Source organism: Micromesistius poutassou (assembly GCF_964030765.1).
Source record: "Micromesistius poutassou genome assembly, chromosome: 3".
Lineage (NCBI taxonomy): Eukaryota > Metazoa > Chordata > Actinopteri > Gadiformes > Gadidae > Micromesistius > Micromesistius poutassou.
The window spans coordinates 14825895-14897983 of record NC_140273.1 but is presented as its reverse complement, the minus strand read 5'-3'; the positions used below and the strand labels follow the sequence as shown (position 1 = coordinate 14897983).

At 42.4% G+C, this 72089-nt stretch overlaps 2 protein-coding genes across 2 annotated transcripts in view; both read right to left on the bottom strand.

Annotated features, from left to right (window-relative positions):
• Window positions 1-25787: 25787 nt before the first annotated feature.
• mtnr1aa (melatonin receptor 1A a) lies at window positions 25788-48811 on the bottom strand (the record flags this gene model as incomplete). Its single annotated transcript, XM_084466159.1, has 2 exons — window positions 25788-26659; window positions 48631-48811. The coding sequence occupies 2 exons, from the start codon at window positions 48809-48811 to the stop codon at window positions 25788-25790; spliced, it is 1053 nt and encodes a 350-aa protein (XP_084322285.1).
• Window positions 48812-69300: 20489 nt separating this feature from the next.
• Window positions 69301-72089, bottom strand: part of fat1a (FAT atypical cadherin 1a) — a 70081-nt gene continuing 67292 nt past the window's right edge. Inside the window, exon 29 of the mRNA XM_084465964.1 lies at window positions 69301-71146. Coding sequence (XP_084322090.1) covers window positions 70407-71146 — 740 coding nt within the window. The 3' untranslated portion in view covers window positions 69301-70406. The remainder of the gene's footprint in view (window positions 71147-72089) is intronic.

Sequence of the window (72089 nt, the reverse complement as noted above, 5' to 3'; positions counted from 1 at the left end):
GAGAATATCAATGTTTTTCTCCAGCTCATTAATGTTGTCAGTCAAGTAAAAGAAAACAATTTGAAATTCTTGCATTTTTGTGAAAGGCCAAGGCTTTCCCGCTAATTATGTTTTTGTCTTGAAATAAATCCCCATCAAAAAATCCCAAAGAGACAAATCAGCACTTACTTTGGTTGGTGTAAACTTAATTTACCAAACAATTTACCCCAAAACATTTGAACATCTTCCTTTTTCCAACATTGCTCTAAATCGCGCAACAATTACCACATAATCAATCTGTTATTGAATTATGAATAAATTACCTTTGCACTGAACTGTATTATAACAGTCAACAATTTTCTTGCAATCAAGGAATTTGATATTGTGTACTGTAAAATTATCATGATAATACTTATGCTGTGTGCAGTCAATGATATGTGCTGTACATTGAGAACGATATACATTTTGCATCAGCTTGTTTTGCTGTAGCTCTGAAAGTGCACATTTCAAACCTACTGCTGTGGGGCTTTTCAATGTCTCACTCCATTATTCATAGGTTTCAGTTAAGTTTCTATTTTTAAAAACGTGTTCCAAAAATAGGTAAAACTTTAATGAGTGAAATAGTCTTAAGTGTTCTTCTTCTAAAGATAGCAAGCGCCTTTTCAAAAATAACACATGACATAAATAATGAAAGGATGTTATCCAAGGTGCCCCCTTAGACAAGACTATGTTCCATGTATCTTTTGTCTGTCTTCAATTTACTATTCTAGGCCAATTGAGTAAGTTAAAAAAAATAAAGAAACACATTGAAATGTGGTGGAAAATAGAGGGAGGATGAGAGACTCTTGAAGGAGTGGTTGAGCCCCTGAGAGGCTTGTTGTATTTGTTTACATCGGGGAACAGCGGCTATAAGCAGAAAACACACTGCACCAGCCTCAGTCTCACCCAGTTACAAATGCAACAGACTATGTTTTATTTAAAGTTTTTCACACAGAAAAACAATAACAACTATTACAGTATAAATATGTGAGCTAGTTTTACAAACAATGTAATGTAACGACTAATGAAGTTACCACTTCATTGTGGACTCTGGAAAGGAGGAAACATGGACCGCTGCAGCAGAGAGAAAGCTTGTTAATGTGGTTTGTTTGGAATTGTATCCCTACAAGCTAATGGGGTTCATGCTACTGATAATGCTGAGCTGTCTTGTTATGTCTTTATCGCTGATGTTTAGTGATAGGTTGAGGATCGACAGCAATCAGCAAGCAAGGGTTTATTACAGAGTTAGCGACAAGCTAATACAAAAAAAGGGAATTCTAATAACATCAGTACATGAATACCAATATACTAAAGGTGCCATATTATACCACCAGGTGTGAGTGTGATTAGCTGCTACAAGCCGTTTTGAAAGTCTGCCTCTTCTGACATCACAAGTGGGCGTGTCCACCTAGATGTGTGCTGCACAGATCAGTCTACCAGCCTACCCAATAGACTGTAGCAAACATTTCTCATCTATCCGGCATACATCTAGGTGGACACGCCCACTTGTGATGTCAGAAGAGGCAGATTCAACACAGCTTGTAACAGCTAATCACACTCACAACTGGTGGTATTATATGTCACCTTTAATGTGGTGTGTTTGGCATTATATCCCTACGAGCTAATGGGGTTCATGCTACTGATAGTGCTGAGCTGTCATGTTATGTCTTCATCACTGATGTTTAGCGATAGGTTGAGGATCGACAGCAATCAGCAAGCAAGGGGTTTATTAGAGAGTTAGCGACAAGCTAATACCAAAATAAAAGCATTCTCAATCAGTGTATGAATACCAATACATTTGAAATATGTTTTGTTTATATTTATTTCCAATTCCCTATTGTGTGTATATATATATATATATATATATATATATATATATATATGGAAATGTCTTTAACATTAACATAACCAGCAAGTACAAAAATTACTAAATAAATAGTTAGCGAGGCCTCTGTGTGCGTGGGGGTGTCTCCCAGTGTCGTCCAGCGAGGCAGAGGTGGTCAGGGAGACAGGCAGTGGCTGGCCCGGCGGAGTACTTAGCCAGCACCCCATCGTCCTTTGCCTTTTATTGGATGAATTCTGCCTGAGGTGGGGTGAGGATAGCGACTTCTCGCCTGAGCACACCTGCCAAGCTGTCAGTACACCCAGCGGGCTAAATACTCGAGTTGCACTTGCCTTCAGCGGGATTTATGTTTCTTGGGTTGAGTTGTGTGTGTTGGTTTAGTTATTTTGTGTGTGTGAACAATACTTCTATTTTCTCTCTACCTCTATAACCCGTATATATAACCTTAAAAAACAGCAACCCAGTAATGCTCAACAATTATCTTATTAGATATGCTCCTGCTATTGTGTCACAATAATAATATGCTTATTCAGACTCTGATGACAACATGCATTTAGTGAAATCTTCCCCTTTTTTATTTCCTACAACACATCAGTTGTAGTTCAGCGCTGAACAATGAATATGTCAGTGTCTTGTCTCCACAGAAACGCAGAGCATAATATAATTACATACAGTTTTCACTTCATCTTTATTTCCTCTACATATGGGGTCGGTTTATCCTAATGACACAGTATAGTAAATAACAGTATAATTAACATGTCATCCTTATACACGAGTCATGTGATAATAAAAAAAATAAATGTGTAAGGCATGTCAAGTTAAAGAAACGAGTGAAGTCAACTATGATTCATGACTTGATGTTCAAGTGGCTGTTACTTAGCTTTTGCACATCGATGGATTGGATTTATAAATTGCCTCCGTGAGATGCGTTCTCAAGGTGTCTTTAACCTTGGCCATGTATTGATACCATGCACTACCAGATGAGCTATAGATTTAAGCGCAAGAGCTCTTCGAATTGTCGTTCATTTCCACATTGAAGTTTTAAAATATTACTTTACTAAATTAAACTAATTTAAAATAGTACATTGCTCCTTTTGGTGAGACTGAGCTGGCAAAAGCAGCTGTAGATAAAACAGCAATGCAGCAAAAACTCACACAGTGTCATGCAAATGATGTAGCGCTAAGGGTTAGCGGGTCATGTGTAGTCCATTGTGACAAATGGAATGACAAAAAAATGCTTATTTAAAGCTTTTTTTCTTATCCATAGTATACAATGTCATAGCATGAACATTTGCATATGTATTCTACACAAACATATTTGAATACATTTACATATATACTCTCTACATAATGACCAGTTGGAATAAAGGCAGAATTTCCAAAACAGGTGGCTGTCTGTGTTTGGCCGTGCATTTACATATCATCCTGAATCCTCCCAGTAAAAATATGTGTACAGTATATGTGCATATATGTCTGCAAATTACTTGATCTATAGTTGATCGTCCCCGCCGATGAGTTAAAATCGTATTAATCCTATCTGGAGGAGGATCGCAGAGTAAGGGGACAGGAGAACTTCCTAACGCAAACATGGCAGCTGTACACCACGTGCCACACAGCTGACTAAGCGGTCTCTGTGTGGAGACCAAAGTGCTTCAGGATGGGTGGGACGGGCATACAGCCAGGCCTATAGTGCTTCCTCTGAGCCCCTTGGTGACCTCTCACCAAAAAGAAACAGATGATTTAATGTTGTGAAAAAAGAAAAGTGCTGATGCATCACACAGGGTAGAGCTGTAACCAAAAGGGAAAGCTAATTTTAAGAGGCAAGTTGTTCCGCTGCCTTGGGGTATGAGGGGGATGGGGGGGGGGGGGGGGGGTTAGGGTTAGTACAGACCATTGAAATGAAGCGGGTGAGCATTGTAGCATTTGTTGTTTTTGTTTGATGAATGCACTCAACAAAATATATCAACAACAGCCTCCCGGCCCACCATCCTCCCGCTCTCTCCCTCTAGCACCCTATATCATCCCAGTGAACCTATATGTGCGGTATATGTGGCGCAAAAGAGGGGGATTATTTTTCTATTCTGTTCTCTTCTATTCATTTGTCATCTTTCTCTACACATCTCTCTCCCTTCTCTTGTCTTGGGCGTCCCCGATGCCCTTGGCTTATGTTTTTTCAGGCCTTTGATGGATACTGGCGCTGATGGATGAGCGACAGGGTGGTGGCGGATTTCAACACTCTAAAGATGACATCACACGTCGCTCAGTCCATTCCATTCCGCATCACATCCTGTCTCTCGTCAAGGCCGACTTGATGGCGGGGGGGGTTACGTGCACACATATATGTGAGATGTTTACCTTCATATCTCCTCCCTGGAAACATGTTGCCAGTGTTCGCTGAGTATACAGAAGTACAGCCGATGTCACTGAGCTCTGCACACATTTATGATTACATTTTGAAAGAAGCTAGCATCAAAGTGGCAGGTTTTTTTGATTTTGAAGAAAGTCAAAGTCAGCTTTATTGTCAATTCCAACAAATGTAAGACAAATAGAAGAATCAAAATTTAGTTTGTCGCTGACCCACAGTGCATTAAGTATAAAAGGATAAAATTAGGTAAAATTAAATAAAATAAGTAATATTTTCAATAAATCAATTCTAAATAGTGCAAAATAGTCTATATATAATATAAATATATATAAATAAAGTTTAAAAAAAATCTTGGGGGCAGATGGGAGGGGGTTTCAGAGTCCATAGTTTGTGGGGGCAGAGGGGAGGGAAGAGAGAGAGGGAAGAGAGTTGAGCTTTCCAGCCTTGTGGAAAAAACTGTTCCCCAGTCTGGTGGAGCCGGCACGGAGGCTGTGGTACCGTCTCCCAGACGGCAGGAGGCTGAAGAGGCTTGGCTGGGGTTACCCACGATGCTGGTTGCTTTGCGGGTGAGGCGGGTTCCATAGAGGTCCAGGAGGGAGGGGAGTGGGACACCAATGATCGGACCAGCAGCCTTCACTGTGTGGGTAGGGTCTTGCGGTTGATTGCAGTGCAGCTCCCACACCACACAGTGATGCAGCTGGACAGGATGATCTTGATGGTGCCTCTGTAGAAGGAGCACATGAAGGATGGGGGGGCTCTTGCTCTCTTCAGCTTGTGGAGGAAGTAGAGGCGCCCCTGGGACTTCTTGGCCAGTGATGTGGTGTTAGTTGTCCAGGAGAGATCTTCACTGATGTGAACCACCAGGAACTTTGTGCTGCACACTCTCTCCACAGCTACAATGCGGTTGCCACTGAAGGATGGAGCGCAGTCGTGGGTCAGCAGTGTGAAGAGCAGGGGGCTGAGCACACAGCCTTGGGGAGCCCCTGTGCACAGAACGGTGGTTCTGGATGTGTTGCTGCCGACCCGCACTGCCTGAGGCCACTGAATAAGTCCAGCAGCCAGTTGCACAGGGAAGTGCTGAGCCCCAGCTGGTCCAGTTTGCCGATCGGCTGCTGAGGGATAATGGTGTTGAATGCTGAAGTAAAGTCTGAACAGCAGACTGACGTATGAGTTTTTGGTGTCCAGGTGGATGAGGGCTGGGCGAAGAGCAGAAGCGATAACATCCTCGTGGATCTGTAACCTCGGTATGCAAAATGGTAGGGGTCCAAGGTGGCGCGGAGGGTGGATTTAATGTGAGCCATGACTAGCCTTTCAAAGCACTTGACTCAGAAGTGTTGAAAATGTCTATGAAGACTTTGAGTGCTTTGAGCTCCTCTGCACAGTCCATCAGCACACGACCAGGGATGTTGTCTGGAAGAAGCCACTACCATGGCTACCAGTACCTGCATAGCAATATCATCTCGTCTGGAAGCTAAGCAGGGCTGGTTCCTGGTTCCAAAGCTCCCATGGCACTCATAACAGGAGATGGGGTGCTCACCCCGGTGTCCTGGCCAAATTCCCAACCCCGGCTCTTGTAACATGCCCCCCCTAATCCGCCCCCGGTCTCTGATTGGATTGTTTCATCGTTCCGCACCTCTCCACTGTGCTAGTGTCAGTCAGTACGTTTACATGCACAGCTTAATCCGATTAAAGACATAGTTCGACTATGCTCTGCAATTGGACAACTGCAATTGTCTGAGTATACATGGCGGTGAGTAAATCGATTCATTAGCCGAAGCATGTCATTCCCCGGTACGATAGGTGGCGCTGTACCCATTTCAACTAGTGGTAATAGAGCCACCGGTTGACCTCTTTACGTCACCAGCAGCAACAAACTCAGGCGCCTGCATTCGAGAAAGATGTTTTCAGTAGACAGCTGTCAGTTCACTTTGGGTCCATATCATTTCTCCGACGCTCCATTGTTCCGACCTCTCGGTTGTATGCCGACGCAGATGCAGCCGGAGGAGCTGGCTCTGCCGGCAGAGGAGTCTGCATACGAGGTCGGAACAATGGAGTGTCTGAGAAATTATATGGTCCCGAAGTGAACTGACAGCTGTCTACTGAAAACATTGATTTCTCCTCCATGTTGTGTTTCAATCTGGACTTCAGAGAGTCAAAGCCAAAGTTCCTTTCCCCTAATTCCTTCTCACCATTGGCGAGATAAACCCCACTACGAGTCTTTACTTGTTGTGGAAGTACCAGAGAGTCGGAGAACCCGACACAGTCTGTAAGATTCATAATATCAGAGAATATTTTTTGGATATTTTTAGGATTTTAGCTCAACTAAGGTGTATACATGCATTTTAGTAATCCAATCATAGTTGGACTAACCAAATAATTTGACTTTCTTGAGTGTCATGTAAACGCAGTGAGTGTGTGGTGAGCTTTCTGGCGCATGTTTGCGGTCATGCATCACCCAAGTGGGAGGTAGTGGACACTGGTAATGGATGAGGTGTCATACCCACACACACTCACACACACACTCTAAAGCTTTTGGTACCTTGAAAAGCGCTTCAAAAATTCAATTTATTATCACTATTATTATAAGAAGGCCTGAGGACCGAAATATCCTCTACATGGAAGAGATTTTTTTTCTACCTTTAAAATTTGCTGAATGACACCGATATCCTTAATAGCACCATGACGAAGAGATATGTCAACCTATTATTTCAATACCACAGGACATTTGAGGATATATATCAATTCAAATGCAACCTTCAAATCCACACTCAAACCAAACATTTATTTCCACACTCAAACATGAGCATTAAACACAAGCAAACCTAGCAGCTGTACACTGCATCCCACACAGCGGGCTAAAAGCTCTCTGTGTGGAGACCAAAGTGCTTGAGGATGGGTGGGCGGGTGTACAGCCAGACCCAGACTGCTCCTCTGAGCCCCTCAGTGACCTCTCGCCAAAAAAAACCCAGATGATTTAATGTTGTGAAAAATGTGAAAAAAGGAAAGTGCTGATGCATCACACAGGCTACACCCGTAACCAAATGGAAAGCTAATTTTAAGAGGCAAGTTGGTCTGCTGCCTGGGGGTGTCTGGGTGGGGTGGGGTGGGGAGCAAGTGTGGAGAAGTACAGACGACTGAAATGAAGCGTGTGAAGATTGTAGCATTTTCTGTTTGCTGGATGCACTTATAGTTCTGCCTATTCTCTCTCTCTGCACCTCTCTGTTTGGTCTGGGGCAAACTGTATGAATGTGACACAGGGTGCAGTTAAATTTCTATAGATATCAATAACAGCTCTCTCTCTCTCTCTCTCTCTCTCTCTCTCTCTCTCTCTCTCTCTCTCTCTCAGCTGTTTTTTCATCAGCCAAGAGATGCATCGCACCAATTCTCGATTTATCAATGGTTCTCGTCCGGAGGGGAGTCAGCCTTGTTCATTTAACATAAACAAGGAGCAGGCGAGCATTTCCACACCACGAAGCACAATGTGGGACATGTTCCAAAAAAATCCATAAACAGCTAAACTATTTAATAAACCTAATAAAGACGTATTGTGGTAATCCAGGTCAATTTTACGTTTTGTTGACATTGCCAAAGCCTCACGTGTGTAGCCACAAAACAGTCACAGGAGGCGCTATAAATAGAAGCTACGCGCTGCACGGCTCGCACGCTACGAGCATGCACGTTTTCTTTTGTTTTTTATATCTCCTCTATAAATATGCATGGGATTAGGGATTCGAAGCCCGACTGTTTATCAAAGGAGTAACCGTTCTGAGGAAGGAGAATGTTTGGAAACCTTTGCATCCCCCTAAAACTTGTTGTAGCAAAAGACGATGCTACCCGCCATCTAGGTGACTGCCACACTCCACCTAGGTGACTTATGTTGGGCTCCTCGACACAAAGGACACAGGGGGGTGCTGTTAGAAATCCGGTTTATTGTAAAGGTTCAGTCATGATACATGGCCTGGTGTTATTGCCATCTGGGAGAACTCCCTGCGTTTGTGTGGAGACGGCCCGTGCATATTGATTGCTCAATATGAAACAGGTGTGCAGCCTCACCTAGCCCAGAGTCTAAGGCCCTGTCCACACTAACCCGGGTAAATATTAAAAAACGCACATTCGCAATGAAAACGATCTCTGTCCACACTATCATTTTCATATAGTTTACGGAATGTTTTGCATCCACGTTCCACACTGAAATGATTTTGATAAACAGTTGTTGTTGTGGTAACGCGACTCCCGCCACGCCTCTCTGTTTAGATTACAGGCATGTGATCAGCTGATAGTTGCAGTTGATCAGCTGGCTTATCATTTTAACTCACAAGCAAAAATATGGCTCAAACCAAGTTTGAGCCATATATATATATTTTTTAGAAACGCCACTCCAAGTATGGTTTGAACTGGCGTCTTTGCATTTTTTTTCCCATCGCTTAAGCACAGCAAGTACAGCGCTCGCCTTCGGCGTTGGAGTAACAAATATGTATGAGACAGTATGCCCAGTTGTAACTGAAGATACATAAGTACATTGCACAGAGAAATCATCATTTCCATTTCACCTGCCATTTTTGTTTAGATGAGCGTCTCTGTCTCGAGCGCAAGCGTGTGGCAGCGTCATGGCAACCAAACGTCATCATCTCTGAAAGCCTTCGTCTACCCTGACCACACTACAACGCAAACCCAGAGTTTTCACATTTATCCACCTCAGCGATCGTTTTTGAAAAGCATCGTTTTCAGTGTCGGAATTCGCTGTTCTAATGTGGACGAAAGGGCTAAACGGATAAATATTAATGCGTTTGTAGATTTACCCAGGTTAGTGTGGACAGGGCCTAAGACTGCGGCTGCTTAAACCTGCCATCATCCACACACACTCCAAAACTATTTGTGTTACAGTAATTGAGCCAACATGTTTTTTATTCATTGAAACATGTGTAACAGCTGATCTGTCATAAATTTGGATTAGAAAGTGTTTTTTTTTTTTTATTTCTCTTCGAAAATGTTAATATTGTTTTCCTTTCATTTCAGTTTGCAACCAAACTACACACACAGACACACACTCTCAGACCTTGGTTTTCAGATAGGAAGAGCAGGTTATTATTCTGTATTCTGCCAGTAATCGGTTTTCCCAGATGGGAAGGAATATAAATATTTAGACACATTTCAAATGATTGATTATCTAGTTTACTACTTGAACATATTTGCTTTACTTATTAGCTTCGGTATAAACAAAAGAAGAAAAGGAAGCTTTGGTCTCTTCCTACACATGCCAGGCTCATGTCCACGGTATGTGGAATGTACACGTCACATTCGTCAGCTCACTCATGCAGATAGCATACATAACAGCCCATCACAAAGCAGGTTCAACAATGCCCAGGAAGTTGCTATGACTGTGATGGAAAAATGGGAAGGAAGAACCAGCCAGCTAAATCCCCTTTGCCGGATTAGATCCAGTGGCCGCCTACGTATTCCTAAGGGGCAGCTGTTGCCTTGGTGACAGCTTGCCTTTCCAAAGCTCAGAAACAAAATACTGCATGTGAGAAAACCTATGTCCATCCAATCTGTTGCAAAATGCAAACAGCCTCGAAACTCACCCTTCGTAGATGTTTTTTAGTGCGGCAGTCAGGCGAACATTCAGACACGATGAGTCAATTTGACTTCCTTTTCACCTTTTACCTCATATAGCACTTTTTTCACAACATTTTTTAACCCAAGTTATTTCATTTTACAACAGGGTTTAGCTAAAGAATATCAATATGAAGACATCCATGGCTCATAAGGGGTACTATTAAGCTGGTCTTGTTGGAAAACATTTTTTGGCAGTAATATTTGTTTGTAAATGTATAATATATTTTCAATTAAGTAATCATGGTTCTCATACAAACTTATCTTGAGTTATGGTTTACAATTTGTGCAACTCAAACAAAGTAATGTGAAGTAATTAAACTGTCAGCGGACATTGAAATTGGTTTCTTGTTTTAAAGTAATAGTACTTGGAGATGTCTTTTTAGTATAAATTTGCCCATTTCTTTCATAAAGTCCCACATAGCTGCTTTATCACTGTGCATGTCACTGGACTCAAACTAACTTTCATTTTGGGTTCTCGTGAAAGTATTTTTCTACAGGCTGTAAACTTTGAGGGTGGCACATTTCATCAAAGTTTGAAGGTGGCCCCATACACAAAGGTTTCGTGAAGATTGTCATGAAATATAGTAAAGACAGATTTAGTAGGCTGTAACCCACCATAGCAACCGCTTTCTCCCTCACACTTCTAAGTTCTTAATCTTTTGATTGGGCACTGAAATTGTTATGGGTCACTGGTAACTATTGATTGAGTCATACTCCAGAAGGATAAATTAATGACAAGAAAAAGGCTAATATATGAGGTAATAATTCGTTTTTAATGAGGTAATAATGAGGTTCTAACTCATAATAATTACGAGGCAGAACATATATTATTAAATCATTTAGGTTAATATGTTTATAAAGTGACATGTAAATGTGAGAAATCACAGTTATTGGCAGAAGTGTGGGAGCTATTCGGATGATCCCCTGTTGCGCCCAGTGGTTTATCCTCCATAGTAGGACTCATCCAGTGACAACTTGACATGGCTGCCCGTGGCGGTAGCTAGGCTAGCATGGAGCTGCCAGACCACAGAAGAAATGAAGTGTGTGGGGGGGTATGCTCACTTTCTCTAGTTCACACCCTCACATCAGCTGGTGAGAAAGGGAGTGCAGGGGGTAAGGGAGGAATAGGGGTGAAGTGAATGTGTGACAGGGCAAGAGAGTGATGAGCTAACACTATTGTAGCAGACATATGGCGCAGACGGGACCTGCTTGTTTGCATGGTTTGATTATGCACAGATTTGATTCACAGTATCGGATGACCCACTTGTTTTATTAAAGCAAGTGAGGGGTCATGTTGATTATTCAAGAACACTCAGTTTCGAAATATACAGTTGGAGTTAAGTGTCATCCATCATGCATGAAGGTTATTCATGCCATTAAGATGGCACATCTAGAAAAGGACAAAGCCATGAATGAACTGGCAATGATACAGTAGGACCCATTCCACCAGTGAAGTGTAGGCTACCTCCTTATGTTTCCAATAACCTGCTTTTTTTTAGGGATTTATTCTGACGCCCTTCTCTCCCTCAAATTTTTATAAATATTAAAGCTTTAGGGGTCATTCAGTTATTGAAACGCCAATACCTCTTCCCAGACACACGTTAATGGGAGTATAAATTCCATATCGATTCCCACTGTATCATGGCGGTAATGTTTTAAACTGCTCGCCTTTCCTCGAGTTTGGGATATTTCCCTGAAACAAAGTTTATTTGATTTGATTGTGACAAAATAAAAAAAGAAATTGACCTCAAATAATATAAAATAGTAATGTCTATTTTTAGAGTAAAAAGGCCGTAGGTACTCCAGTGTGGCCTTTGACTTCCAGAGGGGAGTGACTTAAAGCTGGTGGGACCTGGACACATGTGCCCCCCTATGGCTTCCATGGGTTGCATGAGAGGTTAATGCATGCTGACATCCCATACATGTCCTCTCTTCCAGCTGGGTATATGCCTATGCAGAGCATGCATGCAAGCAAAGCACACCACAGGGCTGAGCTCAGACACAAACACACACACACACACACACGTGCAAAAGACACACACACACACACACACGTGCAAAAGACACACACATGCACATCAAATACACACACACACGCACATCTAATACACAGAACACACACACACACACACACACACACACAAAACACACACACACACACACACACATGTGTGCAAAAACACACATGCACATTCACATCAAATACACACACGCACATCTAATACACAGAACACAGGCACATCTAACACACACATGTGCAAAAGACACACACATGCACATTCACATCAAATACACACACACACACACGCACATCTAATACACAGAACACAGGCACATCTAACACACACACACACACACACAATACCTTCTGCTTCCTGGCACACCTGATTCTAGGAAACATTAAATGGTTGCTAAGAATGAAGCTCAACGGGTTTCACTGCAGAGACCAATTATGGTCTCTGCAGTCTATTGGCCTCTTATGAAATAGCTGATGAAAAGCTACTTAACCGTGATAATAACAGTGATAATAGTAATAGTTATTAACCCAAAATTAGTAGTTACTGTGAAACCCTGGTTGTAATAGTTATATAAATAATTATAATTTATATGAATGTACCATGAGGAAAACTGTACGCCTGTATCAAACAGCTGTTTGAATCGCTAATGGAGGACTAAAATAAAACCCATGTCACATGACCCGGATCACATGACCATTACGAGGGCTGTAGTGAAGCAGCAGAGCAGAGCTACGTTGGTTAAAAGTGGACCACCAGGCCCTCTTGGGAAGGGATAAGTAGTATTATGCAACAAACTGCGCAATGATCCCGTGTACGTTGGATTGTATCCAGTGTGAAGGGATGCTTGTAACTGTAACGCATGCTAGAAGTTACATCATCAAGTTACATGACATGTTAAGGCCACCAAGTTAGGACTTGGATGAGAGTAAAGGATTTACGCACAAGTACTATCCAGCTGTCGTTTGTTAGAAATAAGAAAAATGAGAAATGCATTCTTTCTTATTGGACACTCAAAAAAAGCTAAATCGTCTTCAAAATCTTTAAAATCCAATTGGGTGTTCTGACCGTGCCATGACCTCCTTGAATGGCAGTGGCAAACCAGAACCATCCATTGGAGAAACTGCGTTACGTTGGCTTTGACAATTTCCGTTTCACAAACAAAACCAAAACAGACCGCGCCGGTTGGCAGAAGCACGCTGCGTCCGAACAGCAGGAGCCCAAATAAAAGACGTTTATTTCAGATGTTTTTAGTTCAAGATGTCCCAGTCTGTTTATTTCCTCCTTTGTTAACACCCTCATTCTCTGTGTGATTCACAAATAACATTTGATAGAGTGGAGGCCACCAAGAATGGTGTGTGTGATGGGTGTGCTCAGCTGTTCCAAATCGTAACGAGAATCAGGGTGCTGTCTGACATTGCATAAAGGTCTAACACGACTCTTCTTTGTTGCACGGAGAATGACAGCCTGTGAAGCTTGTCCATACATTACTAGTAACACACACACACACACACACACACACACACACACACACACACACACACACAGTCCCCAGAATTATATGCAGCTATGTTTCTGCATTGATTGCTCAATGCAGCCTCACCCAGCCTCAGAGTCCATTCAGTCTGACTCGGGCCAGGGGAGGCTGCTTAAACCAGCCATCATCCACACACACACTCCACAATAGCCTACCCATATTAAATTGCCCCATAACAACAAAAGAGCATCAAAAGCACCATTAGCAGTTAAAACCCTCTAAGTTGATACAGACATATCTAGAAACGTTGATATTGAATGTATTTATGGTTCTGAAACGTTGAAATTCACAAATCCGTGGTTTGCAGAAATGTACCGTACAGAGAACTACGTTTCGTTCTGGCAACTGGGTTGTCAGATTGTACCCAGTCACAATGGGGTATTTGGACCCCAGTTCAATGGGAGCGATAGCCAGTAGAAAAGAGGCAGGAAGAGGGACATATGCCTTCTTCCGAACAGGTCAATACCCTCATATGTTACCTTCTGTGCAGTACGGTAACACACCCATTTTAGGTGTAGCGATGGCAATGTAGCTTCATTTGCTGGGCAGTCTAAACTTGGCTTGCATAGCTTTTATTTTTGTCACTGAGATGTAAGATGAGATGTAATGGAGTCACTGAGATGTAACAGGATTAATTAAGCATAACACAGGTGGTGTGGCGGAGGGCCCATTTGGTTTGTAGATTGTGTAAATACTACAAATAATAATCCCTATTAAACACATTACTTAACTCTATTCATGTAGCATCTTAAATGTACAGGACATGAAAAAGGAAAAATAAATGCAATTTCCCACCTTCAAGCTATTCAGACAAATGTACGGTCAAAATAAATACTGCAATAGGAGGACAGAGGTAGAAGGATCAGCAGGTCTGGAAAAATACCATAAATTATTCCAGACTCATTTAAATTTTTTTCAATGGTCACTTTAAGATGAAGCCTGGACTGGTGGAGGTCAAGGAGAGACCCTGCCTGAGGACCTATGGCTCCTTCGGTAGTGAAAGAAGCCCCCTCCAGTCTTCGGGAGCTGGCCTTCTAATGCTACTAAAGGTTAACAAGAAATCAGCAGGACAGAGAGCGTTTGCCTATAGTGCATCTATGGAACAGTCTGCCACCTGTAATCAGGGAAGCTGACTGCCGAGTTATTCAAAGCAAAGCAGAAAACCTACATCAACAGTCCTTTGTTTGGCACCTTGGGTGCCAAACGATGCTGATGTTGGGACTAATGCCAAACGCGTGGATGAAGTGTGTGTCTGTCTGATGATGTGAATGTTTCTGATTGTATTGACACGTGTTTGTTTGTGTATTCACTAAATTAGCAGTGTCTACATATTTTGTATGCACTGTGGCAACCCGCCTTGTTGAGTGATCTGCCTCCTCCCCAAACAGGACACAATTTAAAGGGGAAAAGCCAAAACGGCACGTTTATTCAAAATCATATAAAGTCTCTCACTGCAAAACACAAAAGAACGAAAAACCTTGGGAGGAATCGACAGTCCTTACCGGTCTCTCCGTACACTAGTCACACAGGTGCTCATCTCCTTAATTGGTTTGTCCTTAGTGGCGCCATCTGGGGGAAATGGGTGGTAGGCTTCCCCTACAACCAGTCTGTGGGCTTCCAGGGGCGCTGTCCCGGAGCCGGGTTGGCACAGCACTTTCCCCTTCTAATTCATTATTCTGTCTGTTTTAGCGGATTACAGTTTTAGGCACATCACAGTGACTCTACCTGAATGCCTGGGCTCTCCTTAGGGTTAACCGGTCAGCACCCAATCACTTTTCCCAATCAATTTTCTTGCCCTCTGGGGGGTTAGGGTCAGGGGGGTGTCATAAATATATGGCCTGTTAAGCCCCTTTGATCTTGACCTGGGATTAAGGGCTATACACATACAATGAATTGAATTGTGTGCAGCTTCCGAACTCACTCACATCCCTCTTACAACCTGGAGCCAGAACAGCCCTCCAGTCTTTCTAAAGGTAGTCAGCAGGTTTTTGTGGGGTGTGATGTAATGCAGTCTGTTGAAAACAGTAAGGAGCCAAGCTGCTGCATTCTGGGAGCAGTTTGCAGCCAGAAAGTGACCTTTGGCTAATGCCAGAAAGAAGAGACTAGCTGAAACATTCCACCTGTGATTGGAGTTTGAATCCTCAATCTTTCTATCAACTTATTATTTTATTGAACTTTTCCTGCAGTTTGATTTAGGTAATCAATACATTCGATAATTTGTGTACTACATTACAGGCTACCATATAATTAAACTATATAACAGAACCTGTGAGAACTAGCTTGAATAATATGAATATAATGTTCTTGTTATGTGTTTATTTTTTTATTACATAAATGGTGATATTACAGATTGGGGGCATGGTGACAATAGAGGTGATGTTCTCTACCCGTTGAACTGCTCCGAATCTTCACAATCAAAAAGTAGGCCGGCAATTTGGAGAAACCAGCCAGTAAGTAAGCAAGCTAGATTTTTAAAGTATCCAAAATCCAAAAAAATCACTTTTTCACACCTCCCTCAAAAGCCACTCCCCCAAAACACAGGACTAGCTTGATAGCTTTAGCAATAGGTCCGCCTAGCCTTGTGGAAGACTAATGTGCAATACCTGCATGCAGGTAGCCAGGTAGGTAGGTAGACAGAGGTATGCGATGGAATAATTGTATTCGGCCAAATAAAAGTAGCGTATAGAGTATTTGCGTGTAACGTATTTGCTTTATTGCCGGGGTAACTTTGAATCTTCAATGATTCGAATCTTCGATATAAAGACATTGTCAAAGTCATCTTTGATAGTCAAATCCTTCTCAAAGGAAAAGCCTGTAAGTTATATGCCTACAATGTTTATGTTTGTGGGTATTGTGTGAATACCATGAGTAATCTGAGTGACTGGAGCTTTCCGACCTATATTAGGCTAATAGTATTCTATATTTCCTGTGAAATTTAATGCAGACATGAACACATTTGTGAGGTTATGGGAATTATTAACGGTATTTAGTTGCCAGTAAACCAACTGCCAACTGACTGACGTAACACATGCAACACTTTTTGATCTCTGGGAAGTGAGCTGCAAAGATCTACGAAACTTAAATCTTCAAGATTGCTACTATAAATTCATGATCTTTGATAACATGTAAATGCAGATGGAAATAATAATTCTACCCACGTTTTAATTTGTAGAAAAATATCTTCTTAGTAATTCCCCCGGCAGATATTGGCATGCTTAGGTTTGACACTGTAACCTATGTAAAGCTATACATCTGTAAATCTGTGCATGGCAAATCTCATTGCCACTTACTTGGTAATATGTGGGGGGATATGCAAGTTCATTAATGCATGGAAAGGCCAGAAGCAGAAATAAGTGAGAAAGACTCACTTAATATATTCATTCAATAATAAGGGGCATCTAATATATATTCTCTTCTCCTATAGTTCCTAGATACTAATGGCTTGGTCTTGCTCCCACATTAGGAAGGGGTCCATTCGTAGCACCTATAGCCAAGAGGAAGCGCTGCTTTGAACTAAGAGAGATTGACAAGAGAAAGAGCATCTGACTGTGACTGCCCTTGAGCATGTCTTTCCCACTTGATATTTTTGTTCGTTTTCCCATTCATTTCATTATTCTAGGAGGAATTCCTCATTAGCACAATCATTAAAAATAGCAAAGCAGACAAAGAGGCTAGCGGTGGCCACATGTGCAGTGCTAATTCCTTATTTAGATGTCATCTTCCTCCCGTCAACGGGATATATTTGGCGAGAATCAATTCAAGTTTTGCACTAAAAGTAACCTATAGCTTGATAAGCCATTGAGCTATTGGCCCATAGCTCATTTTGAGACGTTAATGACTTAATAATCATTACTTAACTTCATTTTAATGAATGGCTGGAGAAAGGTTTTTTTTAATATAGTGCAATGCATTGTAACAAACAATGTATACAAAAATTATACTTCAGGTTGATTTGTTTACTGGGTTTATTTTATTTATGTTATGCTGTTTTGATTTAGGCTCAGATTCAGACTCAGACAAACACCATAGAATAAGTGGATAATAGACCAATTTTATAGCATAGGGTGATTAGGTGGCCATTGAAAAAGCACTCTCGATCAACATGCACAATACAGTGAATAACAACCCCCAAAAAATATGTGTTTCTAATGGGTTGTTCAATATATCAATATAGAGGGATGGAGCAGAAAAAGAGGAAAGCCAAAGCGTTGATTGATTTATTCATTATCGCAGTGCAATAATAATATAGGTTCTACCAACTGTAGATTACTAAAATGCAGATAAGATCAAATAAATGTTCAAAAATAGATTCCCTGGGAAGTAGACTACTAATATAACGATATAATGTAAAACTCAACCCATTGCAAGCTATATATTTGTAAATTAAGAAAAGGGAGATTACTTTAATTAGTTAATTATTAATCAGTTATAGGCTATACCAGTCTACACTAATGGTTATGTTTACAGTAGATGCGTCATTTGCATATACATGTATAACTTATTACCAGTAAGGTCCAGAAATGAATTCAGAAAGAGAAGGCTGTTTTCACATTCTGTTTTACATTCATAAACACAGACAGGAACTACATATGACCCAGTTAACCTCTCATGCAACTCTACAATTCTCTTCCACCGTTCTAAAATTACCCTATAAAGTTAAATTAAATATGACTACACTTCAATGTAAATAATGTAGTAAGGTAAAAGATACATGCATTCGGCCTGTCGTGTGTTTGTCGTGCATATATATTTCGGTACAAGCTCACTGACTTTCCACGATATACCTTACAAAACATATACTCTAAAATGTAAATATTCACTGACTTTCAGTCTGCCCCCATCGTATATAGTCTGTAAACATCCCTGAAAAGGCCAAAAGAGCATGAAAATTGCCATGAGCAGAGACAGCAGAGACAGCATCTTGTCTCTGTAGCATCTAGCTCATGCTTTGTTAGCAGGGGACACATTATGATGTGGCCAAAATGCTTTGTTTCTGAAATGTCTCAAGAAAAGTCAACGTTAAGGCCTAGCTTTCAAGTAAGGTTATGACCATAAGCTGTAAGAAATATAAAACACGAAGCAAAGAGCCCTCAGTCAATGCTGGACTGCAGCCAAGTCAAATTTCTTTAAATTTATTTTTCTTTTTTTTTTTCTATAACTAACTATATATATAAATTATTCAGTGGGTGTGTGTGTGCACACACACAAATTAATAATTTTATATTTAGAAATATATTATGTAATAAAATATATTTTGTAGGATAAAAGTAATTGCCTGGACATGCACAGCACACCATCTAATCTTGTTCTTCTATGCCCCTGGCACTGTTCTTGAAGTTACCGACAAAAAGGCCGTCCAGTTATCCCACTAGTCAGAGCAAACAAAATACATCAGTCTGCCCTTTGAGCAGCAGAAAAACCATCATGGGGGCAATAACAACACTTTCCATTATGGAGATGCGTGTCCAAAACCGGACCCCCGTTGGGGTGCATGTACTCCTGAGCTGGTGCACATTAGGGAGTCAGTTTGTCCTTCTAGTGAGGTATTTCAATTTTTTTTTATACTTTCATAATCCATCTCCCGAGTGGCAATGGAGACAGCTGGTTTAACCTGGGCACACTGATTACTCAATGTGCAACAAGTGTGCAGCCTCACCCAAGAGCCCAAGAGTCCAACCAGACTCTGGCCAGGTGAGGCTGCTTTAACCAGCCATCACCACACACACTCCCACAAACGTTTATCGAGAAAATCACTGGCCCTAAGAAGCAAAATAAAAATATGAATGATTGTCCATACTGTGTTGAATGTTTAAGGCTGGCTTTGCTTAGTTTCTAATGTCAAGGTTGTGGTTGCTAATTAGTGACAACAACTATTTACCACCCACCAAAGGTTTGAGACCTTTGTCAGCTTTCCCTCACGCGGTTCATGCTGATTAAAGGAGACATGTTATACCACCAGAGGGGTATTCCATCAACCAAGCTAAGCGTAAAGCCGGGCTTATTTTGCTTAGCCTGGCTTCTTTCAGCTAGAGTTGCGTTCCATTAACGTGACTTAAGGGAATCTCCGCTAAGTAACCATGGCAACTTATCCGACCAAACTAACCTGGTCGGTAGCAGGTTAACTGTCAGGCTAACTTGAGAGGTGTTTCAGAGAAATCCATCTGTCAGCAACAATTGTACCATCAGAAGGTTTCGCCAAGCCTAGTCCTCACGATTTTGTCATAAATGTACATATATGTACAAACAGCGTATATTTTCACTAAGGGTCTAAGATTAAATGATGCAAATTAAATAATTCAGTGAATTGCTATCTATTGTTACTGTGGCTATTTTCTCAACACATTTTTATGCAAATCTATGTATTATAGCGTGATCAGGAATCAGCCGTTGGGTGAATGGTCTAGCACTTGCCCTGTGGTGCGCGCAACCAGAGTTCGCGTCCAGAGTATTTCATAGTATTCTTGGCGTTGGCTTCATTTTGTAATTCCCTTTATGAATTTTATTAATTCCCTAATTAAGAATATTCAAAGAAATGGAAAATAAATGGCATGAAAAGTTATTTGATTTCTCTAGTAATCCTTCCTATAGGGGATTGAACCCCGGACGACCGGGTGCAAGTCCGACATGTTAACTCAAGACTATCTCCCTGACTACAAAATTATGGTCAATATTATTTAAAAAATTAAAATATGTTACGCTTAATACTACTTATTCATTCAACAGATCGGCGATTTTTTTGCCAGACGGCCTCCATGTTTTTATTAATGGTTACGGTGTTCCATTTTTGAGTTATTATATGCTTGTACTCCTCATAGACCTCCACAAGCAGCTTCTGTTTGCCGCTGGAAAAGATCCCGCTCGGTCCTTTTAGGACATTTGATCCATGATTCGACATTGATGGTTCTGGGCTGGTTACATATCTCGCGAACGCGCATAATCCAGGATAACGTTAGCCTGGCTTACTACTAACGAGGTGCGGCTGAACTGCATTGATGGAACAGCTTAAGCCTCAAAGTTGGCGCTAGTTCTAACTGGGCTTAATCAACTAAGCTCCGCTTTCGTTAGCGACTTTGATGGAATACCCCTCCGGTGAGAGTGTGGCTGTTACAAGCCGTTTTGAAAATCTGCCTCTTCTGACATCACAAGTGTGCGTGTCCACCTAGATGTATGACGGATAGATGAGCAACGTTTGCTACAGTCCACCAGGTAGGCTGGTAGACTGATCTATCCAGCACACATCTAGGTGGACACGCCCACTTGTGATGTCATAACGGCTTGTAAGGGCTAATCACACTCACACCTGGTGGTATAATATGTCACCTTTAACAGTCAGCAGAACATTTAGTCTCATGTCGTGATTTTTGATGCTGCTCTGGAAGCATGGAAGAACTAAATGTGTATATTTGGATTTTATTATACAATGGTGGTTGGCGCCTTCTTGTTGCATAGCCAGATAATGCTTATGATACAGTATATGTCGCTCTGATAACATATCAAATCCATGGATGCTTAACGATTACGGGTGTTAACATTTAACGTTTTGAAGGATCAATTAAAGACACCCTGGATGCAGTCATTCAGCTTAGCATGGCAACATAGGGGGAGATGTGGTGTGCAGGTTACCTGGTGAATCTGTTGAATCCCATCTGGGCGTGCATCCTGGGGTGCCTCAGCCCATGAGGACGTAGTATCGTTCTCCGTAGACAGGTGGAGCCTGATCTCGGAGGTGGAGGGGATGGAGGAGGGCGGCAAGGAGTTTCAGTGAAAACAACAGACAAGCATGAATGAGAGATGTTTATGTACACTGCGTGTTGGAGCGTAATTGTACGGTTCCTGGTTGAGAGGTGAAGTGGGAGGGGCCTGCGAGGGCTGTGTGGTCATTGAGAACCAACATAGAGCCAAAGAGAGAAATAGAAGGGGAATGCCCACAGGAGGCTCAGCCTCCCACATCCTTGTTTCATGTTTACATTTTTTTATATAGTCTCTTGTTTGACTCATAATTGACTCTTCAGAAAGAGTGACTCTGTGAATATCATTGTTATTATCTCATCCTAAAAGAATACAGAGATTAGCCTCTCTGTGTTTCTATGTGCCAACGGGTTTGCACTAAACACAACTTTGATGTGAAGCAGGGGAGCAGGGAGTCTGTCTTGATGACTCAACAAAAATGTATTAATAGAATACCACATCATGGCTTGAAGTAAAACCTACTCTTCGCCTTAGTTGGGGACCAAATCGTGCTCTGTGATCGAGATGGAGCGAGTGTTCCCATAAGCATGTTCAACCATGTGAAGGGAAAGCCAAGTGAGGCATGGAACAATTATATTTTCCATCTTGAATGACAGAGAGAATCTAGAGTCTATACTTTTAGAAGTGTTCTGTCAAACAGATCTAATTGGTAAACGATTACAGCACATGTTGTTTCTTGCTTTTTCACCCTTTTATTTTTGACATGTTCTTGTTTTATGTATACTATGTGAGGTCTTACGTACACATGTTATGTTCACATGTTAAACATGTTGAATTGAGGCCCCAAGTCGTTTTGTGAGAGGGCTCTTTGAGTTTAAGTGGAGACTTCATACCACTTATACATTTACATCCATTTGTCTTTCAGATAATTGTTCCAGGATGATCTAAGCTTGTGCCAAATGAGACAGAAACAATGGCTGATGCTTAGATTTAGGGAGCAGTGAGGGAGTGGAAGGGCTGTTATTCCATTCGGCTGACACAGCACATTTATGTTTTATTCAGCAGTAATAAATCGAATTGACGTGAAGACATAAGATAATAAAATGCTTACACTCCAGGTCCTCAGAAGCAACGGTAGACATTTGCACAAACTTCAATTACATATTCAGTGGAGCTAAAACAATAATACGAAACAGCACTCAACAAACGGTTCAATCTCAACAGAAATAATTGTATAACATTTGACCACTGCCTCTTGATCTCTCTCTTGACATCTTAATTTAGAAGACTGAGTAAAACGCTCGTGTCAGGTTGCATTAGCCCCGGTGGACACGGCCAAGGATAGAGCAGCGCTGCCCTCGCCTCTAGGGCCGTCTGCCAGAGGAACCAAGGGCTTCACGCTCTGGCACTCACTGTGCACTGAAGTCTTTGCAAACAATGCCCATGAAGTCATGTGTCATCTGTTTGCATTATTTAAATCTAAAAGGTTATCTCTATGACTTCTCATGGCTTTGGTTTTTAAATGTGGTTGTTCTTTGTTTATGGGTTTTATGAATATTGATTGAAGTTTGATTGATTAAAGTGCAGTGAAATCAGAAGGATGGAGGCCTATAGGAGGGGGGGATATCCCATGTGTTGCCGGGATGCTATGCTTGTCATGCCCTATGTCCATGAGCCACATGGGTCAGCTCCAGCGCTAGGCAGGGCGTTGGAGACTGTCTGGGCCCTTGGCTGATGATGCAGGAACCCAATGTGTTATTACATGGCTACTTATTAAAGAAATCAATCATTTGACACAGAATATAACAACAATTTTAAAAGCTTTAAAAATTATTTTATTGCTAAAACAGATCGTCCTTTCAGTTCTATGATTGGATAACTGTGTCCTTAGCTATGGTCTGTTAATCATAGAGAGAATTGAGACCGTAGAATTGAGTAATGGAATTGCAAGTTTAAAATATTTGTCAATAATAAAAAAAAAACTACCCCTCCTACACTTCCCCTCAGAACTTGTTGAAAGAAATGTTGCTCTGCTCTCAGAATTCAGATTCAGACCATCTTGACTCAGGACTGTGCACCTCAGTCTCATTAGGCTTCACACTTACAGCTATTCTAGTCTTGTTTATCCCCCCCCCCCCCCCCCCCACACACACACAATTAATTGTGTATTAGTTCTTTGTGTATTCAAGATCTTCCTCTTCTCATCTGGCCAGTGTCTGATCTTTGTGTGACTTCAGTTACCCAGTGCATAAGTTGTTCTCCCTCTCCTGCCTCATTATAAAGCAAGGTCTAAGTACAAACTCGGTCTTGGAAAATGCATTTTTGTGCTCCCCTTTGAAGTAACTATATCACAAACCACAAACAGGGGCGCGGGGGAAGGTACTGCACATCACTGCAAACGACCGAGCGATGTGTCGGGTCTCTTAACCTCATCGCAGGTGTTGCATTCCACTCGTTCACGTCCTTCTGATCCGTCACCCACGTGAAGGACCCCACTCTGCATTGCATTGTTTCCACTCTAAACACCTCATGGAACAGAAGGTAGGTATATGTGACCCCTTTTAAACCCTCACTATACATCCCGGAATCTCATCGCCACTTTCTTGAGACCGAGATTAAGGTCGGAAGGTGAGTTTGAAAGCCTCAGGTTTTTTTCCTATCTGTTCGAAAACCAGACCCCCCCAGAAGGACGTTATGTAAGCCTTGCACTCAAATGCACACGAATGCACCGGCTCGCTTTAGAGATTGTTGCTTATTATCCTGCCTTTGTCTTTGTACCAGTAACCCCATCACCCACGCATGTTGGGTAACATACACGGGAATGGGAGAGAGCGTATGCATACAATCAATGCCACCCTCGTGGTGCAGAGTGCTTGAGATTAACAAGGGCACTGTACCCATTTATTTTGCCTTCACATTGAAATCACAACGCATAGTTTTTTGTTCCCTCTTCCCGTTCTTACTCATCGCTTGACAGCTAAAACAGGAACACATGTGTGCACGCGCACAACCACAAAGACACACAAATGCAACAAAATAAGATACTTATCTCGTTTCTTGTCGTTTTTGGGGCAATTGTGGTGGATGAGAAGAGTGTTTCTGGTATTTTAGGGCAAAGTTGTTGCTGAACTAGAAGCACACTTAATGCAGTGTCAGTAAAACATGGTGTTGAATTGTTATGGTTGAAGAAAGTGGTTATGCAAAATGTAAAGAACTTCTAACTTCAAATGTCTAAAGTTAGAAGTTTTTAGTATGTTGTAAGACAGGGGTCTCCAGCAGGTATCAATAAGTAGCTCGCCAAGCAAATCCAAAATATAAAAAATTAAAATCAATCAAATAAAAATAATCTACCCTATGAATAAACAAAACCTCACTCATAGCGAGCTCTATCAATTTCCTACAACTCTATATCTATCTAACCCCTCCCCCACTCCACAACGACTATCAACCAATCACGTTTGAGTAGGCTAACCGGATCACAAGCCGGCGGCTAAAGCTAAAATTTCCGAGCCGAACATGAACACTATCGAACAAGTGCAGATTTTATTTGAACATGACTGAAGCAAGATACATCATACAAAATGAGAGAGGCAGGGCCATCGAAGAAAAACCGAAGGCGTATCATTTTCACCAAACTTCTTGTGAAGTGGGGTGAGGTGCCACTCCACGTTGCCTTTCTTCCCGACTGCAACGCTCATCCCGCAAATCAAGCACACACACTTGTCTTTTACAGGTGTGAATAAATATTCAGTCTCCCACTCTTGATGTGCTAATATACACTGCAAAAACAAAACAAAAATACAGGGAGTAGATGAGAGCAGTAACTCTCATCCTAAAAAAGGTTGGAGACCCCTGTTGTAAGATTTGTTTCAGTGTGTGTATATTTTCAGCATTTTCTATTGCATACAATGAATTCCTCATACCCAGGCATAACGTACGATACGACGAAAAGAGATAGTGAAACATCAATTAATTTGTTTCTTCTGACATTTATTTATTCCACCTAACATAAGGGACAGTTACTTTATTTAATCACAAAACAGCACCAAAGTGTTGGTTTCTTTTAAGTGTAACAGTGTCTCACCGTTATACAAATCCTTACAACCCAGTCCACATCACGACCACCACTGAGAGTGACATGTAGTCGTGCTTCTGTATAATCTATTCTTTTTTTATTGATTCATTACAAACCCCCACATCTGACAGTAACCACGAGCAAGGTTGTTTTGTAAAACAAACCTGATATGTAATATATTTATATATAGATATAGATCGATATGTATCTATATCTATATAGTATATAGATATATAGATAGATATACCTACAGAACAATTTATACAAAATAAATATAGATAACATGATATTTTGACATGTTTACATAATTCGAGTGAATATGAAAAACCTAAATGGCATCTTTGTATATTTATTTCACCGCAGGCAGTGCAAAAAAAAAAAGAAAAGATAAAAGTGTATGGTAAAAGACACAAAGTGCACCCCTTGTTCGGTGACTTCCACCGCTAGCGAGATCTCACTCTCACAAGTTGTTCCCTGTGGCGTGTGGCCACTGTTTAGAGTCAGCTTATTAAATGTTGAGGCGGCTCTCCCCAACACATCCACAGAGCCCACCCTCCACCTGGTTGTTGTTGGTGATGGGCGGCTCAGACCGAGTCCACCTTCACCTGGTTGTTGTTGGTGATGGGCGCTCAGACCGAGTCCACCTTCACCTGGTTGTTGTTGGTGATGAGCGGCGACGGCTTGCTCTTCAGCCTCTCGACCGCCGCGTCGTTGGAGCTGTCCGAGAAGAAGATGCGCGCCGTGCACACGGACACCACGATCCGCTTGTACTCGCGCCGGAAGTTCTGGTTGAGCACGCCGTACACGATGGCGTTAAGGCAGCTGTTGAAGTAGGCCATGAAGTAGCTGGCCACGAAGAGCCACTCGGGGATGAGGGGCACCACGCCGTCCGGGTTGATGGCCACGGCCAGGCCGATCAGGTTGAGCGGCGCCCAGCACACGGCGAACAGCACAAACACCACGAACATGGTGACAAAGTTGCGCACGTCGTGCGGCGTCAGCTTGGGCCTGTTGTCGGGCTTCACCCGCCGCCGCACCTGGATCACCAGGATCCAGATGCGCAGGTAGCAGTACGTCACGATCATGATGGGCAGGATGAAGTGGAAGAAGACCACGGCGATGGTGTACGCCGAGCTGGCCGACTGCTCGAAGGTGCAGGAGTAGATGCGCGGGTCGTACTGCAGCGAGCCCACAAACAGGTTGGGCACGATGGCCACCACGGTGAGCGCCCAGATCAGCAGCACGTAGCACACCGAGTTCTTGTCGCTGTACACCTTGTCGTACTTGAGGCTGTGGCAGATGTAGCAGTAGCGGTTGACGGCGATGCCGGTGATGTTGAAGATGGAGCCGATGACGCTGAGGCCCATGAGGAAGCCGCTGATCTGGCAGTGCATGTAGCCCAGGTTCCAGCCATTGTGGAAGATGGAGGAGAGCACCAGCGGGTAGGGGTAGATGGCCACCACCAGGTCCGCCACCGCCAGGCTCACCACAAAGATGTTGCCTGCACACACGCACAGACACAGATACACAGACACAGACACAGACACACAAACACACACACACACAGAACATAACAACACACACACACAAGAGAAAAAGGGAAGGTATGCATCATTAGGCAGAAACAATGGAAATGCCAATCGGGTCACTCAGAAAATCGACAAAACAAGTCACAAATTAGATCACTTAAGCATATTTGAGTTTTGCCTATTTCTAACAAGTCTGATTCAATAATTGGATAATACCAACACGGCCACCAGCTGATATTTAGCAGCTCGCTGTATTTAGTGCCGCTCGATTGCTCGGGCCACACAGTAAAAGTGCTCCTACTGAAGAGCCCATTGGGTGTCATGCGGGGTGCTTTCATTACGGAGGGTAATTACGGGGAGCAGAGCAGTGCAGATGAACCAGTCACACAGAAACATCACAGATGTCACACAAACAAGTGCCTCCATTGTGCTTGAGTAAAACAGTATAAAGACTGAGAGGATAAAGACCGGCCCCTGATTTAGGCTGAGAGAGACCCCCATTGTTCAAACTTTAAGTACCGCTGTCATATCAAATCAACAGCCTCCTCCAACGTCAGGGCACTCCGCGCGCACGCTCCCAAACGCTGCACGTATCGAGCCTGTTTCTATAACATGTCGACCGGTCTAACTGTCAGGGTCTTTGGAGGGCTCCTTAGCTCTGGCTGATGCCTCTTAAGCCCCCCCAACCCCATACCCTTCATCTCATGATGCAGCAAACATTCTTTCTCCCAGCAACCTCTGGATGCTATACATCAGACCTTGTCCTCTGGGCTGGTGCAGTCAGCCAGGTGCACTCTATAGGGTCCTCACTGCTCAGCCAACCGGCTCGTAAAAGGCTCATTGTGTGTGTGTGTGTGTGTGTATGTGTGTGTGTGTGTGTGTGTGTCCTTGTATGTGTGAATCTGTATATGCGTGTGTCAGTGTTTGAATATGTCCTTTTGACGTGTATTTGATGTGTGTCAGTGTAAGGGGGTGTGTGTGTGTGTGTGTCAGTGTTTTCATGTGTCCTTATCCGTGTATGTGATGGGTGTCACTGTGTGTCATTGTGTGTGCATATCAGTGTTTGCATGTGTCCTTATGTGTGTGTGTGTGTGTGTGTGTGTGTGTGTCCTTATCTGTGTGATGTGTGTCCTTCTGTGATCTGAGTCAGTGTGTGTGTGTGTGTGTGTGTGTGTGTGTGTGTGTGTGTGTGTGTGTGTGTGTGTGTTGTGTGCACATGTGCGTGTGATTGAGTGTGCATCTTTGGGGGATCCTTAAAGATTACAGTCCCTCGGCGTTGGCTTTCTATAGCACGGCTGTTACAAGATTTTAAACTCAAGTCTCTCCGTGGTAAGAGCTCTGACCTTGGTAAGGTCAGCCGGCGAGGCCTACAGGCGCCCAGCCCTATTGCTTCCTGGAACGCTAACATCACAGCACTGATCTTCAGGGAACATTTCTGTGTGTGTGCTTGTCTGTGTGTGTGTGTGTGTGTGTGTGTGTGTGTGTGTGTGTGTGTGTGTGTGTGTGTGTGCGTGTGTCTCTGTGTTGGTCTCTGTGTATCTCTCTCTCATCCAGTGTGTGTGTGTGTGTGTGTGTTTTTGTGTATGTGTCTCTGTGTGTGTTGCTCCGTCCCTCGTTTATTTGTTTTTTTATTGTTTTGGTTATACTGTGAAGAAACAAGAAAAAAATCCTTGACCTCATCAGTTTAACCACACTCACCACTCTAGCAAATGAATGGTTCATGCATCTGAAATAGAGGTTAGATTTATTGGAAAGTCCCATGACACTCTGGACTATATCGACTCTCCACATGGGATAGCCCAACAGCAATGCAGAGTGTTTCGATATTCAGTGTTTATCGTGCACATATATCAAGACATTATCGCCCTCCGTTGAAGGTCATCAAATGACCCAGTGTTCATCTCCTTATGTCAGCCTGCCTCCAGCAAGTGTCTACTCGTCATCCAAACTCGTGAGACGCGTGGGAAGATAGACGTGGATAAATTTAGAAATTCAGAGCTCCCTTACTTCTGGTATATACTGCGTGTTTCCTAGTAAAACAGGTGGTGACGCACCTTGAAGAGCCGAGGGGGGCTAAAGACGCATGTGTTCAAGATAAACTGTAAAGGTAAACCTCTGTCTCAGGGGATTTAGATGCCTCACTGCACCACTGAGCGTATCTAATGGCATGAACGGGCCGTCTGTGTTTGTACTGCTTTTAAGCCTACGGATCAAATGTAAAAGTGTTAATGCAGGGTATATTAATGTCGGTAAACCCTTTCGTCATATGGAGTATGGAGAGCAGCGGAAGGATGTGATGATACAAAGAGCCACACACGTCATCAAATTTTTTTTTCGGATGCTGAAGTTGGTAACTGATTCAATTTGGATGCAAAATATGCAAAATACACAAAATGGCCTTTTCTAAGCATACTGTGTTACTTACTTATACTTTGAATAGTGCAGGAGAAGACTATGACGCACATGTGTAAATATGGTAAATGGACTGCATTTCTGTAGCACTTTTCTATTTCTATTCTATTTTCTATACACATATTCAGACATTGAGTGCGGTTTCAATCATGCAAGGCAACCCGTCGGGAGCAGGTATGGCTAGGTATCTTGCCACCAAGGATACCTTGACACCATGCTAGGAGGAGCCAGGGATCAAACTTGCAACCTTCCGGTTGCCAGACAACCTGCTCTACCTCATGAGCCACTTCTGTCCCTTAATGACAACACAATGTTAAACATCATTTCACGGTTTCAAAGGGTGAATGCAGAGCAATTAGAAGCAATAAATATAATTAATAGTCCAAAATAAAGCCTTCACAGTTGCATGCTGTTATTGAGACTGTTTTACAATGGCTGCCAACCAGGAAAATCCGACATCAGAACTGAAAGGAAAATATAGACCAGCTAAGCGCTCCTGAGGTGATGTATTAAAAATCACACATCCATTTAACAGTTTTTTGTTCTTTGTTTGTTAGAAAGATATTGGCTACTGGCCACAAATATACTCAGATATACTCAATCTGTGTCTAGCAGTGTGTACCTGCTTAGAAGACGATGCTTCCAAGCGAAAATGACAGCAGCAGCACTCCTCTACAGAGCAATGGTTTTGTCAATATTTTTACGTTAAAAGGCAAATTACAAAAAAACTGCCCTTAAATAATAGCCTAACTTAAAAACAAATAAACCAGTAAAATGGTTCCAAATGGATACAAAATTCTAATTACTGTTTAGAAGAACAGTGAAAAGCAGGTAAAATGCAGGGGGGGGGGGTTATCTGGTTATAAAATAGAGGTTCAATGGACCTTCAAAATCTGTACATTGCAGGGAACTATCGCAAACGTAAAAGACCAAGTGGAGACTTTTTATTCAATTACAGTTTGTTGGTATTTTTTATACCTCTAGTTAAAACTAGTAGTTCCTCTTGGATCCCAAGCTGACCATGTATTGCAAATATCAACTGTGAAAAACATCCACACCGATGACATATCTACTACACAGTGCTGGTTAAGCCATATGGTTTGGCCAACTGAAGCGAAAGGGGCTTCCAATGATTGGCTCTGTAGATACATATTACCTTATTGATTCCACAGGAAATTGTTTGTCTCTGTAGATACATATGACCTTATTGATTCCACAGGAAATTGTTTGTTAAAGTTGTTACACTACGTCAGAAACATCAAAGTAAATTGAATACAATAAGCTAAACTAGCAATATTAACAGAAAAAACAGCATTAATAGAAATGGTCTAATTACAGATCAAATTTCAGCTTTAACGTAATTATCAGCATAGTACATGTTACAAATTTCACATTATCGCAGATTATTCATCAGACAGGATATTTGTATTAAATATACAAATACTAATAACCCACCAACTACAGGATGTCATAAGTGCATATTCACGATGAGCAATTCTTTCGTTAATGCGCCCAGTTTCCTCCATTCAAAATTCCGTAATAGCTTTTTGTTTACACAAAAATAAATATATTTGTTTGCTTTTATGGGTTATCTGTTTAGGTTGATTTGGTTTTTGCATGCGTGTGACTTCCGTCAGCGTGTATATGCTAATGCTTGTTTGAAGAGGTTGGTGGTGCAACTTTAAGCCCAACTCGTGGAATTTAGTCCACTCTGGGCCCCTCTTTGCTGGCTTAGAGCCCAGACCCAGCACCCACCCACGCTGTGCCTGTACCCCACTGTAGTACCACACAGTAACACGCACAAACAGCAACAACAACAACAGACCCGACTACAAAAAGGAAGACAGATAGAAGGATGGAGATTCATACAAGATGAATAGGGAGATGGTGTCCCTTTAGGGTCGGAGTTAGATTTCCAGATATTGTGCTGATGAATTTTGACTTTTCACAAGAGCTGACAGTGTTCCCCCTACAACATATCCCAATAGCAGTGCTGAGGTGTGTTTGAGGTGCACTATGTTGATGTGCGCGTGCACCGTGCCCATGTTCACATGCACGGTGCTGATGTGCACGGTGCTGATGTGCACGGTGCTGATGTGCACGGTGCTGACGTGGGCGTGAACGGTGCTGACGTGCACGGTGCTGATGTTCACATGCACGGTGCTGACGTGCACGGTGCTGATGTGCACGGTGCTGATGTGCACGGTGCTGATGTGCATGGTGCTGACGTGGGCGTGCACAGTGCTGACGTGGGCGTGCACAGTGCTGACGTGGGCGTGCACAGTGCTGACGTGCGAGTGACGTGGGCGTGCACGGTGCTGACGTGCACGGTGCTGAGGTGCGAGTGACGTGGGCGTGCACGGTGCTGGCGTGGGCGTGCACGGTGCTGACGTGCGAGTGACATGGGCGTGCACGGTGCTAATGTGTGTGTGTGTGTGTGTGCACGGTGTTCATGTAGAGACTTCAGTGAGATCACTGATTGCAGTCGGACTCTGGTGGTCTAATACGATGGTATAACAATTGCATCATTTCATAACACTGGGTTTCATAATACTGTTGCTTCTGTTCAACACAATCAAATGTGTAGGCTTCTTTTTACTATTCAGTCACTTGTTCCTTTTTCTCTTTATGCTTCCTCTATTTAGACTAATGGCATTAATGAGCTAATGCCAGTGTTTTTTTATTCTTTTACAGCAGAACACCATTTGGTCAGTATTTTGCATCGTAAATGCATTGCATGCAGTAGTGGCAGGATAGTAGAGGCTAGGGTTTACAAATGTCCAAACCCTACCTGTGGCCTCCTACCGCCAGCTCCTTGATGAAATGCATTTGAAATGACATTTGAAATGCATTTTAACAGTATCTTCTGATGTACTGACCCGTAGGAAATAGTCATTATTTACTTTCCAAACCACCAGAACAAAAAAGCTAGGGATTCCTTTAGCTGTAGATATGGTTATTTTTCTAACATACTGCGATATTGCAGCACAATTAACTACTTTAGTTTGAAACTAAAGACGCCACAGATAACACCTATAAAAACAAAACAAAAACACAATTAATTGTTGGCATTTCAAAAGAAGCAATGAAATTAAATAGCAAACTAGCAATTAGGCAGTTGATTGTAATGGGCTTGCAGTAAGGTCAGTGCAGCAGCAGCAGCGTGTTGCCAACTCAGAGAACCACCAGTGTGGTGGTGTTGATGAGGGCCAGGATCAATCGTGTTTCACGGCTACATACTTTCCTGCCTCGCGACACTGAGTGTGCACCAGTGTTTGTTGTGTTCTGTCCTAGTAAACAAGTAAACTGTTATTCACAAGGGCCTCCATTTGGGACTAAGGCATGTGATGCCTCCCGCCACCCCCACCCCTACCCATCCGACATTCATTTCAAATGTCCGCTCTATGTACGATTACAGATGTGTTAATTGTAATGAAGGATAAAAGGGGTTTTTGCACTGCCATGCTAAAATGATCCAGCACACCTTTAGCCGAGATAGGGTTGGGAAACAACGGAGATAACCAAACGAATTATCCCTGAGTTCAAGAGGGTGCCACAGAATGTTAGTCCCGTTAATGAAAAACTCAAGCCACCTCTGCGATGTTAACAAATTGTCCAATATCCGGTTTTAGATAAGGGTTTTTGATAACCATCTGCTGGGAAACACCTGTCGGGCTGGCTCTCCGTCCACATCTCCAGTCCAAAGGCAGACGCCATGCAGAGAACCACGGCGGTGGCTGTCATGCTGGATGTGTGGCCGAGCCTGGCGGGCTGGGGGAGGGACATGCTATGACAGCTCCAACCAGCCCCCCCCCCCCCCCCACCCTTCACCCCCAGACAAGTTGTCCAATGTCAAGTTGTCACTCTGATTACACAGAGTTCATGTGTCACAAAACCAGTGGCGCAAGAAGGTGGAAAAGAGAACGCAGACCAGTGGGGCTTCAGAACGCTGCTGTTCAGCACGTACTCTGACATACCGTCAAGACCGCGGATGAGCCTGTAATCTTCAACCGCATCGCTTTGGGTGACACACCGGCCATGTGTCTGATGGCAGATGAGTCTAGCCATGGTTGTTGCTGTTATCCTATTTACCTACTTGTATAGCAGAAGCTTTTTTCCACAACCAAAATTGAGTGGATTCAGATACAGATCATTAAAGCGTCATCATCATTGGGATGTTGGGACGGAACTTATAACCTTCATCCCCTACTCTTTTCGGCCCCCTAGAAACCATCCTGACGCCAACCATATTTGTTTTGTAAAATAATCAGGAAGGCCATTAAATATTGTATTCAATAGCCATTGTTATGTGTTTATTGGCAGTAAGTATCCGCTATTCTTCCACATCTTGTATTTAATAAATATACTTATTCATGTGCCTGTTTATTTGTAGAAGGTGTTTCCTGACTCTTCTGTTCAAGTTGCGGTTCGGACGTCACATTGTTCAATTCCGTTAGGTGAGCTGTTTGATGAGTTTGGTTTGTTGCAGAGCAGTGCTGAGAAATTCACAACACAATTGTGTGGAAAAGATGACTGGATGGGCAGAGGAAGCTTGACATTCTCTGCCATCACAACGCACGGGCAACATTCAGTAGGTCATTCTGGAGCTGTGGCAGGAATACAGAACCCTGCCTCATCCCATCCCCTTGTTGCCATCCGCAGCTTAGTGCATCTCTAAATGAAAGATATTACCACTGACTTTCAATCCAATCAAACCGTTATGAATGTAGCAAACATGTGACTACCCACGATCAGGGAACAGGTAGAGGACACTTTGACAGAGCACAGTGCAGACGCCCGGCTCAGACCTGTGATTTGATCGGCGCAAAGCGGACGCGTGAAAGGCTTAAACATTAGGAGATTGGTGGGAAGTCTTCAAATCTCATATGTATGGGAAATATCACGGGGATGTGTTTAGAACTGGTAAAGCCTGAGCTGACCCGTGACAATAAAGGGTCATGTCCGCCTACCAAGGCAAGGATGTTGGTAGCAGACTTGAGATATTGTGGATGTGAAGGGTAAAGCATCTGGCTACTTTAGATTTGACTTTAGATTCGATTTTAGATTAGATGGATTAGATTAGATTGGCCGATGGTACTAAAAACATATTGAAACTAGGCCATTATATTTATATTTGTTTTATTATAGCCAATTATTTTGCCTTCCTATCAACTATTCTTTCAGCTGATCTCATTAGTCTGGTTGACTATGAATGATCAGAAAAGCACTAAATTAGTAAATTCTGTATTATGATAATTAATCTGCTGAGCTTTACTGGATCAGTTTGGATGAACCACCAAATGTTCTAAATAATGGGTATTATCCTCTTTCCTGTTAATGTAGTCTAAGTAAATGAAATATGTTTGCCTGCCAGTAATGCTATGCATACAGTGCACCATAGCGCCTTTCAATGCAACATGATATATATATATATAGATATATATATATATATATATATATATATATATATGTATATATATAGTTTTTGTAGACAGAGTTTATGCTAATGTATGTGTTTTCTCAACAAACAAAAATGTGGCGTAATTGATCCTTGTTTCTCCAGTAAGTCAGTGAAGAGCACCTGCTCCATTCTCAGATAGCGTTTCATCTTGCAGCGCTCTCTTCATCCCTATGAAATCCATTCCACACAGCCATTGTGTTCTTTGTCATAATGAAGTTCCCATCCATTATGCAGCTTCTACACAACTGCACAGATTAGGACTCCCCTGGTTTGAGTAAAGTGAAAGCTACACTTTGTGGAGGGGGGGGCGGTTGCACTCAAGATGTTTTTGCATGCCTATGGGGAATTTCTGCTGAATTGAATAAAACATGTACAGTCCAAACTCAAACAGCATTCACTTAACGCAGTGCATGACACACGAGGGCTCGGAAGGTAAGAGACATCTGTGATGACGCATAGAGCCAGGCAGGCCGGAGAAAGGACCGACAAATAAACAGAACGCCAGCAATGTTCTTTCAGTCACAAATACGGGACGTTCAAAGGTTGTGGCTGCTAAGAGCCGGCCGGCGCGTATCGTAGCGCTGTTGTGGCAGCGCAGCCCTGGCATCTACAGGCTCCTCCACAGGAAACCATCCACTCGCATCTGGAAGACGCATGTTTACACAGGACATCTTCGTGACAAGGTCCTCAGCCCCCGCCACCTGCATCACTAGACACTAGCGGGAGGTCCAGCGTGGCCCCCCCCCCCCCGCTCTTGCCCCCAAAACCCCCAGATGCACAGCCTCAGAGTGGAGGAGCCGGGCCTGAGTCCCAGAAGCTGACCCAGAGAGAGAGGGCTGACCTACTTTAGCGGAGACGGGTTAGAGCCGGAGAAGCATACAGTGTGGCCACGCCCACACTGCATGCATGCATGCATGCACACCCACACACACACATACACACACACGACATTCATGCAGACACGACATGCATGCATGCACACAAACACACACACACACACACACATAAGGACACACGCAAATCACACACACACATATGCCAATGCATGAACACAGACACACACACACACACACACACACACAAACACTGGATGGCTTTGCATATGTAAGCACCCCCACATCCCCAGCCACAGACACAAACCAAATACATACACAAACCGCACACACACCAGTCTGTTTTCCAATTGACCTGCTTCTACCACTATCTAAAGGGCTTAATTTTATCAGTCTCTACTCACAGCTGCAATTATAATTGGAGGGATTATTCCCAGTTGGCGGTCAACTATGAGGTATAAATAATTGTGTATTATAGTAAGTAGGCATAACCGATACAAAGGGCATACCGTACACACAGAACATTGTATGCGTAAACACATACGGCGTCAACAGAAGGGTGACATGGAAGGTGTCAAAGCGCTGCAGCTGTCCTCGCCATGTCCTCTGTGTGTGTGAGAGTCTGTGTGTGTGTGTGTGTGTGTGTGTGTGTGTGTGCATACACACGCTCGCCGTTCATTTCCATCATCCTACATTACCCCTGTTGACCTTCAACAGCTCAATTTAATCTCCTCAAACGTTGATTGGGATTAGTTTGTAAATCAATCTCATACTTTCCTGCATTTTTTTTAATGAGGTCTTCTCCCTGCCTGTGCGTTCTGGCATTGATAAAATTGACGGACTGCTCAAATGCAGACTATACGTTCCCCTGCTGTTTTCTCCACGACGGTCGGATGGTGTGAATTACAGTTCACTCTGTACTTCCGTGAGAGGCATGGCGGCCAAATCTCCGGCTCCACGTCTGTTAATGACAAAGTTTTGCATCAAAGCCGCGCCAATACCAGCCAGCATGTGGCATTCCCGCTAATCCCTGAATTAAAAAGGCCCCTATCTTTGATGCATCACTAAAGCGGCTCCAATTTTCCACAGAGGAGCGTAGATCCTCGTCTGGCTGCATGCCAGCAGCAAATTCCACTTCTCAGCCCCCTTAATATCCGGACAGGTTCATATTGTAGACAAATTGGGGGGGGGGGGGGGGGGGGGGCAGCGGGGTCATGGGTTGTATATATTATTATTCTAATTATATTTATACATTTTGTAACATGGAATATATATCTATTATGAAATGGGTATAGTATAATCTTAAGTTAGCATAAATACTATGCTACGAGGCGCCGAGTTACAATATGTAACATGGACACATTTGTTCGCTCATTTCTTTTAGTCTAAGAGTTCAAACCTGGGGCAGACACTGACCATTCCTGATGGAAAATTCCATCTCTTTGCCTTTTTCTCTTTGAAGCAAGAGCACATTCTGGCTAAAGGCACTTTGCAAATGGAATGTCAGGATTCCCATCTGAACAAATAATATTTGACGATTTAGTCAAAGCAATATTTTTCTGCTCGCTAGTTTGGAAAGAAATGGGTTAAAATGAATACTTCTGAAATATTGGGATCTCTACCAAGTCTAGTATTCTATTCAAGCATTTTATTTAAATATACATCTTGATATATAAGTGATCAAATATCATTATCTATGATGAAAAGCCAGGTATTCCCTGAAGTGGTTAAAAAATGTCATGGCATAATGTGCATGTTTATCCAAATTAGCTAATTAACAAACCATTTTTAAAAGCATATATAAAAAAAGTAATTAGTATTTTACCCAAGCTATATTCTCATTAAAATTTGTTTACACAACAACCATGATGAAAACAAACAATGCATTCAAGAAAACCTTGAAAACAAAAGTACACACTAACTACATTGACCAAATTGACCTCCATTGTTTCAGTTGTTAGAACAGCGTGATTGAGGCAGATAAGCAATTGAAAACATGGTTAGGAGTTTCCCAGCAGACTTCCCAGATGAAGGGTTTTTTGTTGAGGGTGTCTTGGCACTGCAACTCGTGTAATCTACCAATAAGATCTAATGAACTCTCATACTTTGCATTCCACCAATTCAACCCTCACTGACAACATTGTTTCATTGCTGCTTTTAAGCAGTGTTGCCGTATGACATTATGCAACCACCTTTTTAGGAGGACAGCCAAAGGCACTCGGTTAAGGTCCCAGATCGGATCTTGCCAACATTGTGATCTGATGAGCTCGACCCGACCGTCCCGAGGTGGTCAGGAACGCGCTCTGATGGGATTGCATAAGTGTGTGGACAGCAATCTGGGCCCACTTTTGGCCTGCTGGCTACCTCATTAAAACCACGCCCCCGTGCCTACAATAAGCCTGCAAGGATTCTCCCGGAATGCAAAGTATGCATAGGCTCAAATGATAAATTAATAAATGGGGTGTTCTCTGACCCACAGCCCCCTCTCTGCAAGAACCAAAATTGCCCTCGGTGGGGAGGGCTAGTCCTCGCCTCAACAATGCATGTCTGGCCAGGGCCCAACCACTACATGCCCTTTTAAACAGTAAGAACAACATAAGCTGCTCACACCCAGTGCCATTTCAGCAGATTTATTTTTCCAGCAGGTATTTTTGTGGGAAATGGAAATCCAAACATAGTTATGCAGTAGTTTGCATTTGAGTGCCAAGTGTGGACGTCAGACCTTTGTTCTGATCTGGAGCATTCAATCACAAAAGTGGCATTGAAAAGTAAAAGTAAACGAAGCCATGATCATTTGGATACAGAATCTATCCAAGAGGCAACTTGTGGTTTCCACAAACCACAAGTTGACAGGTATTTCGTCCTTTATCATGAAGATCTCATTTGGCTCTATTTAATATTCTATTTAATTTAACAGTGCTGGCGTCTGAGAGAATTTCCTCTTGTACACTTCAGTCCTGCCCATCCATCTGTGCTATTGTTTACCTCATTAGCTGATATTTAGCACTCACTGTTAGCTTTGTCGACGATTATATTTATTTTGGCGGCAAATAAATGGCTAATCATGCCAAACAAAACTACAAATCGCAGGGTAGTGGAGTGACATCAGAGTCGAGCAGTGGGAAGGGATGGGTGTAAACATAACTTGATGTGACAGCTGGAAGACAATGAGTCACACATCGCCGCCACTGATGTCTCCCAGGCCACAAAGTCACCCTGCTGGAAATCAATTCAAGGATTCTCTTCAGATCTCGTCTCTCAGATCTTTCACGGCTCTTATTTTATTCACAATTGACTCATTAGGTTTATGGATAGAGGATGGTGGGATGTAAGGAATATTGGGATCAAGGACGTCCAGATCTGAGGCCAATCTAGGGTCTTATTTGAAGCCTTCTATTTATCTTGTAGCGTCAATTATTTATTTAACTGTTCTTAACAGTGTTAGCCCATATATTAAAGACGAGAAGAACCTAAAACCGTTCTTTTGAATATGGTATGTATCTTATATCAGTGGTTCTCAAACTATTTTTTACTTATGTACCCCTTCAGGATATTCTTTCCGCCAAGTACCCCTTTCACCAGTAGGCCTACAAAACCATTTTACTTGGGAAATATTTTTTATGAACGTATAAGAATAATGTGTACATTATTTGGTATAAACACAAAACATTAAACGGATGCTGCGAATACTTAGTTTTGTGAAACAAATGTCAAAGTACCCCCAGAAATACTCATACACCCATTTCATCTTTGCCATTGTGTCAGTTACTAAATAAGAAGATCATTTAGCAAAATCTTGTATAAAACAGGCCAGTCTCCGCCAACCAGTTTCTGAATGTTCTACTCCGAAATCAAGTTGCGCCTTTTCCACGATGAAGAGACACTGGTAGACAGTGAAGTGTGTGTGGATGTAGAAGGCCACCTTGTGTGGCACATTTCATGAACAAGATCAGTCATTATAACCCTAAAACACAACAGTACGAGAATTTAAAAAGTTGCCGTGAGTTGCTCATAGTGTTCAAATTTGAGCTTAATACGGGGGTGTATTGACACTTTAAGTATTCGAATTAAGAGGTGCAATTCATGATGTAAGTATCATAAAGTTGACAAATGTTGATTTATTGGTGGGCAACATGTGCAGCATAATAAACCGAAGGGTGAAGCCAGTCGGCTCAATATCTTTAGCGAATATGACAGTTAAAGATCATTGTGAATGACAGGTAAAGATCTTGGCCTTGAACCTTTTGACTGGGAGCGACACAACCCTCCCCACTAGACTCTGCTGTCTTCTACCTCCTGCAGGATAGAACACCAAATGTGTTCTCCCGGGCTTCCCCATACTGCAACATGTGATTTCTTTACGGGGTATGAAAGGAGAGCACTCATCCGCACCGTAGCCACACAGGCGCTGGGTGAGAGCTCAAAGACACAAGTGTTTAACGTGCCAAGTCTTGTCTCTCTAACAGATCTTCATAACACCGCCCAGACTATCAACCTGAAGAGCTCCAATTGTTAGACCGTCTGGAATTGGATGTTGTTGTTTACCCAGTTTTCTAAGCATGATGGTCTTGTGGGAAGGCGGTTCAGCCTCCGCTCGAGAGATTCTGGGTTAGGCCTGGGCAATAAAACAATAAATTATCGCATTGTGATAGACTTTTGCTCGATATCAATATAAAACATGTTCAATATATATCGATAGACTGGACCACCGAATCTAGCAGCTGGGTTTGTTGCACAAACACGGTTCCATACTTATTTACAATATTTGAGTGTTTTTCATTGTTGTATCGACGTTGGAGTATTTATCAATAAAGTACAGTGGAAGGTCATATTAAGTGTTAAACAGAAGTGTTTAAATCCAGCATGGTAATTCCTAGTATTTTTAGGTCATTCAAATTATCAATCAATTATCGATATCGATCAATATGATCGAGTTATATCGTGATATGTCTTTCAGCCATATCGCCAAGGCCTATTCTGGGTTCGAATCCCAATCCTGTAGTGTAGCAATAGGCGTCGGTGCTCCTCATTAATGACCTTGTACCTTCAACATGTGCTGTAAGTCGCTTCGGATAAGAGCGTCTGCTCAATAACTGAATATTCATAGTGATAGTAGTTACATTAATGGAGAGAGGTACAGAGAGAGGAATACATTAATGGAGGCTCCTTGGCCTCCATAATGTGTTTGCAAGCTTCTACTTAATTAATTTAGAGCAGTCCAAAGACTTGCTAGCGTCACCCTCAAGGGTATCACAACAGTGCTTGAAGAATAAGGTGGGGAGTGTCTAACTAGCCCATATCCCTCACCAGACACCTGCAGGAGTCAAGACCTCAAGCCTGGGGAAAACTCCCACCTCACGCCTGCTTGTATCCCCGCGAGACATCAACCAAACCCGTATGTAAAAACAAACCATAAATAAACGGATACATAATTAAAGTGACACTTCCACATTCTTACTGTACGCATGTTTTACGCATGGTTCCCCTTGGACGAGCATGGAGGAGTCTTATTGACCCCTCTATCCCTAGCCAGCCATGTGTGTCATCCCCTTCCCTCCTGCCAGGCAGAAAATGTTTGCACTGTAAAAATATTGAAAGCAAAGAAAACGCACAAAAAGAGACAAAGAGGAGTAGTACTGCAAATATGCAAATACTACAAACATTTTCTAATGGGACTACATTGTATTGTATTGTACATTTTGCATTTGTGTTTGGTGTGATATTGAAATAATAGATTTTCCAACTGTTCTTACTGATTACGTAACATTACATTTGTGTGTTTGGTTGATGTGATTCAATTGGGTTGGAACAGTGACTCATTGTTTTCGATTTTTTTTTTTAATTGGTCCTTTTAATGGTTTTGCTATTACAAGGACCGGGGGGATGATCAAATTTGTACCAGTGAATGTGTTGGGAAACATTGCTCAATGACAGGAGATGTGTGGGCTACTCAAGGAAATCATATGGCACCAATTGACCCGTCGAGCTCAAGACTGTGGCTGGTGGTGAAGACTTGGATCGGACTGATATGCATTAGCCTGGAGTGAGAATGTTTTCATGACCGGATACAACCATTAGACACTGAACTTCATTGTCCTAATTTCAGAAGTGTGTTCACCGCCACTGGGAATTGAAGTGGCAGGTCCACTTCCACTGTGTGCTCTCTTAAACTAGGCTGTAATACAATACATTCAGACAAGTGGCTCCTTCAGAGAGACAGTATCAATCAAAAAGGGCACATGCTGTACAAGAGGGGTGCAAACCAGTCGGTCACACAATGTCCTATTTCAATTCTGATCAAAATTATAAAGGATGTGGTTTTATTCAATTGTTTGCACCGGTCCAAATTGTTATCATTCCTGGGGTTGTTTTTGTAAACAACCAGCGTGTGACCGTCATCGGAAGATGGTGTACTCAAGACTGCACCGGTGTCGAGGTTCTAGTTCAAATAACATAAGGTTAATAAGGTTTATAACATTCATTCATGTGGTGCAGACTACAGTGAAGAACTCACGCACACCTTGTTTCTCCCTCTATCATTGCCAAGAACAGCCTGACACTGCTTACTTGCAGGAGGTCCAAAGAGAGCTCTCTGATTAACGAGCTGATTAGTCCGTAGACGAGGTAAGAACTAGCGCTTCACACCTCAGCTAGCTGCCTCCCACGGGAAAATGTCCAAGGACGTGTGTGTTCGATGATGACTTTATTACACGCTTTACCCATTTCAGTCACTCATTCTGGATTGTGTCACGTATTAAACAAACAAAGATAATTTATGTGGTTTTGCAAAAAAATGTATTCTAGTTTGCCAAATGGAAAAAAACGCAGAAAACAACAAACAAACAAATGTGAAAGGCTGTGCACAACTCCAAGCTTGGCTCGGCCCTAACTAGGTTCTCTTTCCCCTGTCTGACTGGAGAAAACATGAAAAATGAGAGGAAACAATCTTCAGAATAAGATGGTGCCGTGTTCTTTCTCTGCTTATCCTGCTTTATTTATTTGTTCTTGTGAAGATCGAGGAGAAAGGGATGTACTTGCTGTGGAGACAAGAGCTGTCTCCACAGCATTCCCCCCATCGCACCCTGCTGTTCTAATTCCAATCTATTATTTTCATCACAGCCACCTTCACCACCACAACAGCGGATACATCCATTTCTGAACCATTTTTTATTATTACTATGTCCCAAGAGACACACGTGTATGCATATATTTTGATATACTTGATATTCTATTGAACTTACTGTAATTGCCTATTATTATTGTTGAAACATAAGGACCGTCACAGGAAGTGATGAAAACAACATCTGATGCACAATATCTACAGAGGAAATGCATTAGTTCTCCCTTTCATAGTCCACTTCCAACATTGGTCCAAAACTAATATTAACAACAGCAATTAATATTTTGCAACAGAAAATCTGGTCGAAATTGAAGACACACACACATAACTCTTAAAGCTACATTAAACGCTTCAATCTTTTAAAGCTGTAACAACAACAGCTTGAAAGAAAAGAGACAAGTAGCCAAGTCCAAACAGCCAAGAAAAACCGCATCAGCATCATTAGAAAACACACACACACACACATAAACACACAAGTTCCCCAACCCCAACCACAAACCACGTCATCCCAAAGAACCACAAATGAAAACAAGCAGAAAATGGATCTAGACTAACAATCTTATTATACAAATTCCAGATTACATCTGACGTTTTGACAGGGCAGCTTGTCAGCAGGCGCGCTGCACGCACCCCAGTGATATGCCACAGATGTTGGGGCCAATCACATGCTGGCTGACTGACTGACTGACTGACGCGTATGCCATTGTCAAACTTGTCAGACACTGACGCCTTGACACAGTGACATCACCTTTTGGGTTCACCCAGGCTTAACCCTGCTGATTAAAACACGCAAAGAGATGTTCCATTTCAAGTAACTATGTCTCTCTCTCTCGCTCCTTGCCCTTCTCACTCTCTCTCTCTCTGTTTCTCTCTCTCTTTCCCCTTCTCTTTCTTTCTCTTTCCCCCTCTCTCTCTCTCTATCCTCCCTCCTCTATTGCTCTCTCTCTCTATCTATCCTCCCCCCTCTATTTCTCTATCCCTCACACACTCCCTTTCTCTGCTTCCGCCTCTCTCTTTATCTGTCCCATCTCTCTCCCCCCTTTACCCTCTCTTTCACTCACTCACTCGCTCTTGTGCATATTCTACAGGGGAGACTGAGGGATATTAAAAGCATCAGTATATTCCACTGTAAGTGAATTAACTATATTAGAACGAGGGGGAAGGAGAGTACAGCGACAAGGGTGGTTTCACTCCCAGCTGAATGGCACTGGGACTTAAGGCCGGATGTCTGCTGTCTGTCAACCAGACCAGAACGGTTAGGTAGCCTCGAGCAAGAGGCCCAACCCCCTATCTAATGACCTGTATCTGAATTAACTGCAAGTCGCCTTGGGTCATAGCTTCTACAAGATAGAGAAATAGCACATATATATGTGCATATATATGTGCATATATAGCACATGTATAATGACTCTGCGATACAAAATAAATTAACTATTATTATTATTATTATTAATAATGTTTACAGGCTTGTAGTGTGAAAGGTTCCCACAACACGACAGTGGGAAGGATTTTATGGTAGGTTCAGAGCTGCTAACTCCTAACCATAACAAATACTAATTTGTTTTCGGCAATATCGGATAGGGGTTCTGGAATACACGTTCTTAACCTATGGGAAGTATTGCCAACTAAAAAGCAAATACTGCCTCAATGGATTTTTTTATTTTAATTTTTTTGCGATCGGACTGGCTGGGGTTTTCGAGCGATCGGACTGGCTGGGGTTTTCGAGCAGTCGGACTGGCTGGGATTTTCAATGATCAGATTGGCTGGCGTCGTTCAAAGTCATTCACTGTGTTTGAGCATTGCGATTTTACCATAATATGCCTGTTTATCTCTGTTGCTCTCAGTGTTTTGGGTAAGAATTTTTGGGTAAGCATGAGAGCGTGAGGCTGAAGGTGAACGTGTGTGTGGAGTGCAGGAGGCTGTGAAGAAGACAGTGAAGAAGACAGTGGAGGAAACAGTGGACGAGACAGTGGAGGAGGCAGTGGAGGGGGCAATGGAGAAGACAGTGAAGGAGACATTGGAGGAGGCAGTGAAGGAGACAGTGGAGGAAACAGTAAAGGAAAGCGTGGAGGAAGTAGTGGAGGAGACAGTGGAGGAGGCAGTGGAGGGGGCAGTGGAGAAGACAGTGAAGGAGACAGTGGAAAAAGGGAAAAAGCAGAATGATTTTAGTGGAGCAGCCGCCTATAGGTGTACTTTTCAAAGTGGGTGGTCAACTTGGTCTCACATGACATCATCCATGGCTAATCCTTAACTCTCCACGATGGTCCTTCTCTCTCCTTTGTTTCCTTTGTTGTTACAAGCTACGATGTGAAAGTTTCCCTTTAAGAATCATGTACACCCATGTCTAATTGAATATATGCTTGGTAAATTGGTGCCTGTATCTTCCCATGTTCATGGCCTAAAATTAAATCAAATACTTGCTGTCCGAAGTGTACTAAAATAAGTTATTCTTCATCAGTATGGATGTGGGGAAGATATAGTGACTCCCGGGGGACTCACTTGTCTTTTCCATCTTCACAGTACATCACATGTTCGACATTTACATCGTAAGACGAGTTGAGCAAATTAGGCCTGGGCAATAAAACAATAAATTATTGTATCGTGACTTTTGATCAATATCGATATAAAACATGTTCAATATATATCGATAAGAGACTGGACCACCGAATCTAGCAGCTGGGTTTGTTACACAAACACGGTTCCATACTTATTTACAATATTTGAGTGTTTTTCATTGTTGTATTGACATTGTATTTATCAATGAAGATCAGTGGAAGGTCATATTAAGTGTTAAACAGAAGTGTATAAATCTAGCATGGTAATTCCTATTCTTTTTAGGTAATTAAAATTATCAATAGTTATCGATATCGATCAATATTATCAAGTTATATCGTGATATGTCTTTCAGCCATATCGCCCTGGCCTAGAGCAAATGTTAAATTGCTTATTTACCGGATGCCAGTTCCAAGGACCTTCCTCTGAAACTAGCTTGACTATGACTCTTGCAGGCTTTTGTTAACAGTGGCGATTCTGCCCTTCAGTTTGGAGACTATTTGAGAAAACGATTAGATGGACATAACTGCAATCAGGTGGTGAGTTGACTAGGGAGCATGCAGGGCAATGGCAACTTAGCTACATGTTTTTAGCAGTGAGGCGGGCTACCTAACAAACACGATAAAACATGATCTGTATTCTAGGTATGCGACTGAGTTTGTGGCTGACCCTGATGGACAGTTTTTTGAGAGAGAAGTTAACTAAATGGCAGCTTGACAACACCTATAAAGGCAAGTTGATTTTTATTGAGACAATTGCTGTTGCTATTAAGGGTAAAAGTAAAAAAAAAAAGTAAAGTAAAATGGCTATGTCTCTAGCTATTTAATATGCACAATGAGCTGTTGCAGCCACATGTTTGGGGCTTTAAACATATTAAAAAGAGTTAGCTGTATCCATTGATACAAAACAAAACACCTTCCCCAATTTTTAAATTGGCTAGTTAATTAAGGAATCATACCGTTTTTTCATTCCTGTAAACTGTTATCATTCTTCATGTGGATAGGTTTTAACATATTTCTCATGTTCTTCTCGCTTGTTTCAGGCCCGGCCAACGAAACACACTCTTTGCTGGAGGCTGGGGATGTTTGTTTTCTTCGTGTTTGACATCCATTACACCAAGCAGTGCTTCCCCACCTGGACTTTGTCCAGCATGCCGTGTATAATGGACATGAATCCTCGTCTTTGAAGTTGTTGAGCACAAAAGTTTTTTTGCCAGTACTTAGGTGGTGGGAAAAAAGGTTTGGACATATAAAATAGTTAGCACCAGGGATGTTCATATGTGTATAGCCTGACAAAAATAATTTTGTCAGACTATGTGTTGGGTGGTACATTTGTATTGTTTTTGTAATGATTTCCAAAACATGCATAGTATGACTGGACATTTACAGTGGCCTCATTTTGTACACACTGTTTGTATGATAATGGGAAATTATTATAAATTATACAACAATAATTTATATATGATATACCTATTTTATTATTTAATATAAAAGTAGCAAGGCAATGAGACAGTAAATAACTCAGTTTATGAGTTTATTTCACTCACGTGGTTGGGCCAAATGAACAACCCTGTATTCTGGGTTAAATGGTAAACCCACTTGGGTCAAACCAACCCATTGCGTGGTCTGTCCCATAGTTACCCAGCGGTGGTTTTTTGAGTGTACACTTGCAGAAGGATTTTCATCCAATAACCATTTCAAACAGTATATGAAGAGGAGAACCATAATAGAACCAGAATGGAAGGAAAGAGAATTCCTGGTGGTGGTCATAGTCTTAACAGCTTTGCACACAGCTAATACAATTAGAAAGTGTGTAAGTATAAATTCTATATAGCCAAAAAAGGGTTGGGTGAAAAGTGGACTTTGACATTGACAAAAAAATTTTTTTAATTAATTTACGCTTCAAATTCTGAAATTTGCACCCATTGGAAATCGGATCTTAATGTTGTTGTTTTTTTTGTTGCACAAACTCCTGAATGACCTGTACTGTAGAAGCATTTGTGATCTGGTGTCATGTTTGCAGTCATCTGATGGTGTCAAAGGAATTGTCTAATATGTTGTATGGTTATGACCAATAGAAAAGGATTTTCAGCCGTTAATAAATAAGATGATAGATGAAAAAAATGATAATCTGATGGGTGCGAATGAAGGGTTTGCAACAAACTGAACTGATTTCTAACATACATGCACACATTATGTGAACACAAACATGGACATGTTAGAAATACTTGTTATTAGGAACAATTAAAAGAAAATGTAAAAGATATACACTAATTAAAGTTTCTGAGAAAGTGTGTTGCCTTGTGTAGTCTCTCACTCTCTCTCTCTCTCACACACACACGCACACACGCACACACGCACACACACACACACACACACACACACACACACACACAGAGTCCACTACTCAACATTGTACTTATGTAACAGTGGGGCTACAACTGTGATGTGCACATCATCACTATTAAAAGACCAGAATCGAGGGCAGCTATTGCAGTTGGATGTCTGTTTTATCAAATGGAGGGATTATCATAAACCGATGACGCTAGAAAAGCCCAGGAAGGCGCAATAATGATATCTCAGTGCATAAGCATGTTGATAGATAGGCTACATTAAAAAATGTGTAAAAGTATACATTTGCCTTATTTCATTTTCAAGTTTATGATGGATTTCGAGGATATCGGAGACGACAGCTAGACTTTGTATTTATCACATCTTTCTACTCGGGGCTTTGCAGGCGAGGCAGCTATGACGCGTCATCAGCCAGCAGTCACTTTGAGTTTAGTGTGAGAATGTCAGGAGCGGCGAGACGGACGCGGGTTTATAGACCCAACTGGGCTTTCAGTCGTGCGCACTGTTTCAGCCCTAGACTGTTAATCACGGGTAGCCTCATCTAGTAGACCAAATCCAAAAAAGCTACAGTCACACTCAAATGACGCGGGACAAGTTGAATGCGTCCTCCTCACAGATCCAGCAGAGAGATCTAATCCCAGCCATTAACCCAGAATAGTAGCAATGGATCAAACCATAGAGAAGCCGAGGGGGGCGTAGCAATTAATTAATAAAAGGGAAATAATTGTGCCACAATAATACATCGAATTAAATACAGATGACTATTAACCTGTCTTGGAATGTTGCTCTGTCAAATGTTTAGATGATGGAATAAATTTTTGCGTTACAGTGAGATTAATAATAGTACCCATGTTTTGTTTATCATTATTGTTTTGTTTTAAAATGTCTAGTTCCATTAAATTGCCATGTTGGGGACATTATTGTTGATTTGGCCATTTTAATGGAGTCTAGAAAGACACCCGCTATACCTCCAAAAATTGCATTTGACCATGATGAGAGGAGGAACGTTACAAATTCCAATGTTGTCCAATATAAAATCAACCACAGTGAAGCATCCTACTTTTGGATAGATAAAACGCCGCGGATCACCAACGCATACACACATGTGAGTTCCAAAACAAGCCATTTCCCATGAACAACATTTCACATCAACGAAATATTCCCCAAAGGCAGAAGTTGGTCCGCATGCACCGTGGACGTCAGCCACACTCACCTGCGTTCCGCAGCTTCTTGTTCCGATAAACCGAGAAAATGACCAAAAGGTTGCCCAAGATATCAACTACGATAGTGAATATGAGGAAGCAGCCCAAAGTTGTAGTAACCCACGGTGGGCGATTCAGTGCGTGGCCATTGGGGTCCTGAGAGCTGTTCAGATGAGACCCATTTATAACCATTGTATATATTACGCGGAACTTACGCGGAACTCACTCAGCAAAACTAACAATATGCGCGTGAAAAACCCCAAAAATTATGACATAAACTATATGGTGGAGACACCGGGAATGTGGTCTCCGGCATCGCTCATCTTCCCTTCGTGGACTCCTTGAGAGACGCTCCTCCGGTTGGTCTGCGCGAAATAACTTCTGCCTCTCTCTGCGTCTTTACCATAAGCGTCGGTACTTTTGCAGAGTGCGTTGGCCATCACTTTGTTTGGCATGTATGGGACATGGAAGCTGCGATTTTTCCATCCAACATGTGATTAAGTACCCGGAGACGAGCAGGTTCTACTCTGGCAAATACTGTCGCTTGGTGGCTGTGACGCGTAAAGGCGCACGGAACAACGAGCCTACCGTGCGTTCTCTCAACGCACGTTTGTTCATTCACGGATTATGCTGAACTTGTGTTACTAGTCATATGCTTGCATGTTATTACTAAACTTAATTTACATCATAGGCTAGGTGTTAATTTATGATTTTTCCACTTGTCACTTTGTAGGAAAGAACCTCATTTAAATGCAAGCTTGTTCGATGTAATTAAATTCGAACGGATGGTAAATCTTAGTTTGAGATCGACATATTTTCCCTTTGCAAAACACTGAATTGAGGACATTCCTTCAGCATTAGTCTTGTTGTAAAGACTGGACATTTGGTGATAGTCCCACTCTTTTAGTTCGTTGGTAAGATAACAAACAATTTGGATGATATTAAAAATAAACACCCTTGCATGTCGAGCTGTGAAGCGCTTTTCCTGTTGATGTTTAGGGAACAATTGAATTGTGATCACAATCACTCCCTTTAATTTTCACATCCCTTATAACCCTTTCTGGATAATATTTTTGATAACTTAATATTTATATCCAATGTTTAAATGAGATAGAAGTTTTACATATTGCTGCACTTTTTAGACGAACCCTAAACATTCAAAGCCGTTTATTTGTGATATCGTGGAAATCGTTTTTGGATACTCAAGAGAAGCCTGAAATATCGCCAAATGTCATGACTTTACAACAAGACTAAGCTGAAACCGCCTTTCATGACACTATTGTGTTTTGCAAAGGGAAAAAAAACTCGAATGAAGAAAATCAAACTTCCCCCCCTCCCCCCCTGGTTCTAGACAATGGATAATACATTATTGTCAATTAAACACGCTAGCCCGCAGTATCTAGGTCAGCAGTGAAGGAGAAGAAGGGGTGGGCTAACATAAAGTGACGCCAACAGCACCCCCCGCAAGGATCGCACAGATAAACCTAGGCTCGTAGTCGTTGGGCAGAGTTGTAAGTGAAATACAATTCATGATTCTTAAATAGCAGTTCCCTTTTCAGACAATTTGGCTTAAAAACTGTTAAACGCTCCTCTTTTCCACACCTAATCAACCGTTATGAAAAGAAAAGTATTGACCTTACCATTTATTTGACAATGAGATTAGACGCTCGGCCCGGTTTCAGGATTGTGTGAGATGGCCAAGGTTTGTAGAGGATTCGGGTTGGGGAAGTTTGAATAATGCGATTGACTGTCTCTTTAGGGGCGGGTTGGGGGGGATGACACCTGCGCTCGTCGTACCTTCATGTCACCCTACCGTTCTGAGCCCCAGGAGATCCACGTGAAGATGGTGGAGATGATGGTGGCGCAGCTAATATATTTGGGGGATTTGGGGTTAATATCTGGGGAGGGGTGGGGGTAATGGGAGATGAGTCACCTACCTCGTTCATGGCCCATCCAACAACCTCCTTGCTGCTCGTAACACGACCACTTACCAGAACGAGCAGGGGGGATGGAAGAGGGTGGTGGGTTGGGGGGTCTTTTACCTCAGTTATCGACCCATCAGCATCACAGACACAACAACCACTACCCTGCTGTTGTTACCATGACAATAGAAGCTCCGCCCAGGAATGCAGGGGGGATGCTGTGTGTGTGTGTGTGTGTGTGTGTGTGTGTGTGTGTGTGTGTGTGTGTGTGTGTGTGTGTGTGTGTGCGAAAAGATTATAGGGGTCAGTGGGCTGCCTGTCATAGCAGACACAGACACGCACGTATATTATATTGAATCCTCAAATACCCTTTATTTCTCCCGTCGCACACATGAGTCAATATGAGCCATAGTTGGATCAGATAAGCCTACACATTGGCCTTATTGACACTTTGATAAAAAATGACAAAATATAAATGTTGGTTTGCCACCCCATTCTCATGATGTGTTATCCGTTTCCTAAACGTTTCATGTGGACTATCTTCTCAATTTTAAACATGCTAACACATAAATATGAGAACCGAAATAGAAAAAAAGCATCTTATAGGGGAGTGAAGGAAGGCCTATGTGATTATTGGAGGTTGGAGGAAGGAGTACGTGAATATAAGAATTAGAGAGGCAGAGATATCATTAAATTTACATTACACTCAAATGATTGCTCTTTAACAATAATTTGTTCCCACCAATTTGTCATTTGATTGGACAAGAGATAATCCATGAGTGCTGATACAGAGCAGAACAGCACTAGGACTTTTGACCAAACATGTATCACTACACTGTAAAGGTTTTTCTCATAACTGTTAATTATAATAACGATTGCCTTTAACTCATCCGAATCACCCATGCCACAAAAGCGACGGACTGGTTGCACAATAAATGGAAACACACAGATAAATTGGCATGATACAAAGTAGCTGGCCTGCCTACATTTGCCTGCACACTAGTTGGCTACTTTGTGTCATTACTTGGTCAGAACTAACTTTGTGTGATTCTACAAATAGAAGCAAGCTAGTGTGCAGGAAAATGTTTATTGCTTGGCAACAGTCCAGTCTGTCCAGTTGGGGAACTAATTGTGCTGGTGGAGCCAAAAAAATTATAAACAAACATATTGTAATCTTTTGCCACTTAGTAATGTGAACTGATAAATTGCACTTGTAAAACTGTTCTATAAAAGCAATGTCACACTCAAGGTTGTTGCGGTATAATGAATATCAGCAGGGTTGTAATTGTGTTCAGTACTCTGCCTGTGACCTCGATCCCAGTGAACTTGGGCCTTAGGAAGTGTACCCCTTAATCCTTTGCAAACATGCCACTCTCAACAGGCTTACAAACCACTTCATACAAAAAACTAAATTCACAAGGTTTGTTGAATTTCTGATGAATTCAAAAAGTTATTGAATTGTATAAATGACAGACTGTTGCCTGAGAGCGGTTTTACTAGTACACAATCCGTGTCGTTGCTAAACTGAGAATACATTGATATCAAGAACATTTGAATTACTGAAGCTCAGCATAACAAGCATTAACATTCAAGGAAAAAAATATACAGACCATAGAATATCAATACAAGAAATCAATTTGTCACACATGTAGGATTTCCATGATCTCCCAAAGGCCTCTGCTTTTTGCTTATTTCGTGACTAGTGTTATTCTGCCATCATGTGGATAATTCTGGCATTAGACATTTCTGATTGAAAAAAAAACATCACTCTATATAACCACATTTTTTTGGCTTGCTTTTAAATGATCAGCAGAATCTAAGTCAAACGTGTTATGTGTCCTAGTCATAAAATAGCAAAGCTGTAAGCTGTTGGCCTAATTTAACAATGTCACTCACACACACAATCTCACACATTCAGAATTTCAAGATATTTTGGACGCATGAGGAAATGGACTACTGGGTATTCTTAAGTCCTCAAGTACTGCTCCTCCTCCTCCTGCCTTCATTGACTTAAGTGCCCTTCTGGCCAAAAATGACATAAATATTTGGTACTAAGTTGTTATACTTAACAGTGTTATTGTTGTAGCTTTTACTTTGTCAGGTCAGGGTTATTATAAAAAGCAATTGTCTCCTTTCTTTCTTTGAGCCACTTCCCCTCACAATGTCTGCACAGCCCTGCCCCATTAATTAGTCATAACAACATGCCGGCTGTTTTTTATGTTATTTATGGAAAGAATAGCCTTTACTTGCATAAAACACTTCACAAACTGGGCTCCATTCCATAAAGAGTAAGTCCCAATGTCTAAAACATGAACAGCTGAAACTCGTTTTATTCAATTTCAAGTCTTCTTTTGAGTAGCCTACTTGATTTTGAAAGCACATCCATTAAAAGTAAGTCTTGGAACACTATACTCACACTATACAATGACAAATGGCAAGCTAGGGATGCCCTCATACCTCAAAAACAAATGCCTTAAAGCCATAGCTTCTTTAACCATAGCTCCCTGAAAATATATAGTTTCCATCTAAATTCCCTGAACATTAACTTCCAGTATGGACATATTTCCCTGGAGTTAAAGCAAAAAACAAACATAAAATACAAAAAACAAACATGATTATTGAAGCAACAATTATTAGATGCTAGCAAATGGGCAGTATTTTAAGCCCTTGAGGATTAAAACTCAAACTGGGGAAAAGGAGAAACCTTAAAATGGATGTTGCCTAGCTAGGGGTGTTAGTAATACATTACTTCTCAAGTAATACAGAAATAAAATGAGACAAATCTAATTAAAATTTGTCCAAACATACTTAGTTCTCCCAAAAAGTGTTTTACATGCTACAGTTTGTTGTCAAAATAATATTGTAAAGTGTTGTAGCCCTAGCAGGTATGGTGTTATTTAGGAGGCAGAGTTATGGAGCTCTGCATGGTTATATTTTGGGTAAATTGGAGTGTACCAGGAGGGAGGAGGATGGTCACTGTTCTGGTAAACTGGCATTGATCAATTTCATTGTGTCCTTATGCTTTGTAGGGGATGGTTGCAAAAATGTAAAGTTTGTTTCACATATTTAATGCTTGAGGATTTAAACTACATTTTGACAGCCGTGACAATTTAAAGGTACATGACAAACCGCAACGCTAAACTTCATATAGAGCTTGCTTATCCATGTAAACAAAGAGATCAACAATACAGCAAGTAACCCTCAGTTTAACTGATTAGTACCGACTTGGGGTAAAGGTATGATTGGACATCCCCGTTGCGTGGGATGGGTGATCAGATGAGTCTGGTTATCTGCACAGAGACTCTCCCTCTAGCCCAAGTGTACGGTGGTCAAGACATGTCGGACAAACTGCATATATTTGCAAATTCAAGCATGCACATTATCGGATTTTGTTCTGTAACAGAGAGCAAAGTTTGGCCTTCACTTCTCACTGGCTCAGCCTTTCCCTAGCTTCCGGGCTATGCAAATTCAAATGCAAAATGACAATGTGCAAGGCAAAATTCGGGATGTTTAAATGCATTACTGATATACGTTGCACGAATTAGGCAAATCAGTGTGCTGGTTGCAGTGCATGGCGTTGAGCAGTGCATGGTGTTGAGCAGTGACCGGCGGCAGTGCAACATTCACTTTAAGCAGAGCAAACTACAGATAGAGACGGCCCTCTGTTGCCCTCCCTATGATATCCAATCAAAAGAGTAAGAACTGCCTGCCCAGTGGTGGTGGTGAGGTTTTCTCCGTCCCCCGCGGTAAAAAAAAAAAGTGTGCATTAAATGAAAATAAATATTTCCCCACTGCAATTGAATTATTTCCTGCAACTGAATATCATCTGACAATTTCGGATAGGAAAAATATAACGCACTAGCCATGAACATCGGAACCGCGGGCACATTCCTAGTGTAATAAACAAAACATTTGTCAAGCTAGTTGTTATTCTGCCTTTATTTGCACCATGTTTCCAAATGTTGCAAGTGTAAAATATCATCTTAAAATACCCAATATTGGCTCTAATACCCAAGACACCAATACAGAGAAATCCTGAAGTAATCATAGTGAAAAAGGCTTGTTTAAAATAAACCAGAACTATAACTCAATGTGTACGAGTTTTGCAGCTGGCGTAGCCACGGGTGTGCCTGGAACACCCAAGGGTGGTCCTGGCACACCTAAATATTTTCCGAATGAAATCATTACAACGATTTCAAAAGTAGCACGCTTCTGCAACCACTCTGATTGTGAGCGAAAGACATTTATGAATGCCCACCACTTCGGATTCTGGCCACTGACAGACTATGGAACTCAACAGGCGTTTTCAAAATGACTTGTATGGCATCATGAAGGCTGCAGCATCTCTGTTGCCCACGCATTTACGCAGATGGAGGAGCAGCCAGTGCCTGGACTCGCCATCGGAGACCCTGAACCTGAGTGTATTTAAGCAGCAACTTAAGAGGAAAGTAAGTTCTGCTTACTCCTGTCCTTCACTAATCGAGGTTCTCAATCTGTGCCCAAAGGACATTTTCCATAATATCAATGGTTTACTTCAGATACTGCTCACTTTACCAATTAAATTAAAGTCTGTTTTCCACCGTCAATCGGGTGAAGACACCAGCCAGGTCCTCCATGCACACACGGCGGTTAAATAGCTTAGCCTTACGCCTCTTGCACACTACCACTAGCTTTTTGTACTAGTAAAACCGCTCTCAGGCAACAGTCTGAATTGTATAATTTATACTGTGGTGACTATTCAAAAAACAAAACTTGTCACCTGATGGTGGTTTGGGATGGTTCTTAACTCGATTCCAGAGTGAATAAAAAAGAAAGGTTGCGAAGGTTATGATGTCTTTGGGTGAGGTTCCCGTTTATTTCAACAAAAAGGATAAGGCAAGTTGACAAACAAAAAGCTTCTATTGATTCTCTGGCTGTCGTGTAAAAACTGTCTCTCCCACCACCACTCAACTCAAACTAATCAGCTCTCCTGATCTCTAACAGCTGGGGCAGATTCTGGGGTAAAAGAAAGGAACAGAAACAATACTGCACCCTTGTGGAAAAGTAAATACCTACACAACATAAAAAATGGCTCCTACACACCGGCCCCATAATTGTGTTGGTGTGCACTACAATTATATAAACATATTTCAAAAAGGAGCCAAAAAGAGTGTGTGTGTGTGCAAATCTTCTTCTTCTTCTTTCAGAAGTCGGTGTCCATAAATCAAATCTTCTTTCTTTCATAAGTCAATCCATAAATCAGTCTTTAATAACAATCTTTATGTCTCCAATAGCATGCAGAGCTTGGTCTCCAGAAAGCCTGTCTTGGTCTTCAGCTGAACTGACCGGACAACACCTCTCCTGTCTGGAAAGGTTTTGGTCACTTTACCCATCAGCCATGAACTTCTTGGAGCAGAAGGGTCCATGATAACAACAACGTCGTCCACAGAAAAATTCCTTCGTGGCTTTGTCCACTTTTGTCTTTCTTGGAGCAGTGGAAGATACTCCCTTACCCACCGCTTCCAAAATAAATCTGACAGATACTGTACCTGTCTCCATCTTCGTTTGATGTATATATCACTATCATCAAAAAGTCCAGGAGGAAGAAGGGGTTTGGCCTTCAACAGAAGAATGTGGTTGGGTGTAAGTGTTTCCAGGTCATTAGGGTCATCGGATAGTTTGGTTATTGGGCGACTGTTGAGAATGGCTTCAATTTCACAAAGAATAGTGCAAAAGCTCTCATCATCCATGGTTTGCTGTTTGACAATGGAATACAGCACCTTTCTTATGAGGCGAATGATCCGCTCCCATGTTCCGCCGTAGTGAGATCCAGCAGGAGGGTTGAATGTCCATGCTATTCCTCTTTTTGCCAAAGCACTTTGAATTTTGTTGTGATCCAGGGCTCTAAGAGCTTCCCTTAGCTCTCTTTCAGCTCCAACAAAATTGGTGCCGTTGTCTGACCTGAGGTTGGAGATTTGCCCACGTCGACACATGAACCGTCGGATGGCATTTATGCATGAATCTGTTGTCAGTGAGTGGGCTGCTTCAAGGTGTACTGCCCGGCTGGTCATGCATGTGAAGATTACGCCATACCTTTTGACCATGCTGCGACCTCTTTTGATGTCAATAGGGCCGAAATAATCCACGCCTGTATTAGTAAACGGTGGCAAGTCTGGCAGGAGTCTTTCAGCTGGAAGGTCAGACATTTTCTGTTCTCCAACTCTCCCTTGAAGACGACGACAGGTAACACAATCAGCAATGATTTTCCTGCAGGCTGAGTTTGCATTTGTTATCCAGTAGGTTTTTCTAAGTGTAGATATCATATGATTACGTCCAGCGTGACCCACTTGCTTGTGAATATGTTGTAAGATAAGTTTGGATATGTATTGATCTTTAGACAGAATTATTGGATGTTTTACTGTTTCAGGCATGGATGCTTTTCTCAGGCGGCCTCCTACTCTCAACAGCCCATCTTGGAGTGTGGGATCCAACCTGTAGATGTCACTGTTGGTTGGCACAGATGATGCTCCTTTCTCCAAGAGGGAGATTTCCCTGTGAAATCTTTGCTGTTGGCAGAGGCGTGCAATTTCCAGTTCTGCATTATGTAAGTCATCCCGTGTCAATGGTTGAACATTTATCTTTGCTTTGTGTTGATGTCCTTTGTTGCATGTTTTACCTTTTTTCCTTAGCTGTTGAAGCAGGTCTTTAAACTTCAAAAACCAGGCGACTGAAGTTTTGAGTTTTTCCCAGTCTGAAAAATAGGTTAGAAGCTTGTTCATAGTATTGGATGCATCATCAACAACACAAGCATTAACTGTGAGGTCTTGTTTGACCTCGGGGTCATCCAAGCTGACGGCAGGTTTGTTTAGCTCCTGTTTTGGCCAGGTCCTTTCCTCAGTCAGCAGAAACTCTGGTCCTTTGAGCCAACGTTCACGTTTCAGAAAATCATCAGCTGACAGTCCTCTTGAAGCCTCATCAGCGGGGTTCTGTTTAGAGCCTATGTACCTCCACTGGGCCACCTCTGTAGTTTCTCTTATGACAGCCACTCTGTTCGCTACAAATGTGTGGAATCTCTTTGTTTCACTTGAAATGTAATTAAGCACCGTCGTGCTGTCGGTCCAGAACACTGACTGGTCCAATTCCAGTTGAAGCTCCTTTGTAATCATCTTGTCTAGTCTGACAGCTAATACAGCAGCTGTGAGTTCAAGCCTTGGTATTGTGGTTTGTTTCATGGGGGCGACTCTGGACTTTCCAACCATGAAAGCAATGTTAACTTCATCAGAGATGCCTTTCAATCTCAGATAAGAAACAGCGCCGTATCCACACTCACTAGCATCTGAGAAGTGATGCAGCTGTGCATTGCTTACCTTTCCAAAGTTCTTCGGCTTGATACACCGTTCCACCTTTAACAGTGACAATTTATGCAGATTTGTCAGCCACTGTGTCCACTTCTGCAGAAAGGTTTGTGGTATTGTGTCATCCCAACCAATTTTTCTTTTGCACAGCTCTTGTAGCATCAGCTTAGGAGGCAGTGTGAATGGTGACAAGAAACCAAGAGGGTCATAGATAGAATTAACCACTGACAAGATTCCACGGCGGGTACATGGACGATTTTCCAGTGCAATCTTGAACATGAACATGTCTGTTTCTGCACACCAGTGCAATCCAAGAGCTCTTTCAACAGGTAAGTTGTCTTTATCCAAATTGAGCTCTTTGGTTGCTTTGGAACGATTTTCTTCAGGGATGCTGGCAAGAACTGCTCGACTGTTGCTCATCCACTTTGAGAGCCGAAAGCCTCCTTTGGCACATGCAGCAGTGAGATCTTGTACCATTTGTAAAGCTTCCTCTTCTGAAGACACAGACTTTAAACAATCGTCCACGTAAAAATTTTGTTTGATGGTCTGTAACACTTTGTCACTGTAATGAGCCGTGTTGTCATCAGCAACTCTCTTTAACGCATAATTGGCGCAGCTCGGTGATGAAGTTGCTCCAAATATATGAACTTTCATTCTGAAGTCCACCAACGGTTGCATTACATTTCCATTATGCCACCACAAAAATCGGAGAAAATCAACATGTTTCTGAGAAACTTGGACTTGGTGAAACATAGCTTGAACATCAGTCATGATGGCAACTGCTTCTTGCCTAAATCTCAGAAGAACACCAAAGAGGGAATTTGTGAGGTCAGGACCTTGTAACAGCTGGCTGTTCAAAGATGTGCCTTTGAAACTTGCTCCACAGTCGAATACAACTCTCAGGGTTTTCTTCTTGGGATGATACACCCCATGATGTGGTATGTACCAGATTTTACCTTCAGTTCCGTTCAGTTGCTGTTGAGGCACCTGCTCCGCATAGCCACTTTTAATAACATCATTAAGGAAGTGCACATACTCCTGATGATACTCTTTGTTCCTCTGAAACTTTCTTTTCAAACTCATGACTCGTTGTTCAGCAATGCATCGATTGTTTGGCATTATGACATCATCATCCTTAAAAGGTAAATCAACACAATAATGGTTGTTTTCAAGACTAATTGTTTTTTCCATAATGTGGTGAAACCTCATATCTTCTCTTGACATTAAAGTGTCATCACATGACCTTTCATTGAAGTCTTGGTTGTATTGTGTGATTAACAACTGTTCCACTTTATCAATGGAGATCCTATTGACAGTGACAGTAGGGCAGCCATTCTTCCCTGTATCACTTCCACTTCCTTTAAGTGGGCCGTTCACCACCCACCCCAATAGGGTCCGAACAGCATAGGGTCCATCATTACAGCTGTTAATGATTTCCCAAGGCTCCAAAAGCTTTGAGGCATTTGTGCCAATCAACAAATCCACTCCAACTTCAAGCTCGGGAACTTTAATTTTTCGCAGGTAAGGCCATCTTCTGAGATCCTTTTCTGTCGCAATATTGTTTCTTGTAACTGGCATGGTTTGTTGAGTGTAAACCTCAGGTAGGTCTAGAAACCTGTTGTCATCATAACCAGCTACTTCCAGTCCAGTCAGAACATGAGTCTTTACAGTGTGTGCTTGTCCCATAGTTCGCAGGAAGATGTGTGTTTGGATACTGTCCATGTTCAGCTGTCTCATCAGGCGTTCTGTACAAAAGGTAGCTGAGCTTCCTGGATCAAGGAAAGCGTAAGTGGTCAAAATTTTGTTTCCATTCTTAACCTTTACTTGTACAGGTACAATTGAGAGAACACATTTCTGTGTACCGGCCCCAGTGTGAGCACAGGTCTGCTGAGGGACAACAGTGTTGTTTGACTGTTCAAATGTTCTGAATTTAGCTGGATTGTGAAGCATTGTAGGATGTCTGAAGTTACATACATCACATGTTAGACGTTTTTTGCAGCTCTTGCTGATATGACCTGGTTTTAGACAACCAAAACAAACACCACTTTGCCTTAAAAGATCAAGTTTCTCACGATGCACTTTGTTCTTAAGATGTACACAATCTTCTATTGCGTGATCCTCTTTACATATGCAACATGATGTAGTCTTGCTTTTTGATAAAGAAAAGGCATGGTAGAGCGGTGCAGACCTTATACCTGCTGAAGTGTTTACAGCTGCCACAGTTGCTGGATTTTTATTCCTGGGTGGAAATCTTGGGGGAGCTTTTCCTTTAAGTGTAGCAGTTTGTGTGTCTTGTAGGTTACCAAAAACAGGATCAGAGAGAATTTTGATCTGATGTTCCAGAAAGTTGACCAAATCAGAGAACAAAACTCTACTTCCTCGTCTCTCCTGTAGGTCACAAACAGCTGCTCTCCATCTTTCTTTTAATTTGTAGGGCAGTTTCATCACAAGCTGTTTCAGGTTTGATGGTACATTCATTTCTGCCATATATTGTAGACTTTCCATCATGTTGCAACATCCTCTCAAGAACAACATGTATGTTTGAAGAGCGGCAACATCTTCAGCTTTTATTGGTGGCCAACTTAAAGCTTTTTCCATGTAAGCTGCCCCAATCTTCATTTCATTGCCGAAGTGTTCCTTTAACAAATACTTGGCTCTGTGATAGCCTTGATCATTTGGCATGTGATAGCAGCTTCTGACCAGTTCTCTAGGCTGCCCCCTGGTGTGCTGTTCTAGGTAGTACAAGCAGTCCTGGAGATTATTGACTTTTCTTTCAACCCCCTGCTCAAAGGCCATGATAAAAGATCCATACTGTAGAGGGTCACCATCAAATATGGGTATTGCTCGAGGTGGAAGAGATGCTGAGTGTTGTTGTTGAACCAGCTGAGCAGTGATTTCTGTTTGTCGCTGCATAATGTTGCCAATGTCCTGTATTTTATTTTCATTTGTGTTTATTTGTGGTGTGGTACAAACATTGCTTGACCTGTGACCTTGCAGTGAATTGAAGACAGTTGTATGGCCTCCTGGTGGTCTTTGTAGGGATTGCATGGGTTGTATTGAAGTGAGGGTTTCCCATGGTTGTGTTTGGGCAGATTTTCTTTCCTTAGGGCGTGCATCATGCAGGTGTGAGGGTGGTTGCTGTGAGGGTGGTTGTTGCACTGGTTCTGACTTTGACCTTTGTGACATTTCCAATTTTGATTTTGTGGCTTTATTGAAATATGAGTCCATTCCATCGGATGGTGTAGAACCACTTCCCACCACACTGCTTTCCAGTATGGCTATTTTAGCTGTAGCAGCAGCTAGTTGGGTTTCCATTTCCAGTTGTTCCTTTTGTCTTTTCAATCTTTCCTGTTCTGCATGCAGTTTTTCCTCTTGAGCCTCCAGTGCATGTTTCCTCTCCAGAGCAGCCATGTGTTGGATTAGTGCTGCCTTTTCAGCTTTTGCTCGTAAGCATGCAGAGCTTGTGATGGAAGATTTAGACTTAGATGAGACCCGTGTTTTTCCAAGGGGGGAAACATTTGAAATACTATCATTGGGTTGAATCTCATCCTCCTGAAGTACAGACTCTTTGTCACAATGTGTTTGAGCATCCTTCAACCATTTATACACATCACACATGAACTTTTCATTTGCTTTAAATTTCTGTTCAAACCATGTTTGCTGCCTTTTCCATTCTTCTTCAGGCAGTGGCATTTCCATCAATGCATCATGAGTTTCAGCAGCAGCATCACACAGTTTATTAAACTCCTTTATAAGATTTTCAACATTGCTCAAAGAATCAGTTGTTATTTTGACAGATAACAGATCATCGATCTGCAACTTGATTTTGGATGCTTGATTCAAGGTTAACTTCCGGTTCTTTTGTAGGTTTTCGATTAGAAATGAAACACCTTTTGCAGTTAATTTTCTCTCTCTTTTTGCAACATCACTTTTTACAGCACGTTCTTCAAGTTTTGCAACATCACTGTTTGCAGTTGCAACATCACTTTTTGCAACACGCTCCTCAAGAATAACATTTTCAACATCAGCATTTTTCTCCATTTCCACACTGTCAATATGTCAACATGTGACGTCAGCAGACAATAGCAGTCATTCACAGGTGATGATCATTTTCCTCCATTTTCCAATTAGCTTTCCATTTTCATTACCTTTTCCATTCATCAACATTCATGACATCCAGTTCCAAAATCCAATGCATCAACACAGTCCAGTTCCATTAAATCACTCAAACAGGCTCAGTTTCTTTGTTCGTGCAGTTTTATTGTCTGCTGTTTCCTTTACCTTTCTCATCTGGCTCTGTCTGGTGAAGAGGGGGAAGGGGTTGCAAGCTCCATGGCCTCCTCTTGATCCACACAGCAGCCTCTTTCCATCCAAGGCAAAGCTCCTTACTTGTCCTCCATCCAGGGCAAACAGTTTTTACTTGTGTGGTGACTATTCAAAAAACAAAACTTGTCACCTGATGGTGGTTTGGGATGGTTCTTAACTCGATTCCAGAGTGAATAAAAAAGAAAGGTTGCGAAGGTTATGATGTCTTTGGGTGAGGTTCCCGTTTATTTCAACAAAAAGGATAAGGCAAGTTGACAAACAAAAAGCTTCTATTGATTCTCTGGCTGTCGTGTAAAAACTGTCTCTCCCACCACCACTCAACTCAAACTAATCAGCTCTCCTGATCTCTAACAGCTGGGGCAGATTCTGGGGTAAAAGAAAGGAACAGAAACAATACTGCACCCTTGTGGAAAAGTAAATACCTACACAACATAAAAAATGGCTCCTACATATACAATTCAATAACTTTTTGAATTTATCAGAAATTCAACAAACCTTGTGAATTTAGTTTTTTATATGAAGTGGTTTGTAAGCCTGTTAAGAGTGCAATGTTTGCACTGGGATGGCTGAATGTCAGCATGGCTGTGATTTAATCATCCTAGGAACGAGGTCGCAGGCAGAGCACTCCTTGTTATTGCAAAATGGATCCCGTAGTCGCAAGGAGAGTGTTTCCCCTGTATGTGTACAGGGACTGGTCAAACAGAATTGGGCGATTGCCCACAGCAATGATAACTTTCTCCTCCATTCTTAAATCCCCCGCTGCCGGCCTACTTTTTGACATATCCACGTGGAGTTGTATCACAAAGACGATTTCATTGGACAGAGTCCAAGTAGCGTCCCAGTAGTGTATTTGCATAACCGCGATCTGATTGGCCTACGGATCCGTCGCTGCCCGAATAGTTGAACATTTCTCAACTTTTGACACAGGCCACGGAGCCGACTTGACAGACGGACCCACAATGCATTTTGAGGGCGCCTCATGCAAAGTCAATCCGTCGACGGATGGAGATAGTGTGCACGAGGCGAAAGAGGGTTGACAGAAAGTCTGGACACTGATTGTTGATTGATTGTTACAATATTTAAATCCAAGCCCCGCCGTCTGGCACCACTCAAAAGAATGACTTTTAGGCATTGTAATATATACTTATTCAAAAGTAGCAATTCTTACAGTGTAATATCAAGTTTCAATAGGAACTAGTAAAAAACATGAAACTATACACAACATGTAATGAATGTTCTTGATTTGGAGTATTTTGACGAGCAGCACGGGAAGGACGAGACGGGAGCCCAGGTGAAGCAGTTATACAACTCTTGCGCCCCTACACCACACGACTACGAGAGTTGCCTTTATTGAACACACACACGACACACAAAAACACACTCAACATAACCAATCAACATAACCAATCAACATAACGTCCCGGTGACTGTGTCGGAAACAATTACACAACATCACAACATAACACCAACACAATTACAGTGCCACCTATGTATACCCCAACCCTTTAACCCCACTCAATGTCTCCGCCGCAAAGGACCTAGGAGGGCGCCAAAGTTCCAACTTGCGCGATTGTCCAAACCCCCCAGGATCCCTTGCGGCACACTGAACATGGCGACCACTCCCAGGGTCGCTACACAGCCCCCACCTTAGGGGTCAGGCGTCCCGACGACCCCAACACCCCTCGCAAAGTTCTGAGTGTTCAAGGGGATTTTTTTAAATCTCTGGTTAGTTACGCAAAAGCATTGTACCAAAGCCCGTCTGGAGAGCCTTGGCAGTCTCTATTGAGCCCCATTGTATCGAACTTGGTTGCAGTTCCATTGGAATTCCACTGGGGGTGATCGCATGAGTGCAGATTGTATGGGGGTCTATGGGGCTAGACGGCTAAATGTATCTCTTTCACCTGCTTGTCGTTGAAATATTGCAGATTTTATTGTAGATTCCGCAGGTTCAATATAGATTATAGTTCAAAAGTCGAATGAATGAGTACTTATGTTCTTTCGATTTCTTATAGTTTGGGCCGTTGTTGGCCGTACATGCTAGCATTCTGCTAATGAATGCTGATTGGTCAGGGACGGACTTGCGACTGATTACGACCAGAGACCCCTCTTGATGACATCTGAAGCTGAAGCAGGATCAGAAACATTATCTTAAGGAAGACTTTCCGTCGAAGTTAATTGTTATATATTATATATATATATATATATATATATATATATATTATATATATATTATATGCGGAAGTGCCAAAGTGACTCAGAACTTGCCGTAAAGCAGGACCTCTGGCAGTGACGTCATCTTTTTGAACAGATTTTTAGAACAGATAAGTGAACTTAAAAAAAAAATCAATATTCAGCTGAGTGTATTATCTTAGCCCGCCCTTTTGAATGTGACTTTCAAATTACTTGACAAAAAAATACACCCTGAGAAAAGTGGAATTTGAGGGTGAAACCCCGTCGACTCCCATTCATTCTGCACTCACCGGTGAGCGCCCTCGCATGGACAGAGATGTGTTACCGAAACCAGTTCAGAAACAGGAAGTTACCAGAGAGTGCCAGTCATAGACATCTTATGTCATAGACGCAGCATCGACTGCCACTGCCTACTGGCGCTGACGAGAGAGAAGGGGAAAAATATATATATACATATATACGTTATATATACATATACATATATCCTATCCTGATTTGCCTTATAGAATTCAGTAAGATTAAAAGTGCAAATACATCAATAAAAATTAGGAATTATACACAAGTTAAAATTCAATTCAATTCAATTTTATTTATAGAGTGCCAAAACATTACACGTCTCATGGCGCTTTACAGAGTGTTGAACATTCAGAGAGAGCCCATGAGTAACAGGGGCGAGGAAAAACTCCCTAGAATTGGAGATCCATATAGGAAGAAACCTTGAGCAGATCCACGACTCAAGGGCCTGACCCATCTGCCTAGGGTCAGTTACAGGGCAGTAAGGTTTGTATACATGATAAATGAATAGGTTAGTTAGGTGTAGAGAATAGAACATGGTGTTTAGAGCCACCTGGGGTGTATGTTACAAAGAGGTAGGATGGTTACATAACCAGTATGATAATGCATGAATCCCATTTAGTGTCAGAAAGTTCAAATAGTCTAGTGTAGGGATGAATTGTCATAGGGATTAGGAATTGTCATAGGGCAGTAGTGGATCGCTAGGCAGTGCAGGCCAGGAATCCGGTCAAGGGGACAGCAACAGGCGACGGTAGGGCAGTCATAGGGATGGGACTTCAGGTGCGATGAGGGCCAAATACAAGGATGGCTGATGACTGGTAATGGTTTACCTCACAAGTGAGGTAAGGGGGAAGAGAGAGAGATATATAGAGTGGGTTAGTATTGCTATACGTTTCATGATGGTTAGTATTAATAAGTGTATCAATGGTACTATATAATATTACACTATAGAGAGAAAAGGTAAGATATGTTATATATTGATAATATGATTTATCAAGTCTCAGTTCATAGCCGGGTGAACACATAGCCTAGTAGTTCAACAGTAATCCCAAAAATTACCCCATTCCAGGTATCAGGTAAGTGTGGCAGGGCCTTTTCCTGTTTATCACACATTTTGTCCCACACATTTCACGAAGGTGGGCTACACAAAATTGGGTTGGAAAGCTAGACTAGCTATACTGTATAGCCACTGTCCATCTGATTGTCTAGTTAGCTAACATATATAGACCTCTGAAGAATAAGTCCCGCCTCCGAGGCTCCCGGTTCCCTCGGTCAAATGTCTATGGGAAATAACATGGGGTTTTTGAAATCGAAGTGGCGGAGAAGTAAAAGCTGCGTCACGTTTTCAACTACACACATTTTCCATCTAGTTTTGACTGTGTTTTTGGATTGTCGGTGCCGTTAAAGAAGTAAACGATTATTAATGCTACTTTAACGACTCTGCTATGGCCACGCCAAGACCCGCCCTACTCTGTCTGTGATTGGCCGGGTTGCATGCAACTCAACTGGACGCTTTAGAACTCTATGGTACCCTCTCTGTGAGCATTCGGGAGCGTCACAAAAGAGCTCTAACCCAAACCCGGCTCTTCTTTAATTGTTTCCTTTGTTGTTTTTCCTGAGAGTAGGTTCATCCACTTCCTGTGGATGAAGGACCCGGAGCGAGGGTCCCAAGACCAGGCCTCCAGCCGGGAGGACCAGGCGTGACAGATGGGACCCAGGAAAAGGAGAACAACGGAAAGCCGGGTCTTGTTGTCACTGCCCGATCCGTACCGGAAACCGATTTGTTACCTAACCATAACCCCCAAACCTAACCACAACCCTAACCTGTCTATGATCAAAAAGCCTTGCGTGTAGCCTTCTGATTAGACCGTTTTATAGGCTGTTATGCCAGCAGGGGGCGCTGTCGATCTTCAATATTTACCTGAGTTTAAAGGTCTCATGACATGCCACCAGGTGTGGTGTGATTAGACGTTACAAGCCGTTTTGGAAATCTGCCCCTTATGTCATCACAGGTGGGCGTGTCCACCTAGATGAGTGACGGATAGATCAGCAATGTTTGCTACAGTCCACTGGGTAGGCTGGTAGACCGAACTATCCAGCACACATCTGTGGACACGCCAACTTGTGTTGTCATAAGGGACATATTTCCAAAACGGCTTGTAACGGCTAATCACACCACACCTGATGGAAATGTCGGACCTTTAAAAGGAGACCCATTTCTCTTCTTTTGTAACCCCTTCAGCGTCCAGCCCTATCTTCTTGACAACTCCTCTGGGATTACTGTTAAATTACTGTTATCGCCAACCCCGTATTGTGTTGTTTAGTTTTCTGTGGCTTTGAGATTTGTTTTCCACAGCAGTTTGAGTTGGATTGATTGATTGGTTGATTTTATTTTATTTGAAAGGGACAATGTGCAATTAAAAACATAAATGTAAACATTTGATGCATTGCACCAGAGTTAGCCTTAGGCTAATTTGCATCTGCAGTCCCCAGGTACAAATAAATACAGCACAGATAAAAACATCAAACATTATTCAAAGATATGTAACATATAAAATATCAACCATCAAACATTATTCAAGGACATGTAACATATAGCAATAGAATAGCAATAGATCACACATGAAGTGGCCCTCATAGGCACACACACACACACACACACACACACACACACACACACACACACACACACACACACACACTATGATCAGAGGGCGTGGAAGCATGCACAGCATACAGCACTACACCCACACACATACACACCTTCTCAGCCTCATGGGAAGGTGAAAGTGACTGAAAAAAAGTAATGTTGGTCACTAGCAAGTTAGTGGGTGCATTGTTGTGAGTTTTTTTAAGTGTTTTTTTTTATATTAGCTTTAAAGGCACCAATCAAGTCACAGTTTTTTATGTTGTCTGGAATTGTGTTCCATTGTGTAACACAGCTTTAACAGAGAAGGCTGCCTGTCCAAATGCTGAATAGCGAAAGGGTACAGTGCAGCTATGTACAGAAGCTATTCTAGTGGACCTTAACGAGACACGGTAACAGACAAACTCGCTCAAACAGGTGGGGGCCAAGCCTTTTAGGATTTTGTAAACTGTAGGCCTACATAGATTTGAAAATATTCTAAAATGTTCAAAAGTTAGTAGGTTGTGCTTATGTAGTATGTCACAGTGGTGGTACCTAAGAGGCTTTTTGTCAGATTCGAGGTCAAAATTGAAATAATTGGACCCTGAAGCATGTCGTCTAATTAGTCAAGTATTTTCCAAAAACCTTTTAGCGGCTACAAAGTGGAATATCATTGAATATGAAGTAAGGGTATAAATAGGCTGAATATTTTGTTTTGCATGTGGGTGAAGACGTCATGATGTGTGTGTCAGTGTTGTTTGTTTACATTTGAAGTGGTGTGGAGTAAGTGATTGTGTGTTTCTTGCTGTGGTGCCTAACTGTGTACTCGTTGCATGGTGTGGGTTTTCCTTAACAATAACACAATTGTTTGCCGAGCGTCCAAACAAAAAACGTGTTTTTGCGGTTTTTAAACTGACGTCCCGACGCTCATCTCACACGTGTGGCTCTCCCTTTGAAAACAGGATATCACTGGGACACATCTGATTGGATGCCAAGTGTTCAACTTCCTAGAATGCAGAGTTCCCGCAGTACGAGGTTGTGGAGTCCCCCCGCCCCGCTGTGCCTAACCATAACCCCCAAAGCTAACCATAACCCTAACCTGTCTATGATCAAAAAGCCTTGAGTGTAGCCTTCTGATTAGACCGCATTATAGGCTGTGATGCCAGCAGGGGGCGCTGTTGCTCTTCAATATTTACTTTGAGTTTAAAAGCAGACCCCTTTCTCTTCTTTTCTAACCCCTCCAGCCCTATCTTCTTGACAACTCCTCTGAGATTACTGTTAAATTACTGTTCTCACCAACCCCGTATTAAGAGCGCTGTGTACCTTGGGGGGCTGGTGCAGTGTGAGAACGGGACTAAAGGAAAGAGTGGAGAAGAATAGACAAACCACACTAGACAGGGGTTTACTGGATGCATTTTCAGTTGATGGCGTGCAACAGACAAAAAAGAAATACATTTGTGAAGCAGAACTAACAAACACACCAATATATATATATATATATATATATATATATATATATATATATATATATATATATATATATATATATATATATATATATATATATATATCATGCTTAAAGGCAGTTTACTGGCAACTGTATGTCCTCTATGCTATCATCAGGCACGAAAAGAGAACAAAACTGATGGCTTTGACCTTCATGCCTGATCCAGTGAGGTTGCAATTTCTATTTATCTATATACACCACTTCTTTGGTTTTCATCAAAAGTCCATGTGATGTTTACCTCACTGATACAATGACATTGAATTTGAAGAACTCAGACTGAAACCGAAAGTGACAGTTGGAGTACTTGTGCTTGACTTAGATCAGAGACAAGACCCTGTCACTTTCAGTTTCAGTCACATTTGAGAACTCCTAATTGTTTCCTTGTGGCCTTATAAATAACACCTACAACACAGACACACACAGACACATACACACTAGACACACTGATTATATAAAAAAAGAAGACACTGGATGTATTTTTTAGGAATAATTTATTGCCAGTAGAAAGCGTGAGCTCGTGGCAGTATTCAATAAAAACCTTAACAAGACCATAGCATTGCTCACACACACGGACACATAAAAAGTCGTGTGTCCATGGATAACGTTGCACTATAAATATATTGGGTCCCATTTTCTTGGTGGAAAAATAAAGAGGTTTCAAAGTCGCATTTACAAACAAACCATAAAAAAAAGAAGAGAAAAACACAAGAATATGCAGTCGCTCATTGAAGACCCTTGTTGAAATGAGCAGGAAATAAAATCTTTTACAGTTACGCTTTCTTTTCGAAAAGTCTCACACTACTTTCGGTTCTTTTTCAACATTCATTTTTTTTTTCGTGAATGTAAGCACAGTAAGGCTGATAATGTCACACCATTTAACTCGTGTTTAAAAATAAAATATCTACAAAACCTAGTGAACTTTGAAATCAAAACTGTACATTGAAATTTACATTTAAATGGATACTTGTAAAACAAAAAAAATAATCATTTTTACTCAGGTTTCATTTATAGAAATACAGATATCACCATGAAATGTTTTATTTTCTCATGATCATTACCTTGTTGATGTGGTTTTTTTTTTACGCTGTCGAACATTTAAACATGGATTTCTGGGTGAAAGATGACTGAATGGAACCGTTGATCAAAGAGATGGCACAGTCAACATAGAAGCTCTTACTCGCTTCTTTTTTTTCTCCTCAAGTTTGACAAGAGGACACGACAGGGCCCAGTCCCAGAGTCCCCTGAGTCCCTGGGGGCCAAACACCCCCCCCCCCCCCCCCCACGATAAGTCTATGATGACGACGTTCTTCACTTATCAGTCCGACTGCGTTTGCACATTATTCAAGCCGTGAATTCATTCTCTCTCGCAAACCTGTATTTGTGTGCGTGCACAGGTTAAAGGATTTGTGTTGCTGTGGTGTGCGTGCGTGTGTGTGTGTGTGTGTGTGTGTGTGTGTGTGTGTGTGTGTGTGTGTGTGTGTGTGTGTGTGTGTGTGTGTGTGTGTGTGTGTGTGTGTGTGTGTGTGTGTGTGTGTGTGTTTGTTAAGGTTCAGTCATGGGTTCAGGCACTTTTGTTTGGATCCAGTGGTCAGACTTCCGTGTGCTGCTGGGAGTCCAGGGCCGGGATGGACATCCGTCCGAAGCGGCCCTCGTCCCCGCTCTCGTAGTCGCTGATCACGGCGTCGGACTCCTCGCAGCACGCCGACATGTCTGAGCAGGAGGCTGTGGACGTGTAAAGTGACAGGGACATGTTGTCCAGCGCCGGGGCCTCAAAGTCCCGGCCGTAGCCCATGGGGTAGCCGCCCCGGTAGCCCCCCGTGCCCACGGTGGAGGAGGGCGGTGAGGGGGAGCCCCTGGTGGCGGAGGTGGCGGCGGCGGCGGCGTTGGCGGTGGTGGAGGCGGCCGCCTGGCCCTGGGCCTCGGCGCCCCCCTCCCCCGCGGGGTAGGAGTGCTGGGGCAGGTACTGGTTGAGGTCGTAGAGCTGGGGCAACGCCGGGCGCTGCCGCACGCCCCCGGGGGAGCCCGGGCTGGCGGGCGCGGCGCCCGGGTGGTCCCTGCCCGGCGGCCGCAGCGTGTCGTAGCGGTCGGGGCCGTACTCCGGGAGCGGGGGCGGCGGCGGCAGCTCGTCTCCGGGGGCGTAGTGGTCGGGCGGCGGGGGGAAGTCGCCCTCGATGTCGAAGCCCCCGGGGTAGTAGTCGGTGTCCAGGGCGCTGTCCCGGTCACTGTACAGCGGGGCGGGGGGGGACTCCACAACCTCGTACTGCGGGAACTCCTGGATTCCAGGAAGTTGAACACTTGGCATCCAATCAGATGTGTCCCAGTGATATCCTGTTTTCAAAGGGAGAGCCACACGTGTGAGATGAGCGTCGGGACGTCAGACTTAAGAAACCGCAAAAAAACACGTTTTTTGTTTGGCCGCTCGGCAAACAATTGTGTTATTGTTAAGGAAAACCCACACCATGCAACGAGTACACAGTTAGGCACCACAGCAAGAAACACAATCACTTACTCCACACCACTTCAAATGTAAACAAATGAACCACACTGACACACACACTGACTTCACCCACATGCAAAACAAAAGATTCAGTCTCTATTTTATACCAAAACATTTATACCCTAACTTCATATTCAATGACATTCCACTTTGTAGCCGCTAAAAGGTTTTTGGAAAATACTTGACTCATTAGGCGACATGCTTCAGGGTCCAATTATTTCAATTTTGGTCTCGAATCCAACTCAAACTGCTATGGACAACAAATCTCAAAGCCACAGAAAAGACTAGGTACAACGCAGAACAAGACGACGGTTAAGGTCACAACCAAGGTCATGCAGAGGTAGGCTTGGGTCGTATTAATTAACTCTCCACACCAGACGAAGTCACTGATGTCAAGTGTTAGTAGCAGGGCAGCGAGGCTGTACAAATACAGTTAATTTACTCCTCGTTAAATGCTGGGTTAGCAGGTTTAGGGAGAGATGTTTTTTTTCTTTGGGAGAAGGCGGTGGGGGGTGGGGGGGCGGTGAGGGGGGGGACCACTGGGCATCAGGCAAACAAAGTTGAAACATTCACCTCTTGAGTTCTTGTGATCATGAGTCAGAAAAGACTCTGACATTAGGCAAAGGAGGAAAAGACACAGAAGAGAACATCATGTCAGTTTAACAGACTCAGAGAGAGAGAGAGAGAGTAATGCAGGATGAGAACAGGAATGAGACATGTGCGATGATGTCAACATGGAAACCAAAACCAAAAAACACAAACAAAACAATGTGT